The following is a 72089-nucleotide window of genomic DNA, read 5'->3' as shown; positions in this document are numbered from 1 at the left end:
TAAAGGGACCAATAAAGCGGGGACACAGTTTGTAGGACGGCATCTTCAGGCGGACATACTTGGATGAGAGCCAGACTTTTTCTCCGGGTTGAAAGAAAGGAACATCCAGACGTTTCTTGTCAGCGTGTTTCTTCATGCGGACAGAGGAATGTTCCAGAGCCGACTTGGTCTCAGCCCAGACGGCGGAGAAGGACCTCACAAGGTCATCAGCTGCAGGGTTGCCGGAAGAACATGTCACAGGGCACGGCACTTTGGGTCGCTGTCCATACACCACCTGGAACGGGGATTTAGCAGAGGACTCACTGTCATGATTGTTGTAGGAGAACTCGGTCCATGGAAGCAGGTTGACCCAGTTGCTATGGTGTTCGTCCACGAAGTGGCGGAGATAATTAGTCAAGACTTGGTTAATGCGCTCCACTTGCCCATTGGACTGAGGGTGGTAGGCAGAAGAAAAGTCCAATTGTACCTCCATCATTTTGCAGACTGCTCTCCAAAACCGAGCGGTGAACTGGACCCCTCTGTCGGACACGATATGGAGAGGCAAGCCGTGAAGCCGGAAGATATGTTGAATGAATAAGTCAGCAAGAACCGGAGCGGACGGTAGCCCGGAGAGTGGTGTGAAGTAGGCCATCTTGGAGAACCGGTCCACCACCACCCAGATGACTGTGCAGCCAGACGATTTTGGCAGGTCCGTGATGAAATCCATGCCGATATGTTGCCATGGAGCGGATGGTACGGGTAAAGGAAGCAAAGGGCCCGCCGGAAGAGTCTTCGGGACCTTGTTCCGGGCACAGGAGGAACAGGATGAAACAAAGTCCTGGACGTCTTGACGTAGCCCCGGCCACCAATAGTATTGGGATATCAATTGCAGAGATTTCTTTTGACCCACATGACCTGCTATTCGGGAAGAGTGTCCCTACCGGAGTACATGTTCCCTATCGACCTCAGCAACAAACGTCTTACCGGGAGGAAGGTGGTGCATGTCAACTGGTGCCGCTATTAGCTTGGAAGGTTCAATGATGTGCCGAGGTTCATCCTCCTGTTCCTCTAACAGGAATGATCGAGACAGCGCATCGGCCTTCAGGTTCTTTTCGGCTGGACGGAAATGCAGAACAAAATCAAAGCGGGCGAAGAATAATGACCATCGGGCCTGTCGGGGGTTTAGCCTGTGGGCTGTCTGGAGATCTGCCAGATTCTTGTGGTCGGTATAGATGGTAACTGGATGTAATGACCCTTCCAGCAGGTATCGCCATTCTTCCAGGACCAGCTTGATTGCCAGCAACTCACAGTCTCCGATTGAGTAGTTTCGTTCTGCTGGGGAGAAAGCCTTAGAAAAGAAGCCACAGGTTACTGTCTTACCCTCTGACGTTTTCTGTGTAAGAACCGCACCGGCTCCAGATGAGGAGGCATCTACCTCAAGGATAAACGGCTTGCTAGTGTCGGGTCTGTGTAAGGCTGGAGCAGAAGCGAAGGCTCGTTTAAGGGACATGAACGATTCTTCAGCTTCCAGGGTCCATTTCTTAGGGTTCTCCCCTTTGCGAGTGAGAAAGGATATAGGACGCACCAGAGACAAGAAGTGTGGAATGAATTGCCGGTAATAGTTGGCGAATCCCATGAATCGCTGGATAGCCTTCAACCCTTCCGGACGGGACCAATTCAGTACGGCTGATACCTTATCGGGGTCCATCTTCAGGCCAGTATCAGAGACTATGTGGCCAAGGAAGGGTAGCGAGGTCTGCTCAAACAGGCATTTCTCTAGTTTGGCGTAAAGGCGATTCTCTCTCAATCTTCGCAGGACAAGACAGACATGTCTTCGGTGGGTATGCAAGTCCGGAGAGAAGATAAGGATGTCGTCTAAATACACAACCACACAGGTGTATAGAAGGTCACGGAAGACGTCATTCACGAATTCCTGGAAGACCGCTGGAGCGTTACTGAGCCTGAAGGGCATCACTCGATATTCATAGTGCCCATCCCGAGTGTTGAACGCAGTCTTCCATTCATCTCCCGACCGAATGTGGACCAGATTGTACGCACCCCGAAGATCTAATTTGGAAAAGATCTTGGCACCTTGAAAGCGGTCAAACAGTTCCGGTATCAGGGGTAGCGGATATCTGTTCTTCACCGTGATCTTATTCAATCCGCGGTAGTCAATGCAAGGCCGTAGTCCCCCGTCCTTTTTCCCCACAAAGAAGAAGCCCGCTCCGGCAGGAGAGGAGGATTTTTGGATGAAGCCTCGTGCTAAATTTTCCTTTATGTAATCAGACATGGCTTGGGTCTCTTCTCGGGACAGAGGGTAGATGCGCCCACGCGGAGGGGTTGCCCCGGGGAGCAGGTCGATGGGACAATCGTAGGGTCTGTGTGGCGGCAACGTCTCAGCCTCCTTCTTGTCAAAGACATCGGCATAGGCCCAATAAGCAGGGGGTAACCCGGGAAGGGTGACCGGTTCAACGGGTCGGTGCGGAGGATGCACTGGTTTCAGGCAGTTGCTGTGGCAAGACACACCCCATTGCAGGATGTCTCCAGAATCCCAGTCCAGTACTGGCTTGTGCGAATAAGACTCTCTGGTCGAAACGCGTCGGATAGATCCACTTTTTGCACTTGTGCCTCTGTGTCCACTGCACAGTCTGTATGTTTTTATAATCATACAAATAAAATACAAGTTTTATTTTTATCCTCCTTGATGCTGGACATTTGATTCTTGCTGCCTTCATTCCCGCCCAGGCCAGGGCGTTCCGTGCATCGGTGCAGAGTCCAGGAGTGAAGAGGGGTGAGCTGACAAATTTCTCTTTCCCCATTGCAGGATGTCTCCAGAATCCCAGTCCAGTACTGGCTTGTGCGACCGAAGCCAGGGTATTCTCAGTAGTAGGGCATGCGTCATGCCAGGGAGTACGTGGAAGGCAATAGTCTCAGAGTGTAGCAACCCCACTTGCATAGTACAGTTCTCCGTGATGAACCGGATGGGTTCGGATAGCGGTTTTCCATCCACGGACGAAAGACTGATGGGGGTAGCAAGACATCGGACGGGAATCTGGTGTAGGTCCACCATGGCTTGTTGGATAAAGTTCCCGGCAGAGCCTGAATCCAGGAATGCATGCTCTGACAAACCGAATGGAACCACAGGACAGGGATAGAGGTACATGGAGAAAAGGAGAGGACTTGGCATGACCTAGGGTGGCCTCTCCGATGGACCCTAGGCTCTGTAGTTTCCCAGCTTTACTGGACAGTCCTGAATCAGATGTTTGGCACTTCCGCAGTAGAAGCACTCTCCTGCCATTCTCCGATTCTTCTGTTGCAGTCTGGACTCACTGACGCGATCGACCTCCATGGGCTCGTGCGGAGCAGTAGGCCGGGTGGAGGGAGGTGACATCGGCCTTTGGAAGGTGGGTGCAAGGCGCGGGGTTCTTCTTGCCCGGGTGATTTCTCTGGCATGCTCTTGGAAACGGAGATCAATACGGGTAGCCAGAGAGATCAGCTCTTCCAGGGTGGTAGGTACATCCCGGCCGGCCAGTTCATCCTTGATTTTACCGGATAACCCTTCCCAGAAGGCAGCTACCAAGGCGTCATTGTTCCACTTGAGTTCGGAGGACAGAGTGCGGAATTCGATTGCATACTGTCCCACGGTGAGATTCCCCTGGTGGATTCTCATGAGCGAAGAGGCAGTAGACGAGAGACGGCCTGGCTCATCGAACACCTTACGGAAGGTAGTCAGAAAGACAGACAGGACTTGAACGGTCGGGTCATTCCTCTCCCAGAGCGGATTCATCCAAGCCAGAGCCTGACCAGTCAGATGAGACATGATAAATGCGATTTTCGAGCGATCAGTCGCTCGCTGCAGTGGCGACAGCTCAAAGTGCAGGGAGCACTGGTTTAAGAAACCGCGACACAAACAGGGATCCCCTCCATACATGGGTGGGGAGGCCAGGCGGGAAGGAGACATGCATGTTGATAATCTCGCAGATTCGGGGGTTGTTGAGGAGGCCGGATTCTGCAGGTCGTATAGACGGGAATCCACGGACGTTATATTTTCGGCCATGCGTCTCTGGGCCTCATGCTGTCGGGACAGTTCCTTCTGTAGTTCACTTAACTGGGAGCCGTCGGAGGATCCGGAGGTTTGCATGGATGCCAGACGGGATTCCACAGACTTCATGTAAGCCACTAATCTTGCTTGGGTCTCGCGTTAGCGAGAGAGCTCCTGTTGCAGGTCAGTCAGCGGGTTAACCTTGATCCCGGCGGAGTCCATGGCCCGAGCAAACTGTTACGCTCACCGAGGAGCGGCGAGCGTCCGGATGTGGACCCACTGGACCGTGCACCGGACTCTCCTGGGAAGGCCTAAATGCACGGCAGCCAGGAACCGGTAGTAGGAGTCTCTGTAGGGCTAGGTGTAGCAAGGTTGTGACGTCCACAGCCGGCAGGACACGGAAACTGCACCGGAGAACCTCACAGCAGGTGACGTCCGCCGCAGGTACGGCACGGATAGTGTCCACGGCAGGTAGGGCACAGTGACGTCCACTGTCGGTATGAGCGGTGACGTCCCCAGCCGGAATGGTACGGATGGCACTACGGTGAGACAAGGGATTAGTACCAGGTAATAATGCACAGAAAACAGATAATCGCACAAGGGGTCTGGACACTGGCAAGGCTCTCATGGAAGCATTGCTCGGGCGCCTGCTGCTGGGGGAGGTGAACCTAAATACCCAATAGGTAACAGGTGACCTCTGAGGTCACTTCCAGAAAACGGGGCATACAGCTTTAAGAAAGGGGGCGTGGCATCGCACGCAGCCTAGAGTCACTTACTGCAGCTCTGTGTAAGGAAGGGAGACAGGAAGAGGCTGCAGCATGCCTGGGAGTAGGAGCAGCGCCTGCAGAGCCATGGGGCCGGTAAGAGGAAGGCCGTCGCTGCCTGGGGCTATGACTGGGAGTGCTAGTGGGAGCCATGCTGGGACTGGGCACATGTGAAGGAGCGTGCCCCCCACGGGGTCCGGTGGGACCAGGCGCTACAAAGCCCAAGGGGCGCCACACAAGCATTATTCATCAGTAATATTAAGTGGAGATTGCGGTGTGGACATAACCTCAAGGTGCAACGTTATTCATCAGTAATACTGAGTGGAGACAGTGGTGTGGAGGTCACCTGGAGGAGCAGCATTATTCATCAGTAATACTGAGTGGAGACACGGGGTAGGTCACCTGGAGGAGCAGCGTTACTCATCAGTAATACTGAGTGGAGACTGTGGTGTGGAGGTCACCTGGAGGAGCAGCGTTACTCATCAGTAATACTGAGTGGAGACTGTGGTGTGGAGGTCACCTGGAGGAGCAGCATTATTCATCAGTAATACTGAGTGGAGACTGTGGTGTGGAGGTCACCTGGAGGAGCAGCATTATTCATCAGTAATACTGAGCATAGACTGCGGTGTGGAGGTCACCTGGAGGAGCAGCGTTATTCATCAGTAATACTGAGTGGAGACTGCGGTGTGGAGGTCACCTGGAGGAGCAGCATTATTCATCAGTAATACTGAGCATAGACTGTGGTGTGGAGGTAATCTGGAGGAGCAGCATTATTCATCAGTAATACTGAGTGGAGACTGTGGTGTGGAGGTCACCTGGAGGAGCAGCATTATTCATCAGTAATACTGAGTGGAGACTGTGGTGTGGAGGTCACCTGGAGGAGCAGCATTATTCATCAGTAATACTGAGTGGAGACTGTGGTGTGGAGGTCACCTGGAGGAGCAGCATTATTCATCAGTAATACTGAGCGGAGACTGCAGTGTGGAGGTCACCTGGAGGAGCAGCGTTATTCATCAGTAATACTGAGTGGAGACTGCGGTGTGGAGGTCACCTGGAGGAGCAGCGTTATTCATCAGTAATACTGAGTGGAGACTGTGGTGTGGAGGTCACCTGGAGGAGCAGCGTTATTCATCAGTAATACTGAGTGGAGACTGTGGTGTGGAGGTCACCTGGAGGAGCAGCATTATTCATCAGTAATACTGAGCATAGACTGCGGTGTGGAGGTCACCTGGAGGAGCAGCGTTATTCATCAGTAATACTGAGTGGAGACTGTGGTGTGGAGGTCACCTGGAGGAGCAGGGTTATTCATCAGTAATACTGAGCATAGACTGCAGTGTGGAGATCACCTGGAGGAGCAGCATTATTCATCAGTAATACTGAGCATAGACTGCGGTGTGGAGGTCACCTGGAGGAGCAGCGTTATTCATCAGTAATACTGAGTGGAGACTGCGGTGTGGAGGTCACCTGGAGGAGCAGGGTTATTCATCAGTAATACTGAGCATAGACTGCAGTGTGGAGATCACCTGGAGGAGCAGCATTATTCATCAGTAATACTGAGCATAGACTGCGGTGTGGAGGTGACCGGGAGGAGCAGCGTTATTCATCAGTAATACTGAGCATAGACTGCAGTGTGGAGGTCACCTGGAGGAGCAGCAGTATTCATCAAATTCATGAAATAATTAAAAAAAGGGCTTCCCTATATTTTTGGTCCCCAGCTGGGCACAATTAGGCAGCTGGGATTTCGGGGCAGTCCGTAGCTGCCTGCTGTACCTGGCTGGCATACAAAAATAAGGCGAAGCCTGTGTCAATTTTTTTTTGTTTTAAATCATTAAAAAGTAAAAAAAAAAAAAAAACACATAACCCTAACCCAAGGGTTAGGGGTAAAAAAAAATGCGTGGGCTACCGCTGAATTTTCTATTGCTAACGGTAACCCAAGCAGCTACTGGCTGCTAACCCCCACTGCTTGGTGTTACCTTCACTGGCAATGGAAAATCCAGAGAAGTATTTTTTTATTTTTTTTTACAAAAAAAGTAGAAAAAAAAAATGATGTGGGCTTTGCCATATTTTTGTATGCTAGCTAGGTACAACAGGCACCTACCTGTAGGCTACCCCCAACCCCCAGCTGCCTATTTGTACCCAGCTGGGAACCAAACATATAGGGAAGCCCTTTTTTGAATTATTTCATGAATTTCCTGCCTAACCCCCCTACACTAATACACTAACACATATATATATATATATATATATATATATATATATATATATATATATATATATACAGTACAGATCAAAAGTTTGGACACACCTCATTCAAAAAGTTTTCTTTATTTTCATGACTGTGAAAGTTGTAAATTCACATTGAAGACATCAAAACTATGAATTAAAACATGTGGAATGAAATACTTAACAAAAAAGTGTGAAACAACTGAAAATATGTCTTATATTCTAGGTTGTTCAATGTAGCCACCTTTTGCTTTGATTACTGCTTTGCACACTCTTGGCATTCTCTTGATGAGCTTCAAGAGGTGGTCACCGGAAATGGTCTTCCAACAGTCTTGAATTAGTTCCCAGAGATGCTTAGCACTTGTTGGCCCTTTTGCCTTCACTCTACGGTCCAGCTCACCCCAAACCATCTCGATTGGGTTCAGGTCTGGTGACTGTGGAGGCCAGGTCATCTGGCGTAGCACCCTATCACTCTCCTTCTCATGCAAATAGCCCTTACACAGCCTGGAGGAGGGTTTGGGGTCATTGTCCTGTTGAAAAATAAATGATGGTCCAACTAAACACAAACCGGATGTAATAGTATGCCACTGCAAGATGCTGTGGTAGCCATGCTAGTTCAGTATGCCTTCAATTTTGAATAAATCCCCAACAGTGTCACCAGCAAAGCACCACCACACCATCATACTTCCTCCTTCATCCTTCACGGTGGGAACCAGGCATGTAGAGTCCATCCATTCACCTTTTCTGTGTCACACAAAGACAGGGTGGTTGGATCCAAAGATCTCAAATTTGGACTCATCAGACCAAAGCACAGATTTTCACTGGTCTAATGTCCATTCCTTGTGTTCTTTAACCCAAATAAGTCTCTTCTGCTTGTTGCCTGTCCTTAGCAGTGGTTTCCTAGCAGCTATTTTACCATGGAGGCCTGCTGCACAAAGTCTCCTCTTAACAGTTGTTCTAGAGATGTGTCTGCTGCTATAACTCTGTGTGGCATTGACCTGGCCTCTAATCTGAGCTGCTGTTAACCTGCGATTTCTGAGGCTAGTGACTCGGATAAACTTATCGTCCGCAGCAGAGGTGACTCTTGGTCTTCTTTTCCTGGGGCGGCCCTGATGTGAGCCAGTTTCTTTGTAGCGTTTGATGGTTTTTGACACTGCACTTGGGGACACTTTCAAAGTTTTCCCAATTTTTCAGACTGACTGACCTTCATTTCTTAAAGTAATGATGGCCATTAGTTTTTCTTCACTTAGCTGCTTTTTTTGCCATAATACAACTTCTAACAGTCTATTCAGTAGGACTATCAGCTGTGTTTCCACCAGACTTCTGTACAGCACAACTGATGGTCCCAACCCCATTTATAAGGCAAGAAATCCCACTTATTAAACCTGACAGGGCACACCTGTGAAGTGAAAACCATTTCCGGTGACTGCCTCTTGAAGCTCATCAAGAGAATGCCAAGAGTGTGCAAAGCAGTAATCAAAGCAAAAGGTGGCTACTTTGAAGAACCTAGAATTTAAGACATATTTTCAGTTGTTTCACACTGTTTTGGTAAGTATTTCATTCCACATGTGTTAATTCATAGTTTTGAAGCCTTCAATGTGAATCTACAATTTTCAGAGTCATGAAAACAAAGAATACTCTTTGAATGGGAAGGTGTGTCCAAACCTTTGGTCTGTACTGTATATATACACACACAGTATGTGGAGAATTATTAGGCAAGTTGTATTTTAGAGGATTTTTTTTTTTGATCAACAACTATGTTCTCAATCAACCCAAAAGACTCATAAATATCAAAGCTTAATATTTTTGGAAGTTGGAGTGGGTTTTTTTAGATCTGGGTATCTTAGGAGGATATCTGTTTGTGCAGGTAACTATTACTGTGCAGAATTATTAGGTAACTTAATAAAAAACAAATATATTCCCATCTCACTTGTTTATTTTCACTAGGTAAACCAATATAACTGCACAAAATTTAGAAATAAACATTTCTGACATGGAAAAACAAAACCCCAAAAAATTAGTGACCAATATAGCCACCTTTCATTATGATGACACTCAACAGCCTACCATCCATAGATTCTGTTAGTTGCTTGATCTGTTTACGATCAACATTGCATGTAGCAGCCACCACAGTCTCCAGACACTGCTCCGAGAGGTGTACTATTTTCCCTCCCTGTAGATCTTACATTCTGTGAGGGACCACAGGTTCTCTATGGGGTTCAGATCAGGTGAACAAGGGGGCCATGTCATTATTTTTTCATCTTTTAGACCTTTACTGGCCAGCCACGCTGTGGAGTAGTTGGATGCATGTGATGGAGCATTGTCCTGCATGAAAATCATGTTTTTCTTGAACAATACCGACTTCTTCCTTTACCACTGCTTGAAGAACTTGTCTTCCAGAAACTGGCAGTAGGTCTGGGAGTTGAGCTTCACTCCATCCTCAACCCAAAAAGGTCCCACAAGTTCATCTTTGATGATACCAGCCCATACCAGTACCCACCTCCACCTTGCTGGCGTCTGAGTCGGAGTGGAGCTCTCTTCCCTTTACTGATCCAGCCTCTGGCCCATCCATCTGGCCCATCAAGAGTCACTCTCATTTTAGCAGTCCATAAAACCTTTCAAAAATCAGTCTTAAGATATTTCTTGGCCCAGTCTTGACGTTTTATCTTATGTTTCTTGTTCAAAGGTGGTCGTTTTTCAACCTTCCTTACCTTGGCCATGTCCCTGAGTATGGCACATCTTGTGCTTTTTGATACTCCAGTAACGTTGCAGCTCTGAAATATGGCCAAACTGGTGGCAAATGGCATCTTGGCAGCATCACGCTTGATTTTTTCAATTCATGGGCAGTTATTTTGCGCCTTTTTTGCCCAACACGCTTCTTGCGACCCTGTTGGCTATTTGCCATGAAACATCTTGATTGCTCAGTGATCACGCTTCAATTGTTTGGCAATTTCAAGACTGCTGCATCCCTCTGCAAGGCATCTCACAATTTTGGACTTTTCAGAGCCCATCAAATTTCTCTTCTGACCCATTTTGCAAAAGGAAAGGAAGTTGCCTAATAATTAAGCACACCTTATATAGGGTGTTGATGTCATTAGACCGCACCCCTCCTCATTACAGAGATGCACATCACCTGATTTACTTAATTGGTAGTTGGCTCCCAAGAATATACAGCTTGGAGTAGGACAACATGCATAAAAAGTATCATGTGATCAAAATACTCATTTGCCTAATAATTCTGCGCACAGTGTATGTATACATACACATTTTTCCAATGAATGAGTGAGAGTGTGGAAGATTTGAAGGTTGAAGAGTGGAGGCGGAGTTGCGGTGGAGCCTCGGCGGAGTTTCAAGATAGGTCTAAAATTTTGCCAGTATGGGGCCCTGAATTTCCTAGTGGTGGCCATGTGTGTTGTGAAGCTCTACTGTGAAAAGCACATTGAGGCCTCATGGTGCCTCAATTGCTGTCGATAGAGGTACCCTACGTCACTCAGGAGTCAGCTAGGTGCCTCGGGGATTCTCTGTTTCTCCTTCCCTTCATCATCTTCCTTTTTAGAAGCCCTCCAGTTGTATAAACTAGCCCTTATAAGAGCTTTTAGTGCCTGTAATTGCTGTGATGTTGCTTTTCCTAGCAGTACAGCCATCTTAGTTCATGCCACGACAGCCCCCACCACATCTTTTTTGCTTTTTTGTTATTGCCTTGTGAGAAACATATTAATTTTATTTTTCATTAATGTGGCTGTATAAGTGCTTGTTTCTTTGCAGGATATTTATTTCTCCTTTACCCTTTTGGCGGAAATATTTTGAATTACAATAATTTTAACTAATTAATTGGGAAAAAACAGCAATTTAGGAGTTTATTTTTGACCTTTCAAATTTTCTGTTCTTCACATGCCTACAACTTGTCAGTTTCATTCTGTGGGTCAGTGTTATTTCAGCATTACTAAGATATATAACTTTATTTACTTTTATATAATAAATACTTTTGAGGGGAGAAGGAGAATCTGTTTCTCCGTCAGCTCGCTCCGCTGTGCGGCCATATTCACAGCTTCTCCTTCTGCACCAGATGTTCATATAGTCTGTAATCATTATGTCAGCGCTGGTTTATACCTGACTGGTTTATACAACGATCTGTACAGAAATAATCTATTCCTCGAGGAACAAGAGGCAGAAATAATCACTGAGCGCTCTGCTGATTCTCTGCACCTTCATCTTTGCACAGCACTGTAATACAGCGACATAATGGGGGAGGGGGACGGAGGTTTTTGTACGGCTCTGTATCACTGTGTGAAAGACCAGTTATAATCCAGCATACAGGAATAATCTGCTGCATCGTCCTCTGTCGCTCCTCGGATTGTAAGAGTAAAAGCAGTTCCAGATCCAGATCCAGAGAACCGGTCTGGGACTCCTGTATCTCGGGTGGTTGCTCCATATATAAGAAGCTTTGTTTGTCCTCCTGATTTCTGTTGGTACCAGGCTATACCATTCCCTGCATGAGAACTTGATGTACATGAGATGGTGACTGTATCTCCGGGGGACACAGAGATATAATCCGGAGTCTGAGTCATCACAATCTCTCCACAGGATCCTGAGGATTAGAAGAGACATATTCATTACTGATAAATGTCGGGATCTTCCTAGAAATCCTGATCTGATGATGGATCCTCTGTATAGATTTCTCTACACACAATCATGGAAGGATCCGAATCTCTCACCCTGAATAGAGATGAAGATCACAGCCAGCAGATAACTGCGAGAAACCATCCTGATTTGTCTGGACTGTCAGAGAGAAGCTAGAAGATGAGACAATCTGTACAATGAGGTCTATATAGAGAGTGACGGGGGGATACAGTAGACCCCCAGAGACTGTGGAGGGAAATACTGGGGACATGTAAATTTTGTGGTTTTAATTTGACAGTTAGGTGAATAAATATAGACTCATTGCATAAATATGTAAACTACCGTCACATCATTGTGCTGCTAACTAGTGACACATGCTGCCAGATCAAAGGCCGAGGGATAGGTGTTTCCCAGTGCAGCGTTCAGCTGTCCTTACTGCAGGCCTTGGATCGACAACAGAAATACACAACCACCAACTCATAGACTAAATGGCCACATTTCCACACTGTTTGCCTTGGAAATGTGGCCATTAGGCTTGTGGACACTGAGGCATTTAGCAACATCATAGCAGAGGTAGTCCCCCAGTACTCGGTCCTCAGCTGCCACTATTTCTCCCGATGTGCTGTCCCCATCTAACACATGCATGTGTCCAATAACTTTCCCTTTGGTATTCTGCTCAGAAGAAGCTTTGTGTGTGGACCAGGTGGAGATGGAGGAAGAAAGCAGACAGGGTGATACTACTCAACACCAGCTTCTCGTCTGTTCAGAATGGATGGCCTGAAGAAGAGGAGGAGAGGGAGGAGGAGGAAGAGATGGAGAATTGTCCTTCTGGTGGGTACAGGGAAGTCTTGCCTGTTGGGAGTCTGGCACACATGGCTGACTTTATGCCCTTTATGCCTTGCTGTAATCCTCGTATTATACACATTTCAGCCAAAACTGATTACTGGTTGTGCATCGTTCTTGACCAATTATACAAGGAGAGCTTTCCATCTCTCCTTCTTGAGATGGAGAGGGCTACAATATAGTGCAATAGCAGAAGGCTACAGTTGAAAAATTAGTCAAAAAATTCCCATCTGACAATGCTGCTGGCAGACAAGGCGGGAAAGTTTATTTAGAAGGTTATGGTGATTGAATACCAAGATGACCATCACAGCATCCTCCATGATTTCTCTGAGCCATACAACTATTGTGTATACAAGCTGGACAGATGGCATAAACTGTCCCTCTACACCTTGGAGATGCTAGCCTGCCCTGCTGATAATGTTTTGTCTAAGCGGGTTTTAGTACTGCCAGAGTGTAAAAACATTAAAATTAATACATCTAGTTATCAAATATTTTATAGAAGGACATATAAGTTCACAGTTCTGTTTATGTTGGAGGGCATAGTTTATTAATTAAGTTTGTATAAGGAATAAGTATTAAAATATCCATATTGAATATATATATATGCTGAGCGTGGAAGGATATATATAAATCCTTCCAGAAGCTTCTGGTAGCTTCTAGAAGCTTATGTCATATGGAGCTATATTCAACTAAACACCCTATATGGACTGAGCAGCTGGTATATAATACACGATGGAGGGGGTTACTGGCTCGCTCCTCCACATTGCCTGCTGTCAGAAGACTCCTGTGCAAGATGAAGACACATTGTCCGGCCTAAGAGATGACATCCCCTGCATTGCCATTCAGGACCCAAAGAAAGATGGGTAAAGACTTCCCATTGATCATTATGGACAGAATGAACTCTTTGCGTAAGCTATCAAAGTATATTATTTTTCCTTCCTGTAACTGAACCCTGGCAACCATTTTTAAATAGATAAAATACATTTATTTTTACATTTTTGAGGTCTTTTCATTCATGCGCCTTTACGTATTTGAAGAAAAATATATTTAAGAGTATATTTTTTAACATTTGGTGAGCCACCCATTCGTAATTTTTTTGCATTTTTTGTTGTTCCTTCACTTTGCATAAGGGGGGTCAAGTATCTCCTGCAAAGGATCAGGAATCGACAATTTATAAAAAATCACGCAGAACCTAGGAAATACGTATAAGTCAAGTTGCATGAAAGTTTTTTTGAATGAACTTTAAAGTTTTTACAAAGGCACAGAAGTTAACTTTTGACGTATTTTTGAGCAAGAAAGATAAAGTCAGTCCATAAGAAGTATTGGACGTGTTGAACAAGGTGAATCAAGTCGTACAGGATCATCCATCAGATCATCTGATCATTACAGGTAAGAAAATGGATTTTATCTCTTCATATGTTAAGCAAAGTAAACTTCAGTTCACTTATCCAGAGATTTCTAATGTGGAAGAGATTTGGTTACGCTTTTATGAGGAGTGTGAACTTGAGAATTCACGTATAGAATGTGTAAGGTCTTTTAATAGAGAGAAACAGAAAATCAGAAATGTCTGTCATTTAGTCTATGATTTTCACAAGTTAATCGTCGAAAAATGTAAAAATGGTGGAAATAGACAACCTGAATTGTCAGGAAAGTCAGTGACAGAGAAATCCAAAGACTGCATAGAATCTGAAATGTCAGTCAGTGATATTGTGAATTCTGACTGTAATGTTGTAAATGATGAGTCAGATGATTTAGGGTACCTTCTCACTTAGCGATGCAGCAGCGATCCGACCAGCGATCTGACCTGGTCAGGATCGCTGCTGCATCGCTACATGGTCGCTGGTGAGCTGTCAAACAGGCAGATCTCACCAGCGACCAGTGAACAGCCCCCAGCCAGCAGCGACGTGCAAGCGACGCTGCGCTTGCACGGAGCCGCCGTCTGGAAGCTGCGGAGACTGGTAACTAAGGTAAACATCGGGTATGGTTACCCGATGTTTACATTAGTTACCAGCGCACACCGCTTAACTGTGTGTGCAGGGAGCAGGGAGCCGCGCACACTGAGCGCTGGCTCCTTGCTCTCCTAGCTGCTGTACACATCGGGTTAATTAACCTGATGTGTACAGCAGCTACATGTGCAGAGAGCAGGGAGCCGCGCACACTGCTTAGCGCTGGCTCCTTGCTCTCCTAGCTGCTGTACACATCGGGTTAATTAACCCGATGTGTACAGCAGCTACATGTGCAGAGAGCCGGAGCCGGCAGCACAGGCAGCGTGAGAGCTGCGGAGGCTGGTAACTAAGGTAAATATCGGGTAACCACCTTGGTTACCCGATGTTTATCTTGGTTACAAGCTTACCTCAGCTGTCAGACGCCGGCTCCTGCTCCCTGCTCGCTTCATTTGTCGCTCTCTCGCTGTCACACACAGCGATCTGTGTGTCACAGCGGGAGAGCGGCTTTGAAGAAAACGAACCAGGGCTGTGTGTAACGAGCAGCGATCTCGCAGCAGGGGCCAGATCGCTGCTCAGTGTCACACACAGCGAGATCGCTAATGAGGTCACTGCTGCGTCACAAAAAGCGTGACTCAGCAGCGATCTCGGCAGCGAGCTCGCTGTGTGTGAAGCACCCCTTAGACTGTAATTCAAATCAGAATCTTGATAATGGCGGCAGACATGTGCTACCTAATCAAGGTGACTTTCAAGATACTGAGAAAGAAGCAGGAAATGACGTAGTGAAGCCAGAAGAGGGAGGAGCCAGAGTGGGACATGTGCAGAAAGCTGTCAGAGAAGGACGCGTGCAGAGAGAAAATGGCGACGATCAGATTCTAAAAATAGAACAGGCTAAGTTAGGGATTAAACTTAGAAAAAATTTATTGGACATATGCACATTAATTCCCGCATATAATCCTAAAACACATGTTTGCAGAAATTCAGAGCTATTTGAAAGTTCCATCGAGAAGTTAAATTTAACCAATAGTGAGACGAATCAGTTATTCCGTATGTGGATACCTCAGCATTTCTTTAGACAATTGGCTTTAAAAAAGTCTTCTGACAATGAGACATTTGATTGTTCAAATGATAACGATATCATAAGGCTGAAAAATCTCATCTTCTGTGCAAGGAATGAATCTGATCCAAACTATGAGATGTTGAAGGAATTACAAATTGAACAGAATGAGAGTACGTTCTCATTTATGTCCGTTTTTGAACGTTTGTATAGGGCGGTTATTCCAAATGTCAGATTGGATGGAATGATACGTTTATTCATCAAGAAATTTAATTTCCTTGACAATGCCGCCTGTGCGGTGGCATTAAATAAAAAGTCCCTATTCGAATGTACGACATTTATCGATTTTGTTAGAAGTCGCCAAAGTCAATCAAAACAGAAATTAATTAATTCTGAAAAACCAACAGTGTCTCCCAGATCCAGATATTTTTGTGACAGGGTGTATGAAATTCGAAGGAAGATGCATACGTGTTACAAATCATACATTCCATCCCAATTATCATCTAAAAATCTTTTTTCACAGGAAAAACCCTTGTCTCCAGTGGAGGGATTGGTCACTGGGATTGATGATCCCAGACAAATGATGAGTAAAAGCTTAGAAAGACAGAAACAGGTGTCTTGTGGAGATCCTCTCCGTGGGTTAGGATTTGACAGCCAGCGACAGCTGGGAGACATTCTCTCTCATGTAAGAGAAAACCTTGAATTACATAAGTTCAGAGATTCCTATAAGTTCAAAGTGAATCTAATAAATCGAATCTTTGAAGAAAAAATTAGGTATGGTCTTCAGTTAAATAAAGTGGATTTCTGGGTAAATTAATTTTATTGTTTGATAAATATATTTATTCATATACAGTGAATCAATGCATATATATATATATATATATATATATATATATATATTAAAGGTAGTGATAGTAAATCGAGGTCATATTTTCATTAGTAAAATGATAGTTTAATGTTATAAATTAATAATTGATCTCTGTATATGAATAATAATATTTAAAATAAAATAATAAGAGAAAGTAACGAATTTTAAGTGTTTCATTTTTATCATAAATATGATAATAATTTTATTCTTTTATTTCCCTCAGAATTTATCAGTAAAGCAGATTGATGAAGTATTAACTTTTTATTTATACATTTGTTCTTGTCCTCAATCAGGTAACATATAAAGCACGATTAAATTAATAATTATTATTTTCTCAGGTACCAATTGCCAGAGTATTATTGCTTTAACGTTTCTTTTATGAATATATATATCTTCTATAGAGTTATTAGAAATGTAATCTGAGCTTTGGAGTGTAGTAACTGCTTGCTGTTTTGGAATGGTGTTCTTTGCACGTATCAGAGCATGTGACTTGGTACTAAAGCTAATAATAAATGTTTGTTCCATGGTCATATGTACAGTAGGTAATACATTGGAATTTGTTTTTTTCGAGAAGTACTTCAAATTAGTAACATAATCTTTGAAATGCGCATAGAATAATTGGGAAAACAGGGATTTGTGTCCGTCAATGTTTTTATGTGAAAGTATATGTTAAAGAACCATGACAGTCTTGTGTGCATAGATGTGTCTTTGAATGATTGATTGTCTGAGCAGCTGCTAAAGTCAGAGTACTTGGATCCAGAAAAAAAAAAAAAGAGGGAATTTTTGTTTTAACTTCAAGGTTATAATATATGTATGTATACTATTAGAATAAATAGGTTATAGTACATAAGTATAAATGAAGGAATTTATACCGGATATATATATATATATATATATATATATATATATATATATATATATATATTATTCTTAGACATATTTCTTTAATATAGAGATGTTAGGATCTTTTGTGTTAGTCACTTCTTTTACTGATACACAGATTGGTAATCATTTTTCTTTTCAAATATGGAAGTGATATTTATAATATGGTCTTGAAGATATACAACACAAATTTTAATTTAATTAAATCTAAACATATTAATTTTTATAATATCATATTTCATGATATTGAAAGGGGGAGGTTTGGTCTCAATCGCACATTTATATCTGATAAACATATGTGTTTACAGGCTACTTTAATAATTAATATTTCAAGTACAAAGGAAGAATTGGGAATAAAAAAAAAATATATTTGAAGTATATCATAATGCATTTATATACTAAGAGAAGTGTATTATTTGTAAGGTTACATGACTTAATTATTTTTATAGGTTACTGATAGGTATGGAAATCCTATAAGATACTGGTAACATTAAGGTTATGTATTTTTAAAGACATAGGTGTTATAGATATAGAAGGCCTTATTTTTATTTCAATTTTTTATTTTTATTCCAATTTTCATTTTTTCCTTTATTCCTATTTTTTATATTAATTATTATTTAATATTCACATTTTTAATCAAAATCTTAAATTCTACAATTTTTATTTTTTCTTCAGATTTAAAAAAAAAAAAAAAAATCTCAATTGAGAAAACACTTTAATATTTAGTTCAGTAATATCTAATATAAGAATATTACTTTATTAAATATGAATCATATTAAAAGGGAAAAGTTCCATTTTTTGGAAGAAAAGATACTTCCTTCATCAATATATACAATTGTTTATTTCCTAGTAATACATTATTTTTTATATTAGTATGTTAACACAATTAGGATGAAATATTACTTATAGTTACACATTTTCTTATATAGTAGATTATTTAATAAATAATAGACAAATCAAATAAATTAAATTAGAGTAATAAAGATGGAAGATCGAGGTACATCTAGGTTTACCTTCTTATATTTACAAATAATATATATTATATTTTTAATCAATAATAATTTATAATGGGTATTATTGTGTTTTGATGGAATCATCCAGTCTTTTCTAAAAGGTTATTTGCTTTGGTTTATAATTTTACAAATGATCTAACTAAAAGCCACATTGTTGCCTTTCATATTTATAATATGATACATGTTATAGGTACACATTACATTATTTCATATTTTATATTATATTTTGGTTACATTCAACACATTGCCACCTATGGGTTTGGAAGGGTAATGCACCAATGACAAATAAGGTCATTACAAGAAAATACTATTGTCTATACCATTATGCAGTATTTTATCATTCTGAGTATCAATTATATTAATACTTTTACGATAATAATAATGACATGGTATTATAGTATTAGAGTTATGATACGCTGTGACATTTATTAGTGATAGTTATTGCCATATTTGGTATTTAGATTAGGGAATGACGTCTTCAATCAAGATTACAAAAGATAAAAAGACTTTATATTTTTCCTAAAGTTAAAAGGGATTCTGCAAAAGGTCCAAAAGGTAACGTCTCAAATAAGACTGTGTAACATACAAAATACACTTACCGTGCTTGCATCTCAGAAACATAGTGCTCCTATGGTTCAAGGATGGACAATGACACATGGTCTGTGCATTAAGACCTCCCTAAAGTTACTAAGAAGAGCAATGACGTGTTAAAGTTAACCCCTGTCGTGCTGACCAAGAACGTCTTAACATCTGTTATTCGACAACAGGCAGCATGGAGGATAAAAGGTGACTAATGTAAATTACACTGCACAGACATCAAAGATTTTTGCTATTCTACTACACTCATGAACTGTGGTTTATCAACATTGGCTATGGACTTTGTAATAAAAAAATAAAGTTTATGGACTTTGATCTAACGATGATAAACGCAATACGGGACCGTATTAAATTGGTAACCATTCACTTTTATCAAAGGAGTTATTTCTAAGAGACTGTGTTTATGTTGGATTACATCGGAGATAAGAAGACATCAACTCAGAGGACATCATTTGGTGACCGGATTTGTTTTTTGCATTTCTTTTTAGGTCTAGCGAAGTATAGTTATATATTTTTATATGATTGATTAGTCACGGCCTGTCATAACATGAATAAACATTATTATATTATTGAACTTACAACATGAATAATGCAAATTAATTATTATTCATCATTATTATTGATATTAATCCGTTATTGCCAAATAAGGAAAGAAGATTTGTTATTTTATTGATGTATTAATTAATTTTCGGGGTTATTCCACCCGCTTCAAGGGGGAATTGTAAAAACATTAAAATTAATACATCTAGTTATCAAATATTTTATAGAAGGACATATAAGTTCACAGTTCTGTTTATGTTGGAGGGCATAGTTTATTAATTAAGTTTGTATAAGGAATAAGTATTAAAATATCCATATTGAATATATATATATGCTGAGCGTGGAAGGATATATATAAATCCTTCCAGAAGCTTCTGGTAGCTTCTAGAAGCTTATGTCATATGGAGCTATATTCAACTAAACACCCTATATGGACTGAGCAGCTGGTATATAATACACGATGGAGGGGGTTACTGGCTCGCTCCTCCACATTGCCTGCTGTCAGAAGACTCCTGTGCAAGATGAAGACACGTTGTCCGGCCTAAGAGATGACATCCCCTGCATTGCCATTCAGGACCCAAAGAAAGATGGGTAAAGACTTCCCATTGATCATTATGGACTAAATGAACTCTTTGCGTAAGCTATCAAAGTATATTATTTTTCTTTCCTGTAACTGAACCCTGGCAACCATTTTTAAATAGATAAAATACATTTATTTTTACATTTTTGAGGTCTTTTCATTCATGCGCCTTTACGTATTTGAAGAAAAATATATTTAAGAGTATATTTTTTAACACAGAGGCACAATAACTGATAGGCGCATCTGTAGCACCCCTGAAGCCATCAGAGAGCTACAAGGTTCTGCATCCTCACCAGGATGCAGGGCCTACCCCTAGGGAACCGGAAGGCCAGTGCCGGTAACACACAAACGCTTCACAAAATCCCAGTTTTCCCCAACAATCCCCCATACAATGGTACATAGCTAGGGTCGGCCCAATGGATGGCTGCCTAGAGGTTGAGCTAGTAGAGTCCACTAGTTGACCAGGTGGGAGGGGCGGACTGTGGACAGACAGACAGAGAAAGGAAGTTGAGGAGTGAAGGTGGACAAGAAGGGACGGACTGACTTGGAGTGAGCAGTAACCTGGTGCCCAGGAGGGATGTTGCCGGTGGAGTATGGTGGAGTACTCCCGGAACTACGCACCAACGGGGTACAGGACCCTAGGACAGGCAGAAGCTCCAGTTAGGCCTCTTAACACCTGCACAGCGAGGTGACCATCAAGGATCTCGCTGACCATAAGAATCTGAGACTCAGTAGCAAAGAGAGAGTCGGGGACAGGACTAGAGACTCCAACCCCACAGGGTTCACGCTACCGTCAGATGGACATCAGTGGAACAACCACCGGACAGGGGACCCCTAGTTGCTCTACGCCACTTGTACCCACCAACCAGAGATAGGTACAGGAGAAGAAGGCACCAGATTACTAAACTGGCACTGGGACAAAGGGAACCTGGATGTGAAACCAGCTGGCCTGCAAAAGTGAGTAAAAACACAGTTGCACTGAACTCTTGTGTGGACTACCTTCTTCCGACACCCGTCACATCGCCTAACCTCTGGGGCCCGGCCCTGCTTGCGAAGGGCCTTTCATCCAGGCTGCCATTAACACCAGCCCCAGTAGTGGACATTGTGCAGTGGTGGCTCCATCCACATAGCCGCAACACCGCAAGTGGCATCACGTGTGAACACTATTCTATTCCCCTGTAAAAATTTCTCCTTTACAAAAAGGGCCCAGAGCACGGAATTGGGCAACGGCCACCAAAGTGACTTTAGGGTACTTTACACGCTGCGATATCGATACCGATATCACTAGCGAGTGTACCCTCCCCCGTCGGTTGTGCGACATGGGCAAATCGCTGCCCGTGGCGCACAACATCGCTAGTACCCGTCACACGTACTTACCTGCCCTGCGATGTCACTCTGGCCGGCGATCCGCCTCCTTTCTAAGGGGGCAGGTCGTGCGGCGTCACAGCGATGTCACACGGCAGCCGTCCAATAGAAGCGGAGGGGCGGAGATGAGCGGGACGTAACATCCCTCCCACCTCCTGGGTGACACAACCCTTTTTCCTGGCGCCACGAACAGAATTGAACTGGACCCGGTCAACCCGTGTGACGTGTGCCTTAAAGATTGTGTTTTATGGACTGTGCTTTAATGCTTGAAAAACCGCCTTCATTTGCTGTGAAAAGTAACTCCGCCACAGCAGAGAGAAAGGCTCGAAAAAAAACCCTGGGACCGAGTACCCCATAACCCTAGGCGACACACATCCGCCTGTCAATTGAAAATGCTAACAGGCTGATTCCTTAAAGCATCAGCTTTAAAAGACCGGCTCTTAACTATTGGGAGAAAATGTTTTCTGCGGCCCTCCTCTGTGTGTCTTCCAGAGAGTTTTGGAGTCCCTTCTTCTAATTTTTGGTAACCCTTGCACTAAGTGCATAAGCTTTACCAGGGTAGAAGTCAGAATCTTTTTAAAAGTGCCCTAAAATATAGTCAGAGTGCCTCCTCTATGTCTCATACTGCACATATTGCAATCCCTTCTTGGAATTTAAGCTTGGGCTTGCACTGAATACATAGATTTTACCAGGGTAGGAGTCCGCATGGTTTTAAAATTGTCAAAAAATTTTTTTAAGGCCCTCCTCTACATGTCTTCCAGTGTGTATTGGAGTCATGCTTTAAAATTATTGGCAGCCCCTCTATTTATTTGAAAGGTTTCATGAGTGTAGGATTTTAACAGAACATACTGTATATGTATGATGCCCTCCTTTATGTCTAATACAGGTTGTATCGGAGTCCCTCTTCCTTCTAATTTTTGCCACTTCTTGCATTGCTCGCATAGGCTTTATGAGTTCCAGGGTCCCGGCTTTGTATATAAAATAGGATGCGTCTGACCATGTCACACACACCACATGCAGTATGTATACTGTATATATATATGTATGCAATTGTGCTCGAAAGTTTACAAACCCAGCAGATTTTTTACTTCCTTTGCATTATGAATAACTAGAAATAGGGAGTGCGGTGAAATGAACATCTGTCTATGCTTAGTGGTGCTGACAGGAGCAGTGGACATGTGTCACACTGTGTGCGCTTTCCAACATATCTGTTGTATGTCATCCCTCTGCATTTGTATATTGTATGTGTTGCGTCATTTGACCTCTTTCACCCCTGTGCACTTTTCCTTGTTGTGTGCTGTATATTGGTATCTGGTGTTGTGTTTCTTGAGCTGTGGTCACTATGTGGTGCCTCCCCTGTGTGCATTTACACTATAAGATCTCTTGTAAGCTGTTGTGACTATAATTGGAGGTGGTACATTGTTTTGTGCAGTTTGATGTGTGTGTGATTGTCCTTTCCCAAAGTGGAGAAAAAAACACAAAGGAAGTGAAAGATACAATTTATTAACATGTCAAAAATAATGGCAAAGCTTATTACTTTTACATAACAGTAACAGAAAGACAATAAATAGAAATGTTATTATATTCTATTTCTATGTATTAGGTATATTGATATAAATATATTATTTATGTATCTGCGGGTAAACTATGTATATATGTATCTATAATGTCTCCTCGACCTATAAATGTCTATATATCTATAATCTAGGTTTATCAAATTTTGAAATTATATATCTATGTATTTAGCTGTGATGTATATATGTGCTAATAATATATAATAATTTAAAGTATATAATATGTATCAGATATCTATGTATACTATATGTATAAAATATGCAATTTTTTTAAACTTTAAATCTGGGTATGTATGAATATATATCTATGTAGTGATGTCTCTATCCATATGGATTAGAGCCGGAGGAGGAGATATGGTGAACAGCCGTCCTGCCCATCTCTTCAGCCCAGTGAAAAGACAAATAAGTCTCTCAGCATCTTTGAGACTGTAATTAGAAATGTGGGTTTCCATCACCAACTGTTTCAAAGTCTATGATACATATCTCCCATGTGATGACCTTAAATGCTATATACAGTACAGACCAAAAGTTTGGACAAACCTTCTCATTCAAAGAGTTTTCTTTATTTTCATGACTCTGAAAATTGTAAATTCACATTGAAGGCATCAAAACTATGAATTAGCCCTTACACAGCCTGGAGGTGTGTTTGAGGACATTGTCCTGTTGAAAAATAAATGATGGTCCAACTAAACACAAACTGGATGGAATAGCATGCCGCAGCAAGATGCTGTGGTAGCCATGCTGGTTCTGTATGCTTTCAATTTTTAATAAATCCCCAACAGTGTCACCAGCAAAGCACCCCCACACCATCACACCTCCTCCTCCATGCTTCACGGTGGGAACAAGGCATGTGGAGTCCATCCGTTCACCTTTTCTGCGTCGCACAAAGACACAGTGGTTGGATCCATAGATCTCAAATATGGACTCATCAGACCAAAGTACAGATTTCCACTGGTCTAATGTCCATTCCTTGTGTTCTTTAGCCCAAACAAGTCTCTTCTGCGTGTTGCCTGTCCTTAGCAGTGGTTTCCTAGCAGCTATTTTACCATGAAGACCTGCTGCACAAAGTCAACAACAATAGTTGTTCTAGACATGTGTCTGCTGCTAGATCTCTGTGTGGCATTGACCTGGCCTCTAATCTGAGCTGCTGTTAACCTGCGATTTCTGAGGCTAGTGACTCGGATAAACTTATCGTCCGCAGCAGAGGTGACTCTTGGTCTTCCTTTCCTGGGGCGGTCCTCATGTTTCTTTGTAGCATTAGATGGTTTTTGCCACTGCACTTGAGGACACTTTCAAAGTTTTCTCAATTTTTCGGACTGACTTACCTTCATTTTTTAAAGTAATGATGGCCACTAGTTTTTCTTTACTTAACCGCTTTTTACTTGCCACAATACAAATTCTAACAGTCTATTCAGTAGGACTATAAGCTGTTTATCCACCAGACTTCTGCACAACACAACAGATGGTCCCAACCCCATTTATAAGGCAAGAAATACCACTTATTAAACCTGACAGGGCACACCTGTGAAGTGAAAACCATTTCCGGTGACTACCTCTTGAAGCTCATCAAGAGAATGTCAAGAGTGTGCAAAGCAGTAATCAAAGCAAAAGGTGGCTACTTTGAAGAACCTAGAATATAAGACATATTTTCAGTTGTTTCACACTTTTTGTTAAGTATTTCATTCCACATGTGTTAATTCATAGTTTTGATGCCTTCAATGTGAATCTACAATTTTCAGAGTCATGAATATAAAGAAAACTCTTTGAATGAGGTGTGTCCAAACTTTTGGTCTGTACTGTATATGTAGTTTGCAGAAAATTAATGGTGCAAAATATATTATATATATAAATATATATATATATATATATATATATATATATATATCATATAGCAATGTATATGTGTAGCGCCCCACGGGCCGTCGACTGTCGTTGTCACGGGCGGCCAAGCCCAGCTCCGTTGCCCCAAGACGTAGAGAAGATGGCTGGGGAAGGATGATAGGGGTAGTAGTGAAGTGAATGTCGTGACGCCACCTATGGTATGCGGCCAGGGAATGGGCCGCCGATGCTGTCGCTGTCCTCCGGGGGAGATGGTAGTAGCAGCTAGGGATGGTATCGCTCCCCACAGGTGGAGCAAGGCCCGGGGAGGATGCAGAGATGCAGAGGGGGAGAGTAGTAATGGCGGGCGCCGAAGCGCTGAGCGGCAGTGCCGGTAATCAAGAGACAGACTCCATGGCTGCGGTTCCAGGTTGTTTACTCACCACTCACCCGGATAATACCAGTCACTTGCTGTGATGGGCTCCATCGAACCAGAATCCTATAAGAGGTCAGTCCGGTGTGTACAGTGGGTTCCCTCCTTATAACGCCTGTGCAGTGGATCCCCTGGCTGGAAGCCACGAGGGGACCCTGTGTTTTATGTGTCGAGCTCTTGTCCCTATATGCAGGTACCGCGGTTCCACTGTGGGGTCTGAAGTTATCCTATATGGCCCTGTGCTCTAGGGCACTTTGTGGCCAGGGAAGCTTCAAACTTGTCCCTTCCTGGCAGATTCTGGTAAACCAACGTGGAGTATGATCTTCCCTAGGGGAGCAGACTCCCTCTACCCACGGCAACCGTTGTGAACTTTTCCTACTTCCCACCGGAGCACCTTTATGATGCGACTTCTCCGTTCCTTTCCTGCTGGAGAACTCCCTAACTGTTGTGTTGGCTCCTGATTCCCCCTGCTGGCTGCTCTCCCCATCCCAGGTGCTAAGCTAGTGGGACTGGGGCTCCTGTTTGAGGGCATCCTGTAAATGCCACTATGTAGGCAACCCCTTTTTTACCCAACTGTGGGAACAGGGGCAACCTGGTGTGTATTTGAGTGTGTAAGTGTTGAAACCGGGTGTTACGGATGGACTGGCGGATCAGGATAAGGTGGTAAATATATTAATCACCAGTCGGGGCCCACGGTGTTCCAAATGACAAAGGAACTGCTGGCAACTAGAGATGAGCGAACCGGTCGCGGTTCGGCTCGAGTTCGGGTCGCCGAACGGAGGTCTCGTTCGAGTTCGGTTCAGCGAACGTTCGACGAACCACTCGAACCGCATAGGAAACAATGGCAGGCAATGACAAACACATAAAAACACCTAGAAAACACCCTCAAAGGTGTCCAAAAGGTGACAAACAACTCACAACACAACACAAACACATGGGAAAGTGACAAGGACATATACTCATGCGAAAACAAAAGAGCTGGACAAGGAAAAAGAGAAGGAGACACAGATATAGGCATGGCACGCCCTTCTAAAATCATGTAAAACACCGCAAGGTGACTACAAGCAGAGTCTCCCTTTTTTCCAAAAATTGTGCCACACACACACCCACCCCTTTAGTGGCAGCACTTGTGCCCCAGTTGTACACTTCACAGCTAGATTTGCATCAAGCACATTCAAAAATACGCCATACTTAACCGTCCCCAGGATGACACCGGGGTAGGTAGCAAAGTCTTTCCTGATCCCAGCTCTGTGCATCTTGGATCATTTTTAAAAACACAGCAAGGGTTACTCCAAGAAGAGTCTCCCTATTTTCCAAAAATTGGGCCACACAGACACCCCATCAGTGGCAGTACTTGTGCCCTAGTTGTACACTTCACAGCTAGATTTGCATCAAGCACATTCAAAATACACAAGCATTTACTCTCCCCAGGATGACACAGGGGTAGTAAATTCCTGGTGGATCCATGACTTGTTCATTTTGATGAACGTTAGTCTGTCCACATTGTCACTGGACAGACGCGTGCGCTTATCTGTCAGCACACACCCAGCAGCACTGAAGACACGTTCAGAGACAACGCTGGCAGCTGGACACGACAAAATCTCCAAGGCGTAACTGGAGAGCTCTGGCCATTTTTCAAGATTTGAAGCCCAAAATGAGCAAGGCTCCATTTGCAAAGTAATGGCATCGATGTTCATTTGGAGATACTCCTGTATCATCCTCTCCAACCGTTGACTATGTGTCAGACTTGTTGTCTCTGGTGGCCTTGCAAAGGAGGGTCTAAAAAAATTATGAAAAGATTCAATAAATTGCTGTCACCAGCACCAGATATGGTGCTACTGGTACGGGTTGACTGTTGAAGATGACAAGGCCGTCCCATGTTTGTCAAGTTACAACTGGGAGATTCACTCCCTGCACCTGCACGGTTGTTTGGTGGAAAACCCGAGCTAAGATCGAGTAACAGCTTCTGCTGATACTCCTGAATATGTGCGTCCCTTTCTATGGTTGGAATTATGTCACAAAATTTGGACTTGTACCGGGGATCTAATAGTGTGGCAAGCCAGTAGTCATCATCACTTCTAATTTTGACAATACGAGGGTCATGTTGGAGGTAGTGCAGCAAGAAGGCACTCATGTGTCTTGCGCAGCCATGCGGACCAAGTCCACGCTGTGTTTGTGGCATAGAGGTGCTAACCGTTCTTTCTTCTTCTGACATCTCCCCCCAACCTCTTTCAACTGAAATTTGACCAAGGTCTCCCTCATCTGCTGAGTCTTCCATGTCCATGGACAGTTCGTCCTCCATTTCTTCATGTTCTCCTGTACCTTCCTCAACATTTCGCCTGCTACCATGCGCCCTTGTTGATCCCTGTCCCCCATGGTCCCATGCCTGCCGCGTTGGTGATGATGAATGTCTGGACCTTGGTGATGTTGTTGTGTCTTGCGCATATGAATCCTCCTGTAGTTCCTCCCCTTCCTGTTGTCCCACCCCTTGACTCCGAATAGTGTTTAGCGTGTGCTCCAGCATGTAAATGACTGGAATTGTCATGCTGATAATGGCATTGTCAGCGCTAAACATATTAGTCGCCATGTCGAAACTGTGCTGAAGGGTGCATAGGTCCTTGATCTGAGACCACTCCATCAGGGTGATCTGCCCCACCTCTGCATCTCGTTGGCCCAGGCTATACGTCATGACGTATTGCACCAGGGCTCGGCGGTGCTGCCACAGTCACTGTAACATTTGGAGAGTCGAATTCCAGCGTGTCGCCACATCGCATTTCAGGCGATGAACCGGCAGGCCGAAAGACGTCTGGAGTGATGCAAGTCGCTCAGCAGCGGTGGTTGAACGGCGGAAGTGAGCAGACAGTTTTCGTGCCCCGTTCAGAAGGCCATCTAGGCCGGGGTAGTGTGTTAAAAATTGCTGGACAACAAGGTTCAACATGTGAGCCATACAAGGCACGTGTGTCACCTTGCCCAGGCGAAGGGCCACACCCAGGTTTGAAGCATTGTCGCACACGGCCTTACCAGGCTGCAGGTTGAGTGGAGACAACCATTTATTAAACTCAGTCTCCAGAGCTGCCCACAACTCAGCCGCTGTGTGACTCCTATTTACAAAAAAAGGCAAGCTAAAGACCGCCTGATGCCGTTGTGCTCTGCTGCCAGCATAGTAATGAGGGGTGCGTGATTCCTTCTGCGCAGTGAGAACGCTGGTGGCCTGACCAGGCAGGCTTGGGGCGGAGGTGGAGGACCCAGATGAGGTGGAGGAGGCAGAAGCAGTGGCGGAACTTGGACAGACAGAGGATTGACACACAAGTCGTGGGGACGGCAAGACTTGTGCAGCAGACCCTTCACCATCTATCACCATAGTTACCCAGTGCCCAGTCAGCGACATGTAACATCCCTGTCCATGCTTACTGGTCCAAGTATCGGTGGTGAAATGCACCCGTTCACACACAGAGTTTCTCAAGGAAGTGGTGATGTTGTGTGCGACATGCTGGTGTAGCGCGGGCACACCTTTCTTAGAGAAGTAGTGGCGACTGGGAATCTGGTACTAGGGCACAGCGACAGACATAAGGTCCCTAAAATCCTGTGTGTCCACCAGGTGGAAAGGCAGCATTTCGGTAGCCAAGAGCTTACAGAGGGATAAAGTCAACCTCTTAGCTTTGTCATGGGTTGCAGGAAATGGCCTTTTATTTGTCCACATCTGAGGGACAGAGATCTGGCTGCTGTGTGTAGACGGTGTTGAGTAGAGTGTCCCTGGAAAAATGCAGGTTTGTGAGGAAAGTGCAGGCATAGACATGATGTCGCCTTCATCCAACGTTGGTGCTATCGATGTCTGAGAAAGCTGTACACACGCACTTGTTTCCCCTTCCAAACCAACTGACGACCTACCAAGCAAACTGCTTGTTGCGGTTACAGTGGTGGAAGTTGTGCGTGGAAAACCAGGTGTGACAGCTGCCCTAACAGTCCTAGAAGATGAAGAGCGCGCGGATGCACTGGAAGGGGCAGGCGGTGGATGGTTCGCTCCGCTAGGCCGCATTGCAGCACGGTGAGCTTCCCACTGGGACATATGATATTTATTCATGTGACGATTCATGGAAGAAGTTGTCAAACTGCTGAGGTTTTGCCCTCTACTAACAGAATCACGACAAATTTTACAGATCACATAATTTGGGCGATCTTTTGCTATGTCAAAAAAGGACCAGGCTAGGCAAGGCTTAGAGGGCATGCGACCTGCTGATCCACCCCGACTAGTGCTCAGAAGCACAGTGGTGGCTGAGGATGCAGTTGTAGACGTGCTACCAGTACTCCGACTCTGTCCAGGAAGGCGCAAGGTAACTTCGTCGTCAGTTGCATCCTCCTCCACCGTCTCTGTTGACCTCCACGAGGGCCTGACTGTGGGTTGACAATAGGTGGGATCTAGAACTTCCTCATCAATTGTTGTGTTTGCACTCCCCTCACCCTCAGATCGAGCCTCTTCTTGCCCTGACCGAATATTTAAGTTGTCATCCCAATCTGGTATCTGTGTCTCATCGTCATCAGTATGTTCCTCATTGTCTATTACAACAGGTGTTTCAGTTTGTGAATAAGGGTCAACATTATGCTCAGAAACTTGGTCATCACAGCCTGAATCAGAGTCACAAAGGTTCTGGGCATCACTGCAAACCATTTCCTGGTCTGTACTCACTGTAGCTTGGGAGCAGACCTCTGATTCCCAGGCTATAGTGTGACTGAACAGCTCTGCAGACTCAGCCATCTCAGTTCCACCATATTGTGCAGGGCGGATGGAGACTTCAGAGCTGGGAGAAAGCAAGTGTGATTGGGATGACAACTCAGAGGACTGGTATTTTTTGGATGCGGTAGTTGAGGTGGAGGAGAGGGCACTTGTTGGACCACTTGAGATCCATTCAAGCATTTTCTTTTTTTGGCCATCATATACCTTTGTTCCAGTTGTTCGTGTCCATAAAAAAGGGAGCACATCGGATTGTCCACGGTAAGTAGTAGACATCTTACTTTTGCTGGAAGATGGTCTATCTTCAGCAGATGTTAATGGAGCTTTGCCACCTTCCCCACGGACAAACCCTTTTTTTCCTTTTCCAACACGCCTCTTCCCCTTTCCACCAGCATCTGTCATTTTGCCACTCATTTTGATTGCGACAATATTGTGCACTTAAAATGTGGTAGTAAAAATTGAGAGGTGGTGTAGATTTCAGCGGTGGTCTATCTTTATTAACAGCAGAATAAACAACAATAACTATCCCTGACAATGCAACTTCGGCCCTTAAACTGGCAGCATAGTTTGCTAGTATAATGGCTTAGTAACAATGAGTTTGAGTGTGCAATGCAGAGGTGCTGCACATAGGTTTGCACCAGTGGGACACTAATGGAAGTCCAACAGCCACTTTTAGGATGCCACTAAGTTTACTCAGTGTTTGCTAGTATAATGGCTTAGTAACAATGAGTTTGAGTGTACAATGCAGAGGTGATGCACATAGGTTTGCACCAGTGGGACACTAATGGAAGTCCAACAGCCACTTTTAGGATGCCACTAAGTTTACTCAGTGTTTGCTAGTATAATGGCTTAGTAACAATGAGTTTGAGTGTGCAATGCAGAGGTGCTGCACATAGGTTTGCACCAGTGGGACACTAATGGAAGTCCAACAGCCACTTTTAGGATGCCACTAAGTTTACTCAGTGTTTGCTAGTATAATGGCTTAGTAACAATGAGTTTGAGTGTACAATGCAGAGGTGATGCACATAGGTTTGCACCAGTGGGACACTAATGGAAGTCCAACAGCCACTTTTAGGATGCCACTAAGTTTACTCAGTGTTTGCTAGTATAATGGCTTAGTAACAATGAGTTTGAGTGTGCAATGCAGAGGTGCTGCACATAGGTTTGCACCAGTGGGACACTAATGGAAGTCCAACAGCCACTTTTAGGATGCCACTACATTTACTCAGTGTTTGCTAGTTGTGAGGTAGCGTGGTCGGCTGCGCAGCAGAAGACACGGGATCCAGGCACCAAGGGTCACAGCACACGGTTTAATATCCAAACAAAAGTCCACAACAGTACACATGTGCCTCTCCGGCAGAGAACTCAGGGAGTTGTGTTCACTCCCTCACACTCGGCACACCCCGCCCTTGTTCCTGTTTCCTTTTAACCCTTCTTTCAGCCTGTAGGGAAACAGCATTAACCTTGGAGTGGAGTTGCTTTCTATCATGGAGTGAGCACAACCGGGGCGAGACTTACCGGCCGTCATAGATAACCCCGGTCACAGTCTCACATACCCCCCCCTCAGTTCAAGCGTGCGGGGTTGAACTCCCGCCATCAAACACGGGCCGCGGGACAAGGCATCGGCATTGCCCTGCAACCTACCGGCCCCGTGTTCAACCGTAAACCGGAAGTTCTGCAGAGAAAGGAACCACCGGGTAACCCGGGCATTCCGTTCCTTGGCGGACCTCATCCAGACCAGTGGAGAGTTATCCGTCACCAAGCGAAACTGCCGTCCCAGCAGGTAATATCGTAGGGACTCCAAGGCCCACTTGATCGCCAGGCACTCCTTTTCCACTACGCTATAATTCCGCTCGGGAGAGGTGATCTTCCTACTTAAGAAGGTGACGGGGTGTTCCTCCCCCTGAACCACCTGAGACAGCACTGCCCCCAGGCCGACCTCAGAGGCATCAGTCTGTACTATGAACTCCTTCCGGAAATCAGGGTTTACAAGAACGGGCTGTCCGCACAGAACCCCCTTCAGGGCTCGGAAGGAGTCCTCGGCCTGCGGAGTCCAGCGCACCATGACGGACTTCTTGCCTTTGAGAAGGTCCGTCAAGGGGGCTCATAGTCCCGCAAAATCTTTTACAAACCTCCTGTAGTACCCCACGATACCCAGGAAGGCCCTAACCTGCTTCGTAGTCAGGAGTCTAGGCCACTTCTGGATCGCCTCAACCTTGTTAATTTGGGGCTTAATCACTCCTTGGCCTATCACGTAGCCCAAGTAGCGGGCTTCCGTGAGTCCCAACGCACATTTCTTGGGATTGGCTGTCAATCCGGCTGTTCGAAGCGCGTCCACCACCGCTTGTACCTGTTCCAAGTGGGTCTGCCACTCGGAGCTGTAAATAATGATGTCATCAAGGTACGCTGATGCATACGCCTGGTGGGGTTCCAGCACCAAGTCCATCAACCTCTGGAACGTGGCCGGAGCGCCATGTAACCCAAAAGGCAAGACAACATAGTGGAAGAGACCCTCCGGCGTAACAAAAGCGGTTTTCTCCTTGGCGGACTCCGTCAGTGGCACCTGCCAGTACCCCTTGGTCAGGTCGAGCGTGGTGAAATATCGCGCCTGTCCCAGCCTATCAATCAGCTCATCCACCCGGGGTATGGGGTAGAGATCGAACTTGGATATTTCGTTCAATCTCCTAAAGTCATTGCAGAACCTTAAGGAGCCATCAGGTTTTGGTATTAGGACAATGGGACTAGCCCATTCACTCCGGGATTTTTCGATGACCCCCAGGCGTAGCATTGTCTTCACTTCCTCTGATATGGCTTGTCTTCGAGCCTCCGGCACGCGGTATGACTTCAGGCGTACCTTCAGGTGGGGCTCGGTGACAATATCATGTCGTATCAGACTGGTCCTACCAGGCAGCTCAGAGAAAACATCGGGGTTCTGCTGAACCAGCCGTCTGGCCTCTCGCCTCTGTGTCTTGTTGAGGGCTTCTCCAATCCTTACTTCCGGTTCGTCCTCTCCGGAGGTCGCTGGAGCCGGATGTGAACGACCCGAAGAGGAGGGAGATGGGGAAAAAACAACCATCAGGCTTTCCCGTTCCTGCCAAGGTTTTAATAGGTTGACATGGTATATTTGTTCAGGTTTCCGCCTACCGGGCTGCAATACCTTATAGTTGACCACCCCGACTCTTTCCTTTATCTCGTAGGGGCCTTGCCACTGAGCCAGGAATTTACTCTCCGCCGTGAGGATTAAAACCAACACCCGATCCCCGGGTTTAAAGGTCCGCACGGTGGCTTGTCTATTGTAGCGGCCGCTTTGCGCGGCCTGAGCCTCCTGTAAATGCTCCTTCACAATTGGCATGACCGCGCTTATGCGGTTCTGCATTCCTAAAATGTGTTCAATCACACTTTTATGGGGGGTGGGCTCTTGCTCCCATGTTTCCTTTGCCAGGTCCAACAATCCCCGGGGATGTCGCCCGTATAACAACTCAAAAGGCGAAAACCCCGTGGATGCCTGTGGCACCTCTCGTATGGCAAACATCAAATAGGGAAGCATCATATCCCAGTCTTTCCCGTCTTTGGAGATCACCCTTTTGAGCATGGTTTTCAGGGTTTTATTGAATCGTTCTACTAACCCATCCGTCTGAGGATGATACACAGACGTACGCAACTGCTTGATCTGGAGTAGCCGGCATAGCTCTTTGGTCACTTTAGACATGAATGGGGTCCCCTGATCCGTAAGAATCTCCTTGGGCAACCCCACCCGACAGAACACAGCAAACAACTCCCGAGCTATAAGCTTTGTCGCAGTATGTCTGAGAGGTATCGCCTCTGGATACCGGGTGGCATAGTCAACAATCACTAGGATGTGTTGGTGCCCTCGAGCAGACTTTACGAGGGGCCCCACCAGATCCATCCCTATCCGTTCAAAAGGGACTTCTATAATGGGTAAGGGCACCAACGGACTGCGAAAGTGGGTCAGGGGTGCGGTAAGCTGACACTCCGGGCAGGTTTCGCAGAACCGTTTTACCTCCCCAAAGACCCCGGGCCAATAGAACCTTTGCAATATTCGCTCCTGCGTTTTCTTGACCCCTAGGTGGCCACTCATCAGGTGTTTATGAGCCAAGTCGAGGACCCGCTGGCGATACGGCTGGGGCACCACCAACTGCTCTACCCCCACGCCCCGTATTTCATCTACCCGGTAGAGTAAATCCTGCTTAAGAGCGAAATGGGGGTACCTTACCTGGGCACCGGGCAGCTGTTCCACCCCGTCAACTACTGTCACCCGACTCCGGGCATGTATTAATGTAGGGTCCTGGAGTTGGGCTGTCCCAAACGTATCCGGGGACGCCTCCAACTCCGGGATGGGCTCGACCGTCTCAGCCTCTCCTGCCAATACCTCTAGGGGCGACCTATCGGGTTCACATTCTGTCCCTATCATGGGAACCCCTACGGCAGGCGTCCCGGATTCAGGATTGTAGGGCTCAGGTCCCGGACTGACCAATATCTGAGGGGACTTAGGAGGTCCCTTCCATAAAGTCCAAAAATAGGGCAGATCCCTTCCTAGGATCACGTCATAGGGAAGAGTGTTAATAAGTCCCACCTCATGTTGCACCTGACCGCAAGGTGCTGTGATGGTGACAATCCCCGTGGGATAGTCTCGGCGGTCCCCATGTATGCAAACCACCCCCACGGTACGTCCTGTGGCCTTTACTTTAGCCCTTAGGGTTGATCGCACAAGGGTCACTAAGCTTCCGGAATCCAACAAGCCTGTAACCGGACATTCATTCACCTGTATTTGGCACAAGTGGGGCTCAGTCTCTGGGGAGACCAGGTCAGCGGTACACACCACCTGAGCATACATTGAACCCCGCCAGGACACCCCACAATCCATGGGCTCCGTGGTGAGTGGACACTGGGCTTCCATATGTCCCACCCGCTGGCACCGCCAACATCTAATAGGGAAGGAAACCCCCTTGACGAGTTGTCGTTTAGGGTACAGAACCTTCCGGACCTCAGGGACGGCGGGCGCGGCCTCAGATGGGACGGTAGCGGACTCCTGCACCGGTGTCGGCGGTGGGTCCTTGGCCCTAGGCTTGGAGGGGCCGGACCGACGGGCTGTACGCAAAGTCTCAGTGTCCCGTATCAAGTCCTGCCTAGCCACATGCCGCTCTACCAGGGACACTAATTGGTCCAGGGTACTCGGGTCGCCCTGTCCTACCCACCGTTGAATGGTGACGGGTAAAGTGCGCACAAAACGATCAACTACTACCCTTTCCACCATTTGCGCCGGGCTCAGAGTGTCAGGCTGCAACCACTTTTTTACGAGATGCAACAAGTCATAGGCCTGGGAGCGTACGGGCTTGGCTTCCTCATAGAACCACTGATTTACCCGCTGAGCCCGTACATAGGTATTCACCCCCAACCGAGCCAGTATTTCGGCTTTCAAAGTCGCATATTCTATGGCGTCCTCGGTACAGAGGTCCAGGTACGCTTTTTGGGGCTCCCCCATCAGATAGGGCGACAATACCTCAGCCCACTGGGGGGTCGGCAGCTTTTCCCGCTCGGCCACCCGCTCAAACACCGCCAGGAACGCTTCCACATCATCCCCCGGGGTCATCTTTTGCAACGCTTGTCTCACCGCTTTCCGGACGCTGCCGTCGTCACCCGGTCCCGGGGTTGTTGCTGCCGGTCCGGCACAGATCGACTTGGCCAGTAGAACCATCTGTTCTTGGTGCCTTTGTTCCTGCAATTTCAAAGATTGCTGCTGATGATCCAACGACCGGAGCAGGTGTGCATTGATCTGTTGCTGCTGCTTTAGTATTTCCTCCATGGTGTCGCCGGGTTTGGGCTGTAGTATAGCCGCTTGAATCCAGGACATGTGCTACCGGGTCACCAGAAATGGAAGCTACACCTCACCGGGCTGGCATGCCCGCCGATTCTCCACCATATGTGAGGTAGCGTGGTCGGCTGCGCAGCAGAAGACACGGGATCCAGGCACCAAGGGTCACAGCACACGGTTTAATATCCAAACAAAAGTCCACAACAGTACACATGTGCCTCTCCGGCAGAGAACTCAGGGAGTTGTGTTCACTCCCTCACACTCGGCACACCCCGCCCTTGTTCCTGTTTCCTTTTAACCCTTCTTTCAGCCTGTAGGGAAACAGCATTAACCCTGGAGTGGAGTTGCTTTCTATCATGGAGTGAGCACAACCGGGGCGAGACATACCGGCCGTCATAGATAACCCCGGTCACAGTCTCACATAGTATAATGGCTTAGTAACAATGAGTTTGAGTGTGCAATGCAGTGGTGCTGCAAATAGCTTTGCACCAGTGGGACACTAATGGAAGTCCAACAGCCACTTTTAGGATGCCACTAAGTTTACTCAGTGTTTGCTAGTATAATGGCTTAGTAACAATGAGTTTGAGTGTGCAATGCAGAGGTGCTGCACATAGGTTTGCACCAGTGGGACACTAATGGAAGTCCAACAGCCACTTTTAGGATGCCACTAAGTTTACTCAGTGTATGCTAGTATAATGGCTTAGTAACAATGAGTTTGAGCGTGCAATGCAGAGGTGCTGCACATAGGTTTGCACCAGTGGGACACTAATGGAAGTCCAACAGCCACTTTTAGGATGCCACTAAGTTTGCTCAGTGTTTGCTAGTATAATGGCTTAGTAACAATGAGTTTGAGTGTGCAAAGGGCAGGAGGGTACAGTGGCAGGGTTGTGGGTCTGGGTAGAGGAAAGGAAGCCTCCCTTTCTATCCCTCCTAATGGGGAAATGCAGCGAGGAAATCCCTGACCTTAGCTACACAGACGCTGTCATCTTGTGTAGCTGTTAAAATCTGTTTTTACGGACCTGACTGTCACCTATGGCTCTGACCCTGCCGGTATTAGCCCTTACAAGGACTAATAGAAACTTCTATCCCTATTCTGTATAGGGTAGGGCTGTGTATGTAACGTACACAGCAGTATCGGAGACAGGAGCTGTGCCAGCGGTGACTGACACCAAGACTCAGAAGGCAGATAATGGCGTGCTGGAGGAAAATGTCCGTTTTTATAATGCATGGACATGTGACATGGACATCCTATCACACATGCCGTTGCTTCTCTGGCTAAAAGTCCTCTTAGCTGTGTGTGTGTCTGGGATTGGCTGACATGCTGGCCCGCCCCACTACACGTGCGCGCTTAGAGAAGGAAGACAAGGAAAAAAAAAAATGGCCATTATCCAAACAGCAGTGATCTGAATGCGCTGTTCCTGCACACTATACGCTGAAATTTCATAATAGTGTGAGTCACAGAGTGACTTCCACTATTACAGCGGAAAGCCAGCTAGTAATTAGCTTGTCTTTTTGCTGCTAGAACCGTTCTTGAACGTATCTAGAACTATCGAGCTTTAGCAAAAAGCTCGAGTTCTAGTTCGATCTAGAACAGCCCCCAAAATCACTCGAGCCGCGAACTGGAGAACCTCGAACCGCGCTCAACTCTACTGGCAACCTGAATGTTAGGTGAAGAATACAGAGCTGGGTGGCTCTAAGATAACCCAGGAGACCTGGGAACCGGTTACGTGTGTAGGGACACGTCAGACCGGACGACAATCCAGTTAGTGTTCCGGTGTACCTGGCGCTATACCGAACACGTGTGCAGGGAACACGTCAGGCCAGGTGGTGACCAGGTAGCGTTGACCGGAAGACCGCCACGAAAGCGCCCTGTCGGCCACGTGTGTAGGACACGTCAGACCGAGCGGTCCCTCGATTAGCGTTTCTAGTCACCTCTCGACTGGCCACGTGTGTGACGTACACGTTAGGCAGGGTGGTCACACCAGTAGCGTTGATTGGGAAGGCATAGAGGATAACGTATTTCACACATCCAGCCCAGAAACTCCCTGTTTACGCCACAGGGGTCCTGGGGTACACTGTTTGTGCGCGTAAGGGGCACAACCGGACAGGTGGTGCAGCAGCCGCATCCCCAGCTAACTGCACTGGGCTGCATCAGCAGGACTAGACAGTAGGATAGAAGCACGGCGCCTGACCCTATCGTGGTCAGCCACGGGTGTCTTGATGTGGCAGGCACCAGACGCCTATCCCTACCTACTGCTTCCAATCCAAAGGCTCATGCCGCAATAAGGCTTTAAACATGGAGGTGTGCTCACAACAAGAATATGAGAAGAATGCGCACCTTCATGTTGTCTCCAGACCCTTTTATAACCTGGGTCCGCCCCAACCCCAGGGTGGACCACAATGGCACCTCCAGGGTCCAATAGCGGAGTGCCACATCATCAGCGACATCACCAGCGGCCTATCCGGAACCGCCACGCCACTGATGACCTCATGGCTGCTACGCCCCAAACACCTCACCAGTGTTCTGACAACCAATGGTGAGGTGCCGTGTCATAGGAGCAGGTCTCGGCGAGCCAGTCCGGAGTGGCCACATCATCAGGACACCTGAGGTGTGTCAGCCTATCAGAGCCTGCCACCTCACGGACATGCCCAGTGAGGTCTTTACCGGATCTAGCCTCTGATGCACTAAGTGCCTGAGCATGCTCAGTAGCCTGAACTATTTCCTTGTTGTTTTAGAGCATCATGCCAGCCTTGTTCTCCGTAAGGGAAAAAGATAGGATACATCAGAGTATCAAAATTGCTATGCAAAATACTGATTCTTTGTGTTTTTGCAGCCAGAGGGTTTTTTGATTAGGTTTTAAATGAATAAGGCTGTGTTCACACACTGCGTTTTTTACCTGCGTTTTTGGTCCGTTTTTGCTGCAGAAATTTCTTGAGAAATTCTTGTAACCTTTCTGCAGACATTCCCCAGCAAAACCTATGGCAAAAAAAATTAGCTGTGCACACACTGCGTTTTTTTCTTAAGAAAATTCTTTCAGTAGATTTTCTTAAGAAAAAGAATGAGCATGTCACTTCTTTTCTGCAGCTAACTGCGTTTTTTGCCATAGATAATTGGCACAATAACGCAGGGAGCAACCAGCGGTAAAAACGCACCAAAAACGGACCTAAAACGCACCAAAAACGGACCTAAAACGCACCAAAAACGCAGGTGCGTTTTTGGTGCGTTTTTTAACACAGGTGCACTCTTAAGAAATTTCTTAAGAAAAATCATTTTTCTAGTGTGAACATAGCCTTAGAATGTCTCTTTGGAAGGGAGGCCCACCATCATCATTCTAAAAGACGACTGCCACTTCACTCACAGTTGGTTTATTGTATCGTCTGGGAGCTTGAGTCCTATCTTGTTTAATAGCCACTGTGATGTTTGGCATGACAGTTCCATTTTGTAGAGCTTTGATCGTCTCTTGTTCTTCAACATCGCGTAGCATTTTATAGGCAGCAGTGAAAAGATTTTTTTTGCATTAGCTTAGCAATAATGGTCATTAAAATAGGATGACATTATTTTTCATTTTCTTTAGATTGCAGTCATTGTTCATTAGCGTGGGTAGTATCTAGTATGTAAAGTTTGCAAATTTAGGTGGTTCTTCGTCAGCTGGATGTAGTGTGCCTGTTCAATGATAGATCTGTCCATGAATTCGAAAACAGTTTGGGCTATATCCAGGAGGTGGTGAAACCCTTGCTCCCATCAAAGCAAAAGTAAAAAAACTGATGATAATGCGAATATTGTCCATGAAATTTTTGCTGTATTCATGTTCTCCTGTCAACAACGTTGTCAACACATGGGGATACTGTATTAGGGGTAGATATACTTTTTCCTTCTGACAGCACTGGGTAAACTTTTTATCCAGAGACATCTCATTCGCAAAATGCAAAGTTTGGCAATTTTCACATACATGGGTCATGTCACCACAGCTGTAATAGTAATAATAGTATTTTCATCTTGGGTAAACTATTGTTGTTGTAGTAGTACTAGAGTAGTCAAAGAGTCAATGGCTGTTGTTTGTCGCCAAATGAGGAATATTCGTTTATTTAGTAGTTGCATTAGTGTAAGCGTTTGTGTTTCAGCTGGTAGCTGCAGAGAGTATGGTTCAGTATTGTGTAACAGTGGCATTGATGTGGCTAGTGGAGATAGTTGCTGAGAGGTCATACACCTTGCACTGGTAGAATCTGTGGTGTGGTGCTCAGATTATGATGCGTCACCTTGTGATTGTGGTAGAAATGTGGAGACAAAATGTCTATTGTGGCAGCATTTTTTTTGGCGAATAGCCAATCTAATAGCGTTAAGGCCCAGTCACACAGAACGACTTACCAGCGATCCCGAAAACGATGCGACCTGCTAGGGATCGCTGGTAAGTCGCTGGGAGGTCGCTGGTGAGATGTCACACAGTCATACCTTACCAACGATGCAGAACAATACGACCTGTTGCGACCTGTACAGCGATCTCAGCAGTCACTGTGACCCTGTCTCACAGTGCCAAACACAGCGATGTGTCCTGCCCAGCAGGACATCGCCTTTGAAGAAAATAGCCTGAACCATTCGGCAACGACTAGAGATATCACAGCAGGGGCCTGATGGCTGGTAGGTGCCACACATAACAAGATCGCTAACGGAATCGCTACAGCATCACAGAAACCGTGACTCAGCTGCGATCTCGCTAGCGATCTCGTTATGTGTGACGGTACCTTTAGAGTGAGGTGACTCCTGAGTGAGACGTCTCTGTTTATATGCTTTTTGTTTGTCCAGACGATGACTTTTTGTTCAGGAATCTCATTAGCATGGCAATGTTGTTGACGTAGTGCCCAAACCTTATTATTTTCATGTTGTTTTTTGTATTTTTTCGGAGGAGTCATGTTGGCATTGCTGCAGGAGTCCAGGAGCAGTGATATGCACTGAAATGTACAGGCGGGTATGTAGACCTGTTAGGAGAAGTGAGGAAGCTTTCTTATGTGTAAAACCTGCACTTCAGTAAGTGGCACTGCTGTTAGATTCCTAAGTGACCTTAGGCAACCTTAGTGATCTTTGCGGGCTCACTCAGGAACTCTCACGGTACTCGCGATCTCCTGCGAGACTTCATAAGTGAGAGTGATGCCAGCAGTGAGGGTATCTGAGGTCAGACTCCAGGGCTTCCACAATCACTTTCTCCCGTCTGTGTGACAGCAGGTGGGGAGGCCCCTGGAGTGACCTTAGTTAACCTTAGTCATGGCAGCAGGCTGACTTGGCAACTCTCGCGGTTCTCATGCTCTTCAAGAGATTATAGCAGATCATGGCCTGCTCTGGATTATCCACGGATATTTTTTCGGGGCTAATTAAATGTGTAATTAATACTAAATGTTACATAATGTGTATGTAATTTTCTTTCACTTTCTCTCTCTCGTCAGTGCCGCCATGTCTCGTCAGTGCCGCCATATCTCATCGCTCGCCACAACATCACTCAAGGCATGGTGATGTTAGGCAAGGGCGGACATACCCAGTCACACCTCCTTACTGCTCCGTGACATCGCAAATGTGTAATTTAAAACACCAACACCTCATTATACCTGGATGTCAAATATAAATATAGGAAAACGGGTTTTAGCCGCGCTAAAAAACCACTGGTGCAGGATTAATGAAGAAGTTTCTTTTTTATTTCAGCATTTCCAACGCGTTTCAGAGACTGGAACCGTCTCCTTCCTCAGGGAAAAAAGAAATCATGCAGCTGTCTAACAGTCAAGTGTTATAAAGGAGGATGAAGACTGCCACGTTGACAGCCATGACGTCATCCACCCACTCTGTTTGCAGGGCAATGACTCATAAACACGTGGAGAACATACAAAAAAATCACAATTAAATACAACAAATTATTGTAAAACACAAATTACTGCATGCGATAAAAATAAACATTATTAAAAGTTTTTAAAAACAAGTTTTTCGTGGTCCATTTTTGACATAAAAATTAAAGATTTGCAGGGAAAATTCATAAAACAGGGGGTTAATATGGAAATGGAGAGGTGCGAACCTATGGACAAGTACTGGTATGCAAAGGGATTAAACCACCAAACCATTCCTCCAAATGCATCTAGTGGGCTTGGTGGAAATGGGGATGGAATGTCATGAAGTAGCACAGAAAGATCAGTTTATAAAGGCAAACGCCCTTAAAAAATGTGAAAATTTAATAAGTTACTATATATATATGAACTGTAGAATTGTGCAAGTACATAAACGTGATAAATGTTAGATCCATTTGATGCATCAAGCTTTACTGCTTGGAAGGATCAAAGTGAAAAATTTGAAACAAAGAGGGACTGATGTGAAAGAGTCTGACATAAGGTGGAAAGAAACCGCATCTGTAGAAGGAAGCAAGTGCCAGTGGTGACGGGGTGAAATGAGTTCAGACCGTGGGAAAAAAACAAACTGCGCAAGCGCATGGGAAGGATATAACCTTGCCGGGGTGACGAAAGTTCAGACCGCATGGAAATGTGCTCAGTGGCACAGAGTGGAGGGTGAATCCACAAGTGAAAGTGCACTGTGCAAGGATGAAGGGTGTTCGGAGCTAATGATTATACTGATACAATTATCGGGATGACTGATGGATACCAAACAGGGGAAAAATATTTGTGAAATTAAAACACTCCAAAGAAGGCTATTACACCAAGATAATGACAATATAAAAATGTACATCATACGGGGATGAGGAGTGCATGGAGCTAGCGGTAATACCGGCATTTCTATAGAGGAGAGGAACCAGGAGAAAAGGGGGACCGGATGTGTTTATAAATGTATTAAATATAAAAATAAAAATTATTGACAATAACAAGGCATCCATTAATACCAATTATTATTATCTTTTAAATTTATTAGAAAGGGAAAGTATTCAATATTAATAAATTAATACTTAAAATTGGAGTGGAAGCACGCTGGAAAAATTGAAACTAACGAATCATAAAAATGTGTTAAAAAATGTAAAATTTACAAATACACTGTAGAGGATAAAGTCCCCTTTACTCATAAGAAAGGATGTTTGTCTCTTTTTACGTTATGACATAGCCATTCAAAAAAACTGCACCATAACAAATTTTTAAAATTATAAAAGATCCTACCCATAGGTATAGGTCGCAAATACCTAGGGGCGACTTGCATTGCCAGGGCTATAAAAAGACTAAAATAGACCATAAAACACTGATTTTAAAATAGGCTAAAGGACACTAAAATCGGACATGAATGTATTAAATAGCACATTGACATAGATATAAATTAATAAAATAAATCAGAGACTTCATTAAGGCCAAAGGGTTTCAGGGTATTCAATTTATAAATCCAGAAAGTCTCTTTCCTGCTGAGGGTTTCAGCCCTATTGTGTACAGCAGGGTCAATCTGTTCAATTGGTGTAATTTTAAAATCAGGATTTTTATTATGCTGTAAAACACAATGTTTAGAAAGGCCATGTAAAAGGAAGCCCGTTTTTATATTGTGGCGATGCGAATTTAATCTGTTGTGCAGTGCTTGGCTCGTTCTACCCACATACTGTTTGCCGCATATACAATCAACCAGATAAATAACAAAATTTGATTGGCATGTCAAATGATTTTTTATCTTAAAAAATTCCTTCCCATTGGATGCGCAAAAAGAAGTTCTCCCATGGTAAATGGTTTTACAACACAAACAATTCCTAGAGCCGCATCTAAATACACCCACTGGGGCTGAAAGAAAGTTTTTTGAGGTGGGCTTAGTCCTTAGTTTGCTAGGTGCTAATATATTTTTGATAGTGGGTGCTCGTCTGAATGTCACACCCGGGGTGGGAGGAAGTATAGGACTCAGGATGGGGTCATTCTGTAGGATCTCCCAATGTTTGGCCAGGATATTTTTAATCGACATATTGTCACTACTAAAGGTAGTGATAAGATTCATGCTGAAATCCTGCTTGGCCTTTTTTCTAACACAATCATTGGTGAGAGTGTTTTTATCATTTTTTTGCTCAATGGGGGGCATACTTGAACGGGTCTTAATGAGGTCTATTTGTTTTAGTTTAAAGGATTCTTGATAAGCCCTCCGGATAAGAGGTTTGGGGTATCCTTTTTCCTCAAAACGTTGTTTCAATATAACCACCTGATCATTAAAATCATTATCCTGAGTACAGTTCCTCCTGATTCTTTTATACTGGGTTAGAGGGATATTCTGCAGCCATTTATTGTAATGTTCACTATTGTAGTCAATATAGCTATTAGCATCAACCTTTTTGAAATGGGTTTTAGTGACAATCTTGTGGTCCTGGTGGAAAATGACCAAATCTAAAAAGTGTATGCTATCATGGCATACTAATGAAGTGAAGTTAAGACCCCAATCGTTACTGTTAAGGTCATCAAGGAGAACTGTGATGTCAGAGTAGCTGCTATCCCAGATAATAAACAGGTCGTCTATGAACCTTTTGTAAAGGACAATACCCTCTTTATGCCGGCCTCCCGTGATGTAAATCATTTCAAAAATCCCCATAAATAAATTTGCATAGGAACATGCAGCCTTCGATCCCATGGCCGTTCCGAGTCGCTGATGGTATATTATATTATTGAAAGTGAAAAAATTATTGTGAAGAATAAAATACATGCCTTCCAGAATAAAATTCCTTTGTATAAGTGGAATATTAACATCATCCTCCAGGAACAGGGAAATACAGAACAAGCCAAGGTGATGCTGTATATTTGAATATAAAGAAGCCACATCTATGGTTACAAACACGTAAGAATCTTTCCACACAATATCGCTAATATTCTCTATGAGATGAGCAGAGTCCCTGATGTGGCTATTTAATCTTAACACATATGGTTGCAGGAATAGATCCAGATAGTTAGCAAGATTGGAAGTCAAAGAATCAATACCCGCAATTATTGGTCTACCTGGGGGGTTTTGGATGTCTTTGTGGATCTTGGGTAGATGATAAAAAAATGCCATTATTGGATTTTTAATTTGTAGGAATCTCTTTTCGGTGGGATTTAAGATATTATTTCCAATTGCTTTCTGGATGAGCATATTATAAGCAGCAATAGCCTGGTCATATTCCACTTTATCTGCAATTCTATAGTAAATCGGGTCTGACAGAATCCGATAGGCCTCTTTTAGGTAATCAGTACGGTTTTGAATTACAATTCCACCCCCTTTGTCGGCTGCTCTAATGACTAAAGCGCCATTATTTTTTAAGGCTGACAGGGCTTCCCTTTCACGAAAAGATAAATTATATTTAGTTTTCCTTTTTTGATTGATGGCTTCTTTGAGATCTGACAACACCAAGTCACAGAACGTTTTTAAAAAATGCCCTTTACTTTGTGTCGGATAGAACCTGGACTTGGGTTTGACTGAAACATGAAGAAATGGGGTATCCTCAGCAGTAGTGGTGGAAGGGATATTGTCACCCTTGAGTAAAAAATGTCTTTTTAGTGTCAATCTCCTAATGAAGCTTTGAACATCTAAAAAGGTATCAAAATCTTTTGATCTAAATGAGGGGCAAAAAGATAGACCTTTATTGAGTACCCTCTTTTCTGCCTCACTGAGAGTGTAATTAGAAAGATTAAGAAAATTATTAGTGTCCCTGGTGGAATTATTATAATGATCAGTAGATAGTACGGCGTTGGTGTCTACATCGCCTTTAATAATAGTAGTATTTAAGTGGCCTTTTTTCTTTTTTGTTTAGACTTGAGCCCTGCTCTTGTTCCTCTACGGTACTTTTTCTTTTCTTGGTGGATGGTTTTGGGGTTAAAAAATCCGTTATTAGATTAGTTTTTGGGAATTTGGCCGATGGGAGAAAAGGGACAAGTGGAGCGGTCATTTTGGTGTTGTCAATAATAATTTTCTCTGTGCCCAGAGAGGTAACTGGTGCAGTATTAGAAACCTGCGAAGGGGGAATTTGATCCTCATGAATGGACAGGTTCAGAAGATCAATGAAGTCGATCTCCTGGTTTTTGTCAGCCGGCGGTAGGGGGGACTCTAACTCCAGTCGGGCTCTTTCTTTCCTGATTTTATCAATTTGTAATCTAATCCTGGCTAAGTGGGCTCTGGTTTCTTCAGGATTAGTTGGGGCTGGTGGTGTTCCCGGGATTAACACCGTGCCTCCAGACGTGGAAGGGAGGGAAACATCTGGATTTAAATTACACCTGGCAGGGTTTGCCTGCAGAAAAACTTCATCCACCAGTTTGTCAATGTGATCTGGAGGTTTAGAAGGCACACAAAGAGTTGCGATTGATCCATTAGTTATATCCTGCTGCAGTATTGGATTTTTAACTGTATCTTGGTGGGTGTGAATATTGGAACTCACTCTATCATTTTTATCATTTTTATCAGTTTTATGGAACCTGCTATTAACATAGCTTTTCTTACTGAGATTATTATAACTCGTGGAACTGTGTCTCCTAAAGCTATTATTTCTCGGGGGGAGAGGGGCAGTTGCTCCAGGGGTGGCAGAGTTAACCTGATGTCTCTCATGCCTGTCCCTCTGCAGCTTTTTGGATTTTCTGATAATCGTGTCATGTTCAAGTTGCAAAAGCCGGGTATTAATCCCTGAATTCAGATTCCTGAATTCTGGGTGTAAAGAAAAAACAGAAAGTTCATCATACAGTTCAGCAATCCTAGCCATGGAGGCTGTAGCTATATTAGTCCTCTTTTCATATAAGCATGATAACATATCCCATCCAATGGGAAGGAATTTTTTAAGATAAAAAAATCATTTTTATATTTAATACATTTTAATATTTATAAACACATCCGGTCCCCCTTTTCTCCTGGTTCCTCTCCTCTATAGAAATGCCGGTATTACCGCTAGCTCCATGCACTCCTCATCCCCGTATGATGTACATTTTTATATTGTCATTATCTTGGTGTAATAGCCTTCTTTGGAGTGTTTTAATTTCACAAGAATTTTTCCCCTGTTTGGTATCCATCAATCATCCCGATAATTGTATTAGTATAATCATTAGCTCCGAACACCCTTCATCCTTGCACAGTGCACTTTCACTTGTGGATTCACCCTCCACTCTGTGCCACTGAGCACATTTCCATGCGGTCTGAACTTTCGTCACCCCGGCAAGGTTATATCCTTCCCATGCGCTTGCGCAGTTTGTTTTTTTCCCACGGTCTGAACTCATTTCACTCCGTCACCACTGGCACTTGCTTCCTTCTACAGATGCGGTTTCTTTCCACCTTATGTCAGACTCTTTCACATCAGTCCCTCTTTGTTTCAAATTTTTCACTTTGATCCTTCCAAGCAGTAAAGCTTGATGCATCAAATGGATCTAACATTTATCACGTTTATGTACTTGCACAATTCTACAGTTCATATATATATAGTAACTTATTAAATTTTCACATTTTTTAAGGGCATTTGCCTTTATAAACTGATCTTTCTGTGCTACTTCATGACATTCCATCCCCATTTCCACCAAGCCCACTAGATGCATTTGGAGGAATGGTTTGGTGGTTTAATCCCTTTGCATACCAGTACTTGTCCATAGGTTCGCACCTCTCCATTTCCATATTAACCCCCTGTTTTATGAATTTTCCCTGCAAATCTTTAATTTTTATGTCAAAAATGGACCACGAAAAACTTGTTTTTAAAAACTTTTAATAATGTTTATTTTTATCGCATGCAGTAATTTCTGTTTTACAATAATTTGTTGTATTTAATTGTGATTTTTTTGTATGTTCTCCACGTGTCTATGAGTCATTGCCCTGCAAACAGAGTGGGTGGATGACGTCATGGCTGTCAACGTGGCAGTCTTCATCCTCCTTTATAACACTTGACTGTTAGACAGCTGCATGATTTCTTTTTTCCCTGAGGAAGGAGACGGTTCCAGTCTCTGAAACGCGTTGGAAATGCTGAAATAAAAAAGAAACTTCTTCATTAATCCTGCACCAGTGGTTTTTTAGCGCGGCTAAAACCCGTTTTCCTATATTTATATTTGATTTTTGCTGTTTCACGGGGCCGCTGCTTTTTAACCAAGCTGACACTCACATGCGATTTCAGGAGTTGTGACTGGCACAACCTGATCAGGTGAGTGTTATCATAACTTTCCGTCATTTCTAGTTTTACCGGGTAAGACCCTATTTGCGCCTTCTGTCTCCCCACCTCTAGCACCTGTAAAGTTCTCGGACATAGAGATCAGGCCTTCGGACCCTATCTCCTTGGGGACACCGGCAGCAGAGGGCTCCTCCATCTCCCACCATCCACAAGTAACATGGATTATTACAACAACCGCCTATCGTCCAGAGAAAGACTTATACTTCAGACTGTCGGATCCCAGGATGGACCTAACCCTGATATTGATATGGACTCAGGAATCATCTTCTCTGTGGAGGACATTGCCCAAATGAGGAAACTCTTTCATTCCCTGGAGGATCATTTGAAAGAGGAATTACACTATAGCTTGGATGCAAGATTCCTGTCCATTTATATGGACGAAAAACTGTGTCCTAAAGGTCTCCAAATCCAAAAAGCTTCACCTTTCCCGCAGGATCTGGACTTTACGGTCAAATGGGACAAGCTCTTCACCATGTGCATGCAAGGTGTGTTATCATGCTTATATGAAAAGAGGACTAATATAGCTACAGCCTCCATGGCTAGGATTGCTGAACTGTATGATGAACTTTCTGTTTTTTCTTTACACCCAGAATTCAGGAATCTGAATTCAGGGATTAATACCCGGCTTTTGCAACTTGAACATGACACGATTATCAGAAAATCCAAAAAGCTGCAGAGGGACAGGCATGAGAGACATCAGGTTAACTCTGCCACCCCTGGAGCAACTGCCCCTCTCCCCCCGAGAAATAATAGCTTTAGGAGACACAGTTCCACGAGTTATAATAATCTCAGTAAGAAAAGCTATGTTAATAGCAGGTTCCATAAAACTGATAAAAATGATAAAAATGATAGAGTGAGTTCCAATATTCACACCCACCAAGATACAGTTAAAAATCCAATACTGCAGCAGGATATAACTAATGGATCAATCGCAACTCTTTGTGTGCCTTCTAAACCTCCAGATCACATTGACAAACTGGTGGATGACGTTTTTCTGCAGGCAAACCCTGCCAGGTGTAATTTAAATCCAGATGTTTCCCTCCCTTCCACGTCTGGAGGCACGGTGTTAATCCCGGGAACACCACCAGCCCCAACTAATCCTGAAGAAACCAGAGCCCACTTAGCCAGGATTAGATTACAAATTGATAAAATCAGGAAAGAAAGAGCCCGACTGGAGTTAGAGTCCCCCCTACCGCCGGCTGACAAAAACCAGGAGATCGACTTCATTGATCTTCTGAACCTGTCCATTCATGAGGATCAAATTCCCCCTTCGCAGGTTTCTAATACTGCACCAGTTACCTCTCTGGGCACAGAGAAAATTATTATTGACAACACCAAAATGACCGCTCCACTTGTCCTTTTTGTCCCATCGGCCAAATTCCCAAAAACTAATCTAATAACGGATTTTTTAACCCCAAAACCATCCACCAAGAAAAGAAAAAGTACCGTAGAGGAACAAGAGCAGGGCTCAAGTCTAAACAAAAAAGAAAAAAGGGCCACTTAAATACTACTATTATTAAAGGCGATCTAGACACCAACGCCGTACTATCTACTGATCATTATAATAATTCCACCAGGGACACTAATAATATTTTTAATCTTTCTAATTACACTCTCAGTGAGGCAGAAAAGAGGGTACTCAATAAAGGTCTATCTTTTTGCCCCTCATTTAGATCAAAAGATTTTGATACCTTTTTAGATGTTCAAAGCTTCATTAGGAGATTGACACTAAAAAGACATTTTTTACTCAAGGGTGACAATATCCCTTCCACCACTACTGCTGAGGATACCCCATTTCTTCATGTTTCAGTCAAACCCAAGTCCAGGTTCTATCCGACACAAAGTAAAGGGCATTTTTTAAAAACGTTCTGTGACTTGGTGTTGTCAGATCTCAAAGAAGCCATCAATCAAAAAAGGAAAACTAAATATAATTTATCTTTTCGTGAAAGGGAAGCCCTGTCAGCCTTAAAAAATAATGGCGCTTTAGTCATTAGAGCAGCCGACAAAGGGGGTGGAATTGTAATTCAAAACCGTACTGATTACCTAAAAGAGGCCTATCGGATTCTGTCAGACCCGATTTACTATAGAATTGCAGATAAAGTGGAATATGACCAGGCTATTGCTGCTTATAATATGCTCATCCAGAAAGCAATTGGAAATAATATCTTAAATCCCACCGAAAAGAGATTCCTACAAATTAAAAATCCAATAATGGCATTTTTTTATCATCTACCCAAGATCCACAAAGACATCCAAAACCCCCCAGGTAGACCAATAATTGCGGGTATTGATTCTTTGACTTCCAATCTTGCTAACTATCTGGATCTATTCCTGCAACCATATGTGTTAAGATTAAATAGCCACATCAGGGACTCTGCTCATCTCATAGAGAATATTAGCGATATTGTGTGGAAAGATTCTTACGTGTTTGTAACCATAGATGTGGCTTCTTTATATTCAAATATACAGCATCACCTTGGCTTGTTCTGTATTTCCCTGTTCCTGGAGGATGATGTTAATATTCCACTTATACAAAGGAATTTTATTCTGGAAGGCATGTATTTTATTCTTCACAATAATTTTTTCACTTTCAATAATATAATATACCATCAGCGACTCGGAACGGCCATGGGATCGAAGGCTGCATGTTCCTATGCAAATTTATTTATGGGGATTTTTGAAATGATTTACATCACGGGAGGCCGGCATAAAGAGGGTATTGTCCTTTACAAAAGGTTCATAGACGACCTGTTTATTATCTGGGATAGCAGCTACTCTGACATCACAGTTCTCCTTGATGACCTTAACAGTAAGGGGTGCTTCACACACAGCGAGCTCGCTGCCGAGATCGCTGCTGAGTCACGATTTTTGTGACGCAGCAGTGACCTCATTAGCGATCTCGCTGTGTGTGACACTGAGCAGCGATCTGGCCCCTGCTGCGAGATCGCTGCTCGTTACACACAGCCCTGGTTCGTTTTCTTCAAAGCCGCTCTCCCGCTGTGACACACAGATCGCTGTGTGTGACAGCGAGAGAGCGACAAATGAAGCGAGCAGGGAGCAGGAGCCGGCGTCTGACAGCTGAGGTAAGCTGTATCCAAGATAAACATCGGGTAACCAAGGTGGTTACCCGATATTTACCTGAGTTACGAGCCTCTGCAGCTCTCACGCTGCCTGTGCTGCCGGCTCCGGCTCTCTGCACATGTAGCTGCTGTACACATCGGGTTAATTAACCCGATGTGTACAGCAGCTAGGAGAGCAAGGAGCCAGCGCTAAGCAGTGTGCGCGGCTCCCTGCTCTCTGCACATGTAGCTGCATTACACATCGGGTTAATTAACCCGATGTGTACTGTAGCTATGGTAGGAGAGCAAGGAGCCAGCGCTCAGTGTGCGCGGCTCCCTGCTCCCTGCACACACAGCTGTGCGCTGGTAACTAACGTAAACATCGGGTAACCATACCCGATGTTTACCTTAGTTACCAGTCTCCGCAGCTTCCAGACGGCAGCTCCGTGCAAGCGCAGCGTCGCTTGCACGTCGCTGCTGGCTGGGGGCTGTTCACTGGTCGCTGGTGAGATCTGCCTGTTTGACAGCTCACCAGCGACCATGTAGCGATGCAGCAGCGATCCTGACCAGGTCAGATCGCTGGTCGGATCGCTGCTGCATCGCTAAGTGTGAAGGTACCCTTACGATTGGGGTCTTAACTTCACTTCATTAGTATGCCATGATAGCATACACTTTTTAGATTTGGTCATTTTCCACCAGGACCACAAGATTGTCACTAAAACCCATTTCAAAAAGGTTGATGCTAATAGCTATATTGACTACAATAGTGAACATTACAATAAATGGCTGCAGAATATCCCTCTAACCCAGTATAAAAGAATCAGGAGGAACTGTACTCAGGACAATGATTTTAATGATCAGGTGGTTATATTGAAACAACGTTTTGAGGAAAAAGGATACCCCAAACCTCTTATCCGGAGGGCTTATCAAGAATCCTTTAAACTAAAACAAATAGACCTCATTAAGACCCGTTCAAGTATGCCCCCCATTGAGCAAAAAAATGATAAAAACACTCTCACCAATGATTGTGTAAGAAAAAAGGCCAAGCAGGATTTCAGCATGAATCTTATCACTACCTTTAGTAGTGACAATATGTCGATTAAAAATATCCTGGCCAAACATTGGGAGATCCTACAGAATGACCCCATCCTGAGTCCTATACTTCCTCCCACCCCGGGTGTGACATTCAGACGAGCACCCACTATCAAAAATATATTAGCACCTAGCAAACTAAGGACTAAGCCCACCTCAAAAAACTTTCTTTCAGCCCCAGTGGGTGTATTTATATGCGGCTCTAGGAATTGTTTGTGTTGTAAAACCATTTACCATGGGAGAACTTCTTTTTGCGCATCCAATGGGAAGGAATTTTTTAAGATAAAAAATCATTTGACATGCCAATCAAATTTTGTTATTTATCTGGTTGATTGTATATGCGGCAAACAGTATGTGGGTAGAACGAGCCAAGCACTGCACAACAGATTAAATTCGCATCGCCACAATATAAAAACGGGCTTCCTTTTACATGGCCTTTCTAAACATTGTGTTTTACAGCATAATAAAAATCCTGATTTTAAAATTACACCAATTGAACAGATTGACCCTGCTGTACATAATAGGGCTGAAACCCTCAGCAGGAAAGAGACTTTCTGGATTTATAAATTGAATACCCTGAAACCCTTTGGCCTTAATGAAGTCTCTGATTTATTTTATTAATTTATATCTATGTCAATGTGCTATTTAATACATTCATGTCCGATTTTAGTGTCCTTTAGCCTATTTTAAAATCAGTGTTTTATGGTCTATTTTAGTCTTTTTATAGCCCTGGCAATGCAAGTCGCCCCTAGGTATTTGCGACCTATACCTATGGGTAGGATCTTTTATAATTTTAAAAATTTGTTATGGTGCAGTTTTTTTGAATGGCTATGTCATAACGTAAAAAGAGACAAACATCCTTTCTTATGAGTAAAGGGGACTTCCTCTACAGTGTATTTGTAAATTTTACATTTTTTAACACATTTTTATGATTCGTTAGTTTCAATTTTTCCAGCGTGCTTCCACTTCAATTTTAAGTATTAATTTATTAATATTGAATACTTTCCCTTTCTAATAAATTTAAAAGATAATAATAATTGGTATTAATGGATGCCTTGTTATTGTCAATAATTTTTATTTTTATATTTAATACATTTTAATATTTATAAACACATCCGGTCCCCCTTTTCTCCTGGTTCCTCTCCTCTATAGAAATGCCGGTATTACCGCTAGCTCCATGCACTCCTCATCCCCGTATGATGTACATTTTTATATTGTCATTATCTTGGTGTAACAGCCTTCTTTGGAGTGTTTTAATTTCACAAGAATTTTTCCCCTGTTTGGTATCCATCAATCATCCCGATAATTGTATCAGTATAATCATTAGCTCCGAACACCCTTCATCCTTGCACAGTGCACTTTCACTTGTGGATTCACCCTCCACTCTGTGCCACTGAGCACATTTCCATGCGGTCTGAACTTTCGTCACCCCGGCAAGGTTATATCCTTCCCATGCGCTTGTGTCGCGGGCGGGGAGGAGGGTGTCAGCACACCGCGCTCACCCCTTCTGCTCGGGTCCGGCTGCTGCTCAATGGTGGCTCGAGCTGTGGGCCGGATCCCGGGGTGTCTCGAGCGGCGCTCCTCGCCCGTGAGTGAAAAGGGGTTTTGTTGGGTGTGGGGAGTGTTATAGTTCGTGACGCCACCCACGGTTGTGGTGATTGCACCACCGCTGCTTTGGATGGGGATCCCGGGGATGGTGATGGGAGCAGCCAGGTGTTGTGTTGCCCCTCCGTGGGTAGGGGTTGGTGATCCCGGGGCCTGGTGAAGAGATGTGAAGTGTAGGGCCTGGTGGGCGCAGGGACGCGGGGGCAGCGCTGTGCCTTGCGGCACTATGGTACTCACTCAGCCTGAGACTTGGACACAGTTTGTACGGTAAACCAAACGGCTGGTAGGACGGTCCCACAGACGGCTGCTTTGCTTCCCCGGTAGGTGACGGTGATGTCCCTCTTCCTTGCACCTGTATGTACGGATGGTTGCGATGGGTCCCCACCGGTAACCCGCTCCCCGGCTTCAAGCTGGGCCGGAGGAGCACTACACTTTGCCCGCAGGCGCTGGCCCTCAGAGACTGGTGCCCTGGCGGTGGCGGTGCCTCTGTTGTACAGGTTGGACTGTTGCCTTCTATCGGGACTTGGTTGTTGGGGGAATCTACGTCCCCTTCACTGACGGATTCGGCAAATTTGGCGACTCCTAGCCTTGCCGGGGTCCGAGAGGCCCCTGCCCTGGTGCTGACTGTCTTTCGGAACACTGCTCCAGACCACCGGGCACACAGCCAACGGGGTCCTTCCAGGAACTTCCAAACGGTCCCCCTCCGGACAGTCACCGCCGTCGCTGACCTTGCTGTTCTAGCCCTACACACAGCTGGGCTCTCAGGCTTCTCCTTCCCTCTGCTCTGTCACCACTTCTTGCTTTCCTCCTTTTCCACTTTGCTTTCCTTCACTTTCACTTGTTGTTTGTTTACTCTAGCCCCTCAGCTAGACTGCACTCTTCCCCTGCCCGGGGCTATCTGCTGTTCACTCCTTCATGTCCCTGACTCGACTCCTGCTCCTCCCTGAGCTTTCTCTGCTCCTCACTCAAGCTCCTCCTGAGCTAATCTGCCTGGTAACTTCCTGCCTCCAGAGTTGTGAGCTCCTTGGTGGGCGGAGCCAACCGCCTGGCCCACCCCCTGGTGTGCATCACAGACTCCTGGAGGGAGGCAAAAAGGATTTCTGGTTAGCAGGTGTGCCTACCTGGAGTGTGGGGTGTAGTGGTGTTGTTATCTGTGTCCCCTGGCTTTCCCAGGGCGACACATTCCACCTTAGCAAAATGCAGACCGTCCGCGGGCTGCCGTCCTACACCGGTTTTATTTTTCTGTAAAAAGGGGATAACAGGGTTAAACATAACATAAGCATAACATTTTTAATCAACTCTTCCCAAGACGGGAGGCACATTTTCTTTTAACGTTTCAACGGTGTACGGTCACGGTTTCCGCTCTCTCCCACCCAAGCAACCTGGCCCTGATGCTGCCCCTAAAACCCAGGCAGCACCCCTTGACCCACAGTCCAGCACACGGTACCCGAGCGGGATCTGTCCTTCCCCTCCAGAGGGTAGCCACCGGTTCCTTTGGTGGCTGGGCCCTGGCCTGCTCTGCTCAGGGCCCTCCCTCCAACCTGCCTCTCCGGAGGCGGCATTGCGGAAACGGTAACGGTACCCAACATATTTACAAGCCACTAACGTTTGTGGTTGCCCTGCAGAGTTCACGGGCTTGTCCATGGCTAGTTCCCATGCATTTTTAAACTTTTAACGGTCCCCACGGGGACAACGGTGCCGGCTCCTGCCGGTTGCTAATCACAGCTGACAATCAGGTGAAAACTCGGTTCAATCAGTGTTTTTCATTTTTCAAAACTTTCAACAAACTTTCAAACAAACAAAGCGCTGGTCCCTACGGGGACGGTGCTGCGGGCCTCCATTGCCCTACTCCGGTCCTGCTGCTGCTTCATCCGAGGGAGGGGGTGCAGAGCTCATCTTGCCCTCCGGGCTGCCCCTCAGCTTTACATCCAGGGCAAACCACCCCCTCTCTCCGCAGTGCCGAGTGTACCGCACCATGTCTCCCGGGATAAGATTGCGGCCAGGATGCTCTTCGGGCAGGTGAGCATGCACATCCCGCCGGGCTACAAATACCTCGGCCTCCAGGCCCGGTTCGTATATGAACCCGTAGCCCCGGCGGATATCGAATCGCCTCACCTGCCCCTCGTAGAACGGGCCCCGGACACGGAAGGTCGCTTGCCGCAGGTTCTCCTTTTCCCGTATGACTCGGGCCACCAGCTCGGCTTTCCTACGCTCCCTCTCCGCGATCTCCAGGCCCAGCTTGGTCGGCTCCCTGTCCCAGTATGGCTCCGGCGCACAGGTTGAGCCCCGCGGGACATTCAGCACGTTACCCACTGTCAGGAAGGTGGGTGGCGTATCCCGCGGTGTCATGGCCTTGGGCGCTGCCTTGCAGCAACAACCCGGCGCCACCTCAGTCGAGGTGTGGGGGATGGGCACAGGGGCTTTCCGCAGTTGGGCCTTCGGCTCGGAGCGGGTCATCGGCTCCGGCTCGGGGAACTGCTCGGGGACTGTCTCTGGCGCAATCTTTGGGGCCTTCCATGGCAATGCCTCCGGTTTGCTTCGGGCTCCGGCTACAGGTCGGTCCGCCGGGGCGGACGGGCTGGGTATCGCTACCGGTTGCGGTGGCAGCGGGCCTAGTGGCGGGGTCACGGCCTTCGAGACGGGTGGCGAAGGAGGCAACGGGGGGAGAGGGCTTGGACCGGGTCCCTCAGCCGCAGCGACCGGTCCCTCCGGGACATAGGGGCGTGGGTCACTCACCCTCCCTTCCTCCGCTTCCTCCTCGCGTCTCCGCACGGCTGCCAAAACGTCCGCCATGTCGGTCTCCCACTCCTCCAGGAGGAGCTGCATTTTGACCTGCAGCCTTAGATGGAGCTGCGCGGTCCGGATCTCCACCCACGCTGCGGTTCCCGGTGCGGGGGCCACGGTGTTTCGGGACGGCATCCACATGGTGTCTTTGCTGTTTGCTTCCAGGAACGGGATGTTTGCAGAGTCCTGGCGTCCCTGCTTTTATAGCGGCGACTACATGCCGCCAGCCGCCATCGCGTCCCCCTTAGCTCTTTCCGGCCCCTCCTCTCTCGGGGCGGAGTTTTGGCCTTCGCGCCTCTACTGCTCGAGAAGACGCTCGAGCGGGAACTTTTCGCGCCAAAGATGGCGACTTCTGAAATTTTTCTGCCGGATACCTCCGGCGGTAACAAGGCGCACCTCTACCAGACGGCAGAGCGGTAAGATCCTGTTCGTGACGCCAAGTTGTCGCGGGCGGGGAGGAGGGTGTCAGCACACCGCGCTCACCCCTTCTGCTCGGGTCCGGCTGCTGCTCAGTGGTGGCTCGAGCTGTGGGCTGGATCCCGGGGTGTCTCGAGCGGCGCTCCTCGCCCGTGAGTGAAAAGGGGTTTTGTTGGGTGTGGGGAGTGTTATAGTTCGTGACGCCACCCACGGTTGTGGTGATTGCACCACCGCTGCTTTGGATGGGGATCCCGGGGATGGTGATGGGAGCAGCCAGGTGTTGTGTTGCCCCTCCGTGGGTAGGGGTTGGTGATCCCGGGGCCCGGTGAAGAGATGTGAAGTGTAGGGCCTGGTGGGCGCAGGGACGCGGGGGCAGCGCTGTGCCTTGCGGCACTATGGTACTCACTCAGCCTGAGACTTGGACACAGTTTGTACGGTAAACCAAACGGCTGGTAGGACGGTCCCACAGACGGCTGCTTTGCTTCCCCGGTAGGTGACGGTGATGTCCCTCTTCCTTGCACCTGTATGTACGGATGGTTGCGATGGGTCCCCACCGGTAACCCGCTCCCCGGCTTCAAGCTGGGCCGGAGGAGCACTACACTTTGCCCGCAGGCGCTGGCCCTCAGAGACTGGTGCCCTGGCGGTGGCGGTGCCTCTGTTGTACAGGTTGGACTGTTGCCTTCTATCGGGACTTGGTTGTTGGGGGAATCTACGTCCCCTTCACTGACGGATTCGGCAAATTTGGCGACTCCTAGCCTTGCCGGGGTCCGAGAGGCCCCTGCCCTGGTGCTGACTGTCTTTCGGAACACTGCTCCAGACCACCGGGCACACAGCCAACGGGGTCCTTCCAGGAACTTCCAAACGGTCCCCCTCTGGACAGTCACCGCCGTCGCTGACCTTGCTATTCTAGCCCTACACACAGCTGGGCTCTCAGGCTTCTCCTTCCCTCTGCTCTGTCACCACTTCTTGCTTTCCTCCTTTTCCACTTTGCTTTCCTTCACTTTCACTTGTTGTTTGTTTACTCTAGCCCCTCAGCTAGACTGCACTCTTCCCCTGCCCGGGGCTATCTGCTGTTCACTCCTTCATGTCCCTGACTCGACTCCTGCTCCTCCCTGAGCTTTCTCTGCTCCTCACTCAAGCTCCTCCTGAGCTAATCTGCCTGGTAACTTCCTGCCTCCAGAGTTGTGAGCTCCTTGGTGGGCGGAGCCAACCGCCTGGCCCACCCCCTGGTGTGCATCACAGACTCCTGGAGGGAGGCAACAAGGATTTCTGGTTAGCAGGTGTGCCTACCTGGAGTGTGGGGTGTAGTGGTGTTGTTATCTGTGTCCCCTGGCTTGCCCAGGGCGACACACTTGCGCAGTTTGTTTTTTTCCCACGGTCTGAACTCATTTCACCCCGTCACCACTGGCACTTGCTTCCTTCTACAGATGCGGTTTCTTTCCACCTTATGTCAGACTCTTTCACATCAGTCCCTCTTTGTTTCAAATTTTTCACTTTGATCCTTCCAAGCAGTAAAGCTTGATGCATCAAATGGATCTAACATTTATCACGTTTATGTACTTGCACAATTCTACAGTTCATATATATATAGTAACTTATTAAATTTTCACATTTTTTAAGGGCATTTGCCTTTATAAACTGATCTTTCTGTGCTACTTCATGACATTCCATCCCCATTTCCACCAAGCCCACTAGATGCATTTGGAGGAATGGTTTGGTGGTTTAATCCCTTTGCATACCAGTACTTGTCCATAGGTTCGCACCTCTCCATTTCCATATTAACCCCCTGTTTTATGAATTTTCCCTGCAAATCTTTAATTTTTATGTCAAAAATGGACCACGAAAAACTTGTTTTTAAAAACTTTTAATAATGTTTATTTTTATCGCATGCAGTAATTTGTGTTTTACAATAATTTGTTGTATTTAATTGTGATTTTTTTGTATGTTCTCCACGTGTCTATGAGTCATTGCCCTGCAAACAGAGTGGGTGGATGACGTCATGGCTGTCAACGTGGCAGTCTTCATCCTCCTTTATAACACTTGACTGTTAGACAGCTGCATGATTTCTTTTTTCCCTGAGGAAGGAGACGGTTCCAGTCTCTGAAACGCGTTGGAAATGCTGAAATAAAAAAGAAACTTCTTCATTAATCCTGCACCAGTGGTTTTTTAGCGCGGCTAAAACCCGTTTTCCTATATTTATATTTGATTTTTGCTGTTTCACGGGGCCGCTGCTTTTTAACCAAGCTGACACTCACATGCGATTTCAGGAGTTGTGACTGGCACAACCTGATCAGGTGAGTGTTATCATAACTTTCCGTCATTTCTAGTTTTACCGGGTAAGACCCTATTTGCGCCTTCTGTCTCCCCACCTCTAGCACCTGTATACCTGGATGTGGTATGGGTAGCACAATGTTAGACTGGGAACAGATTTGTGCTTACTCAGCCCACAATTTGGGTTCTGCTTGCACTGTTGTCCCTGGTTACCATGGCTATGATGTGGGCGCGAACTGCGGCTGCGCAGCTGACAGTGCTGCAGTGCATTGTGGGATACAGTTACATCCGCAACTTGCAATTATGTATGTAGATGGTGTAATTTCTGTTGTTCTGCTTTCCATATAATACAGTTTTTTCTTACATCTGAAACATTCTCTTGTCTCTTTATTATAGGGCCTCTTTGATTCTGTAGATTTAGGAGCATTTCCACCATCTTTTTCAGTAGAATAATTTGTTTGCTTTTTCCTTCTTTGATATTCCTCTATGAGTCTGGTCTTCACAAACTCTAATGTAATGTCTGTTTCAAGTCCTGTCTCTAGTGCATTTATTAAAGCAGGGTATGAATCCAGTAAACTGCACAATAATATTGCTGCTACATGGCTTTCCTTAATATCTTCACCAATTGATCTCAGATGTGATATCACTTCCATCATAGAGAATATATGCTCCTGAATGTCATTGTCTGCACTCAGTCTCATACTGTAAAGTTTTCTTAACAGAAATAACTTGTCATTTAAACTGGGTCTTTCATGTAGCTTTCTTAATGCTTCCCACATTATCTTTGCTGTATCCTCATTTCTTCTGTGGATTAATTGAGAATCTTCCACTAATAGGCTGATAGTAGCTCTTGCTTGTCTATTTTTCTTATCCTACGTCTGATTATTATCATTGGGTCTATCGTTAGTAATTACTTCCCATAAATCATCTTTAGACAATAACATCTCCACTTTGAACTTCCATACCTGATAGTTCTCATTGTTCAGCTTAGCTACTGTGAGTTTTAGCTCTGCGCTGCTGCTCATCTTTAACTTGTCTTACTTGTTTGGAGAGAATTGTTCTGAAGAATTCTTTTACATTCACCGGGTCTTGCTGGGTGCCTGGGCCCATAAGCTGTTGCACGGCTTCTAGCTTCAAGTCACAGAAGAAACTTCACTGAGCAGATTATATGGAATAAACAAGCTTTTATTTCTCAGAACATGAGATAAATGTGCATTGTCATTCAGCACTGCAAGAAGAAGAAAACAGGAAGTACAAGGACCTTTACGACAGAATGAATGAGAAAAGCAGGACAACATCACCATCTACAGTCTTATCGGCATAAAGTCCTCCTTCACACAAACAAGTTTACAACTGTTGCATATACCAAGACCCTTTCTCAACAGTAAGGACTTATTCAGTTAAGCCTAATTTCTTCATTAGTCTCTGATGTCTTTCAGCATTCAATGCCTTTGTGAAAATATCTGCTGTCATATCTTCAGTTGGACAATATTCTAATTTCAAAATTCCTTGTTCCTGGTGATCCCTCAAGAAACGATACTTCACATCAATATGCTTGGTTCTTGGGTTAACTCTTTCCATTTAAGCAAGAGTAAGGCCGGCTTTGCACACTACGACATTGCAGGTGCGATATCGGTGGGGTCAAATCGAAAGTGACGCACATCCGGCGTCACTTGCGATGTCGTAGTGTGTAAATCCTATATGATACGATGAACGAGCGCAAAAGCGTCGTTATCGTATCATCGGTGCAGGCTCCGACATTTCCATAATGCTGGTGCCGCGACAGGTACGATGTAGTTCCTCGTTCCTGCAGCAACACACATCGCTGTGTGTGAAGCCGCAGGAACGAGGAACATCTCCTTACCTGCCGCCAGCGGCTATACGGAAGGAAGGAAGTGGTCGGGATGTTTACATCATCTCCGCCCCTCCGCCGCCATTGGCCGCCTGCCGTGTAACGTTGCTGTGACGCCGCACGACCCGCCCCCTTAGGAAGGAGGCGGGTCGCCGGCCAGAGTGACGGTCGCAGGGCAGGTGAGTGCATGTGAAGCTGGCATAGCGATAATTATCGCTACGCCAGCTATCACAAGATATCGTACCTGCGACAGGGGCGGGGACTATCGCGTGCGACATCGCAGCATCGGCTTGCGATGTCGCAACGTGCAAAGCCCGCCTAAGACATCCTTGATTGTCCTCTTTTACTTTTGTTGGTTCCAACTATGGTTGTCCTAGGTCTGTTAGCAATTCTCTTAACCATAGAACTCCTTGACTCGCATGTGCTGCTGCAACATATTCCGCTTCTGTTGACGACAGCGTTACTATAGATTGCTTTTTACTAGTCCAACTAATTGGTCCGTCTGAGAGAAGGAAAAGAGAGCCACTGGTAGATTTCCTGTCAGTTGGATCTCCAGCCCAATCTACATCAACGTATCCAGTTAAAGTTCATTTATCACTTGCAGGTAGTTTCAGTTTAACGTTGCTAGTTCCTTTCAAATAACGTATTACTCTCTTCACGGCAGAATTTAGAATTCCTACTGCCACTACAATGTCTGGCTTTGAAACAAGCTTTTACTTCTCAGAACATGAGGTAATGAGCATCGTCATTCAGCACTGCAAAAAGGAGAAGGAAACAGGAAAAGGACCTTTACAATAGAGTGAGTTAGAAAAGAAACACAACATCGCCATCTACTGTCAGATCAGCATAAAGTCCTCCTTTACACAAACAAGTCCACAACTGTTGCATATACCAACAGTGAGGAGGTCAGGGTTGGCCTGGGTTAGCGCAGTAAGGTGTCTCATTGGAGGAATGCTGAGCTCTTTAAAATTTGTTTTGGTTACATTCACGCAGGGACAGTTCCTGGGGAACAGGTTAAAAAAGTTGGAGAAGTCACAGCACTGTGACATTTGTCAGCCACTAGTTGGAGTGGTGCGGGGATTGTATTCTGGTGCTGTTTTTTATGCCAGATATTCATATAGTCTGTAATCATTATGTCAGCGCTGGTTTATACCTGACTGGTTTATACAACGATCTGTACAGAAATAATCTAATCCCAGAGGAACAAGAGACAGAAATAATCACTGAGCGCTCTGCTAATTCTCTGCTCTTTCATCTCTATACAACACTGTAATACAGCGCATAATGGGGGATGGAGACGGAGGTTTTTGTACGGCTCTGTATCACTGTGTGAAGGGAGTATAATGCTGCTGACAGTAATAATCTGCTGCATCGTCCTCTGTCGCTCCTTGGATTGTAAGAGTGAAACCAGCTGCATATCCAGATCCAGAGAACCGGTCTGGGACTCCTGTAACCCGGGTGGTTGTATAATAGATAAGAGCCTTTGGTTCTTCTCCCGGTTTCTGTTGGTACCAGTTTATATAATATTTAATACTAGCACTGGCTGTACATGTGACGGTGACTGTATCTCCGGGGGACACAGAGATATAATCCGGAGTCTGAGTCATCACAATCTCTCCACAGGATCCTGAGGATTAGAAGAGACATATTCATTACTTGTTATGTTCATTACTTGTTGGGATCTTCCTAGAAATCCTGATCTGGTGATGGATCCTCTGTATAGATTTCTCTACACACAATCATGGAAGGATCCGAATCTCTCACCCTGAATAGAGATGAAGATCACAGCCAGCAGATAACTGCGAGAAACCATCCTGATGTGTCTGGACTGTCAGAGAGAAGCTAGAAGATGAGACAATCTGTACAATGAGGTCTATATAGAGAGTGACGGGGGGATACAGGAGACCCCCAGAGACTGTGGAGGGAAATACTGGGGAGGGGCATGTAAATTCTGTGCTTATAATGTGACGGTTACTGGTGAATAATTAGCCGCAGTCCGGAGACTCAGTGGTGAATATATAAACTCCGGTCCCATCATTGTGGTTATTATCTGCTCTTATCAGTGACACCTGCACATACAAGAACAATAGAATCACATCCACCGAGTGATAAAAATACAACAATAGTTTATTCCAGATCCATATTAATGTTACATGTGACGTCTATTAGAAGCTTCTGTGCTGCGATTCCGGTGTTAATGTCCTTAGTAGAGATGAGCGGATTAATCTGCAGACGATCGAATTTTAGTCAAATTTCCTGAAATTCGCAGTTCCACGTGAATTCAAACAATCTGCAATTTTATTTGTGAGGATCAGTAAAAAAAGAAAAACAAAACGCTCCAATGGTGTCACTCACAGGAGCGTTGTTGTTTTCCATTTAATGGCTGCAGTAATTCGATCACATTTGGGTAGCACAAACAATAAAGGGGAGTATTACAGGCAGCATAAAACATAGGAGTGGCCAAGGAACACCATTTTACCTGTACTGTGTAGGGATATGAGCTGAAAGCACAAGGAGTACAATGTTAGTGATAGTGGTGTAACTAGAGTCTGATGGGCCCTGGTGCAAGATTTGGATCTGCATTTAGGTCTGATGTATGGGCCCTTATAGTATTCTAAATCCTATATACTGTATATATTTATGTTGACCTCCCCTGGGCCCATTCTGGTATATGTCCCAAATTTTGGCATATACTGTATGTCCCCCATCCCGGGTCCCTAACAGGTATACAGTATTTTTCGGATTATAAGATGCACAAGGCCATAACTACCACGGTCGCAGAGGTCACCATCGCTACCGGGCTCGCAAGGTTATGGGCCCGGCAGATAAACAGCCGGCTCCCGTCAGTGAGAGAGGAGCTGCGCTGTTCCTGCACTCTCAATAGAAGCGGCTGGGCAGCACTGAGCCCCGCCTCCTCCTGCCTTGGCCAGTGATGTCAGTCTCCCTGACTCTGCGCACGATGTACAGTGCACTGCCGGCCTATGCAGAAGATAAATCAGGTGAGGGTAGCAGTGGCGGTCTGAGTGGCAGGAAAAGTTTGTGAGGTAGGACTTTTAGTGTGCCTCGTCCTCCCAGCACCACAGGCAGAGCTCTGCCTCCCTCTTCCTCTCTCTGTTCAGTCACTGACAGTGTCTATTCGTTTATTTAGTGCAATCATGCGACCCTGTGGAGAAGGGGTGAGCTGTAGTGCAGGAAAGTGCAGCTGACCTTTTTACGTTGTATCTTACCTTGGTGGTTACCTTACCATTTATGGTGCTGCTTTGAGCACTTTGGAATCTAGGAGTGGTGAGGAGATGAGGAAGATGAGGGACTGAGGCTGATAGATAAGGTGATTCGGGTTGCCAACCACAGAATCAGTCACAGCGTGAGCAGTGGGGGAAGTATTTGGACCAGTTTGTTGAAGGCAGCCATGTCCTGTATCTAAATACAGCTAAATTACTGTGCACTGCTAAGCTAAATACACAGAAGGCCTTGTGCACACGTTGCTTTTTTATGCGTTTTTCCTTGCTTTTTTTAATCAAGAGAAGCAAGAAAAAAATCATCCCAGTAGCCATTTACTCATCATGTGGTCTTACAACAGGACCTTACTGCAGGGAACTCCGGTGACATCACAAGGTGAATCAAATTCATGCCGGTGGATCACCGGGGTTTCCTGCAGATACGCCAGCATGAACTCAGTTGTAATGTCACCGATGTTCCCTGCATCTAGACCTAGCGGTCTTTATTGCGGGACCTTGTTGCAGGGAACACCAGTGACGTAAGTGCCAAGGTCTGTGAGGCAATCCGTGTTGCACAGCTTCTAGCTTCCAGTCAAAGAAAAAATTTCACTGAGCAGATTATATAGGATAAACAAGCTTTTACTTCTCAGAATATGAGGTAAATGTGCATTGTCATTCAGTACTGCAACAAGATGAAGAAAACAGGAATACAAAGACTTTTACAACAGTGTGAATGAGAAAAGCAACACAACATTGACATCTACTGTCACATCAGCATAAAATCCTCCTTGACACAAAGAAGTTTACAACTGTTGCATATACCAACACCCTAAGTAAGGACACTAAGGACTTATTATGATGTGTTTCAGCATTCAATGCCTTTTTGAAAATTTCTGCTGTCATATCTTCAGTTGGACAATATTCTAATTTCAAAATTCCTTGTTCTTGGTGATCCCTCAAGAAATGATACTTCACATCAGTATGCTTGGTTCTTGGGTTAACTCTTTCCATTTGAGCAAGAACAAGACATCCTTGATTGTGCTCATCTATTTTTGTTGGTTCCAACTGTGGTTCTCCTAGGTCTGTTAGCAATTGTCTTAACCATAGAACTTCTTGACTCGCATGTGCTGCTGCAATATATTCCGTTTCTGTTGACAACAGCGTTACTATAAATTGCTTTTTACTAGTCCAACTAATTGGTCCGCCTGAGAGAAGGAAAAGATAGCCACTGGTAGATTCTTTCCTGTCAGTTGGATCTCCAGCCCATTCTGCATCAACGTATCCACCAATTAAAGTGCATTTATCACTTGCAGGTAGTTTCAGTTTAGCGTTGCTAGTTCCTTTCAAATAACGTATTACTCTCTTCACGGCATTCCAATCCCTTTTATTTGGCTTAGACACTTTTCTGCTCAGAATTCCTACTGCCACTGCAATGTCTGGCCTTGTAATAGTCGCTAAAAACAGTAATTTTCCCATTGCCTTACTGTACTCTTCATTATTTGGTAACACATTTTGCTTGCTTTTCAACTCTTTAAGATAGTTGGTTTCCATTGGAGATTTTACTGTTTTTTGCATCCTTCAATCCAAATGTTTCTATTATGTCTTGAATCATGTGATTTTGATTAAGTAGGAAACTTCCATCTTCTTCTCTTTCTATCTGTTCCTAGGTACTGTTTCACGTTTCCCAGGTCTTTGATCTCGAAGTGTTGATTCAGAATTTTTAGCATGTCCACTTTATCCCTTTCTTTTTCAAAATAAGCTAAAATATCATCAACATATATGAGAACATAGATCCATCTGTCCATCAGTCTTTTTGTGTATAGGCAAGGATCAGCTTTGCTTTGAAATTTTTCATTTGTGAGCACTTCTGTGATTTTATCATTCCACGCTTTAGCAGCTTGTTTTAAACCGTATACAGTCATGGCCAAAAGTTTTGGGAATGACACAAAAATTACATTTTCACATGATCTGTTGCCCTCTGGTTTTTATTTGTGTTTGTCTGATGTTTACATCACATACAGAAATATAATTGCAATCATATTATGAGTACCAAAAGGTTATATTGACAGTTAGAATGAGTTAATGCAGCAAGTCAATATTTGCAGTGTTGACCCTTCTTCTTCAGGACCTCTGCAATTCTCCCTGGCATGCTCTCAATCAACTTCTGGAGCAAATCCTGACTGATAGCTATCCATTCTTGCATAAGCAATGCTTGCATTTTGCCAGAATTTGTTGTTTTTTGTTTGTCCACCTGTCTCTTGATGATTGCCCACAAGTTCTCAATGGGATTAAGATCTGGGGAGTTTCCAGGCCATGGACCCAAAATCTCTATGTTTTGTTCCATGAGCCATTTAGTGATCACCTTTGCTTTATGGCAAGGTGCTCCATCATGCTGGAAAAGGCATTGTTGGGCGCCAAACTGCTCTTGAACGGTTGGGAGAAGTTGCTCTTGGAGGACATTCTGGTACCATTCTTTATTCATGGCTGTGTTTTTAGGCAAGACTGTGAGTGAGCCGATTCCCTTGGCTGAGAAGCAACCCCACACATGAATCGTTTCAGGATGCTTAACAGTTGGCATGAGACAAGACTGGTGGTAGCGCTCACCTCTTCTTCTCCTAATAAGCTGTTTTCCAGATGTCCCAAACAATCAAAAAGGGGATTCATCTGAGAAAATGACTTTACCCCAGTCCTCAGCAGTCCAATCCCTGTACCTTTTGCAGAATATCAGTCGGTCCATGATGTTTTTTCTGGAGAAAAGTGGCTTCTCTGCTGCCCTCCTTGAAACCAGGCCTTGCTCAAAGAGTCTCCGCATCACAGTGTGTGCAGAAGCACTCACACCAGCCTGCTGCCATTGCTGAGCTAGCTCGGTACTGCTGGTAGTCCGATCCCGCACCTGAAACAGTTTTAAGATACGGTCCTGGCGTTTGCTGGTCCTTCTTGGGCACCCTGGAGCCTTTTTGGCAACAATGGAAGCTCTCTCCTTGAAGTTCTTGATGATGCGATAGATTGTTGACTGAGGTGCAATCTTTGTAGCTGCAATACTCTTCCCTGTTAGGCCATTTTTGTGAAGAGCAATGATGGCTGCACGTGTTTCTTTAGAGATAACCATGGTTAACTGAAGAGAAACAATGATACCAAGCACCAGCCTCCTTTTAAAGTGTCCAGTGGTGTCATTCTTACTTATTCATGACTGATTGATCACCAGCCCTGTCCTCATCAACACCCACACCTGTGTTAATGGAACAATCAGTAAAACAATGTTAGCTGCTCCTTTTAAGGCAGGAATGCAATGATGTTGAAATGTGTTTTGGGGGTTAAAGTTCATTTTCTTAGCCAATATTGACTTTGCAAGTAATTTCTGTTAAGCTGATCACTCTTTATGACATTCTGGAGTATATGCAAATTGCCATTAGAAAAACATAAGCAGTAGACTTTGTAAAAATTAATATTTGTGTCATTCCCAAAACTTTTGGCCATGACTGTATACTTTTCTGTAGTTTACAAACCATGTTCAGGTTACTTTTATCTTTGAATCCTGGAGGTTGTGCCATGTAAATATCTTCTGTTAAATTTCCATTAAAAAATGCTGTCTTTACTTCAACTCCATTTCTTTCATTGCTGCAACTGCAAATAAAGTTGTTATGGTAGTATGTTTTGACAACTGGAGCAAATGTTTCATCATAGTTTTCTCCGTATTTTTGAGAATAACCTTTAGCTACGAGTTTTGCTCGATATTGTTCAGTTGTGCCATCTGTTTGGTATTTTTCTTTAAAAACCCATTTACATCCTCTAGCTTTTTTTCCTTCTGGTAATTCTGTCAGTGTCCATGTCTTTGAGTCATGCATGGATTTTATTTCGTTTTCTGTGGCTTTTATCCATTTATTAGCTTCTTTTTCAGGCAGTTAAGATATGTCTTCTCAAGAGGTAGGCTCATGAATTTTGCTTGAACTTGCCTTGTATGAAAGACATATTGGTGGTTTCCCCTTGTTTTCTCTTATTGAATGTCTTGGTTCTGTGTCTGTCTGTAGTTGCATCTCTTCACTTTCAGTATTCTGTTCTTTAACAATTTCAACTTTTTTCCATCAGATGTTCCTTCAGCTATATCACTGCTGTTTTTCTCATTTTTTGTTTCCAGTAACATCATTGTGTCTTCATTTAGATCCTCAATGAATGTTACACTGTTACTCACCATAATTCTGTCTGTTTTGGGATCTAGGGTTCTATATCCTTTGCAATTTTCACTATATCCAACAAATATTCCTTCTATGGATCTGTTTTGAAGTTTGGAGTGTTTCTCTGCTAGAATAAACACAAGAACTTTGCAGCCAAAAACCCTAAAATGATTCACACTTGGTTTCTTACCCTGCCACAGTTCGTATGGCTTTTTTTTTCAATTTTCTAGAAAAAAGTCGGTTTTGTAGATAAGTGGCTGCCATTGCTGCTTCACCCCAGTATTTCTCTGGTATTTTGGAATCTGTTAGCATACATCTTATCATTTCAGTCAAAGTTCTGTTTTTCCTTTCTGCTACCCTATTTGTTCAGGTGTGTATGGAACAGTCTTTTGATGCTCTATACCATTTTGGCTTAAGTAGTTTTCTATATTGTGTCCTGTGAATTCACTTCCTTTATCACTTCTAATGACAATTGGCTTCCTCTGAAATTTGTTATAAGACTTTGTCACATAGTCTACTAATTTATTGAAAACTTCGCTTTTGTTCTTGATCAAGTATGTGACTGTGTATCTTGAGTAGTCATCTATAAAAGTCACTATATATCTATTGCTTCCTGATGTAGTCACTTTCATGGGACTACATACATCAGTATGCACCAAATCGAGTGGTCTTGTACTTTTTGTCTCACTTTCTTTAGGTATAGATATTCTTGTAGCTTTAGATTTTGTACAGCATTGACATCTTACGGTAATTGAGCAATCAGATATCAAAAGATCCTTTGTCAATTCTTTCTTTTGTAGTTCCACTATGCTTTCAGGATGTCTGTGTCCTAAAAGTCTATGCCACATATGAAAACAATTTTTGTGGTCATGTGTACACAACTTCATCTGTTCTTTTAAAATATCTAGATGATATAATTGTTCATTTGCCTTGACATTGGTTATTATCTTATTTGCCGCTAGGATTGTACATTCATCTTCTTTGAATTTTACAGTAAGTTCTTTAGCTGTTAAACATTTTACAGATAACAATCCTCCTTCTAATCCTGGAACATATAACACATCCTTTACAAGTATTTTTGAATCATGCCTAAACTTATTAGAACTATAAAATGTATACAGCTGTCCACTGAAAAGCCAACAATGTATAAGGGAAAATATGGTACTGCATTACTGCAAAAGAGAGATATTTAGTTTATGTACTGGCCAATGCATGTAAGCCCGGAAACCAACAGCAAGGTAATCTCTGTAATCCGAAAACCTAACTTAAATGCCACTATCTAAGTTAAAAACATCCATGGGTCTTTCATGTAGCTGTATTAATGCTTCTCACATTCCCTTTGCTATATCCTCATTCCTTATGTGGATTAATTGAGCATCTTCCAGTAATAGGCAGATAGTAGCTCTTGCTTATCTTTTTTTCTTATCTCATGTCTGATTATTATCACTGGGTCTATCTGTAGTGATTACTTCCCATAAGTCATCTTTAGACAATATCATTTCCACTTTGAACTTCCATAACTGATAGTTCTGATTTTGCAGCTTAGCTACTGTGAGTTTTAGCTCTGCACTGCTGCTCATCTTTAACTGAGAATTGTTCTGAAGAATTCTTCTGCATTCACCGGGTCCTGCGGGGCATTCTGGTGTCCTGGGTGTCTGGGCCCATAACCTCTTGTATGGCTTTTAGCTTCCAGTCGCAGAAGGAAATTCACTGAGCAGATTATATGGGATAAACAAGCTTTTACTTCTCAGAACGTGAGGTAAATGAGCATCATCATTCAGCACTGCAAAAAGGAGAAGGAAACAGGAAGTACAAGGACCTTTACAGTAGAGTGCGTGAGAAAAGTAACATAAACATCTACTGTCAGGTCAGCATAAATTCCTCCTTCACACAAACAAGTCCACAACTGTTGCATATACCAACATTCCATACACTACAATGGTGGAAGATATATAAGTAAATCCCTTCACCTCTCTACTCCCATCACTCCCATGTACAGCGAGGGTCATCGCTCCCCCATCACTTGAGATATCTCAATCACGTTCCTTCCATCTGTCTTTCGACCCTATTCACACTCTGCACAATAAAGCGTCATCTTCATTCTGTGGATCAGCGATTACAGCGACACCAAATGTACAGAGTTTATTAATGTGTTATTACTTTCTACAATAAATTCCCTGAGAGGTAGAAGAAGGAGAAGCTGTTTCTCCGTCAGCTCGCTCCAGGGTGCGGCCATATTCACAGCTTCTCCTCCTGCACCAGATGCTCATATAGTCTGTAATCATTATGTCAGCGCTGGTTTATACCTGACTGGTTTATACAACGATCTGTACAAAAATAATGTATTCCCCGAGGATCAAGAGACAGAAATAATCACTGGGCGCTCTGCTAATTCCCTGCACCTTCATCTCTGTACAACACTGTAATACAGCGACATAATGGGGGATGGGGACCAAGGTTTTTGTACGGCTCTGTATCACTGTGTGAAAGGATAGCTTTGACGTTGCATACAGTAATAATTTGCTACATCGTCCTCTGTCGCTCCTCGGATTGTAAGAGTGAAGCTAGTTCCAGATCCAGATCCAGAGAACCGGTCTGGGACTCCTGTAACTCGGTTGGTTGCATCATAAATAAGAGGCTTTGGTCGTTCTCCTGATTTTTGTTGGTACCAGGCAATATAAATCGATATACCAGTACTGGCCATACATGAGACGGTGACTGTATCTCCAGGGGACACAGAGATATGATCCGGAGTCTGAGTCATCACAATCTCTCCACAGGATCCTGAGGATTAGAAGAGACATATTCATTACTGATAAATGTCGGGATCTTCCTAGAAATCCTGATCTGATGATAGATTTCTCTACAGACAATCATGGAAGGATCCAAATCTCTCACCCTGAATAGAGATGAAGATCACAGCCAGCAGATAACTGCGAGAAACCATCCTGATGTGTCTGGACTGTCAGAGAGAAACTAGAAGATGAGACAATCTGTACAATGAGGTCTATATAGAGAGTGACGGGGGGATACAGGAGACCCCCAGAGACTGTGGAGGGAAATACTGAGGACATGTAAATTCTGTGGTTATAATGTGACGGTTACAGGTGAATAATTAGCCGCAGTCCTGAGACTCAGTGGTGAATATATAAACTCCGGTCCTGTCATTGTGGTTATTATCTGCTCTCATCAGTGACACCTGCACTGAGGTAGTGCATACACCAAGTAGTCAGGGACAAACACCAGAGCTACGCAGGTCCCAACGCAGCACTCGGGGACAGCCCCCTCCAAGGTATAGAGAGTAAAAAGAAAAAGTACCTATTTGAATGTATATAGTTATTTAAAATGTCTGTAATGTTGTGTATAAAATGCTTTTTATTTAAATGATTAAGTATATGGACAACTGGGTCACTGGACTATGAGTGGCCAAAACTTCAATTGTTTATAGGTTGCACCTACTGTGCTCTTCACCCCTGAAGAAAAACCCGTCCGGCGTGCATAGAGTGGGGTCATCAATGCTCTGACGCACGCCCAGAGCCTACGTTGGGGGTTTTATCGCGGCGGGCCCCCCATGGAGCAGTGTATTGGACACCCGGCAGGGAGCCGCACTAGACTCGTATAGTTATTTAAGTTGCAACGTTTAAGAAAATGTGCCTCGCACCATGGGATGAAATGTTCTAACATGTTATGTTTTTCTTTTGTTTCTTCATTCCGGGAGTACTGAGTTTAACTAAGGGGGAGTGTGGCGCCCCAGGACCTGGTCGTCACAACAGTGTTGCCCCCTCAAAAGGGTTAATACTGAGCCTGGAGGTAATTGGGGA

The sequence above is a fragment of the Anomaloglossus baeobatrachus genome, chromosome 1, assembly GCF_048569485.1.
Source record: "Anomaloglossus baeobatrachus isolate aAnoBae1 chromosome 1, aAnoBae1.hap1, whole genome shotgun sequence".
NCBI lineage: Eukaryota > Metazoa > Chordata > Amphibia > Anura > Aromobatidae > Anomaloglossus > Anomaloglossus baeobatrachus.
The sequence above is the reverse complement of the archived record's forward strand: the minus strand, read 5'-3'. Positions refer to the sequence as shown.